Below are 72,089 nucleotides of genomic sequence, written 5' to 3' on the forward strand. Positions count from 1 at the left end.
AATTGGGAGTCGGTGGAAACCCAATCACCAATATTGTGATTTGATCTGAGTCGTCCAATCGACCAGATCTGGGTTTGTGGAGATATATATATATAAACGCTTCCGAAAGGGAAAAAGCCCTGTTTTAGCATTATTCGAAGGTTTTCGGTCCCGAAAGGGAAAAACATAGTTTTTAAGCTTTTTCAAAGGTTTTCCATTCCCGATATGAAAAGACATTGTTTCAAAAGGATAAGGGGTGATCAGCAGGGTGATTGAATGGATCATTTTTTATCCATTTGGGATTTTTAAGGCTGGATGCATATAAAATGCTTCTGATGCATATATATGTGGGCATGGAGGTATGAAGTTTTAATAAGGGGCTATTAAGGGGAAATTAAGTCCCGATAAGGTATTTTGTTTGGGGCAACCTTAGTGTTGCACCATTTTTGGTATCATAGCTAGCTTAACGCTCTGAAAAGATTGTTTTGGGAAACTGAATTTAATTCCAACAGATGTATAATTGCCCTGAAGTAAATTTGATGAAGATGAGGATCAGACTACAAACGACACGGAGATCAGAATGGAGAAGCAGTGAATGCCCGGGAAGGTCTGGTAAGAGTGTTTAATTTGATCATTTTGCAGAGATGTATTTGAATGTCTAAAGAATAGCAGGGGATTGAAATTTCAAAGGAGGAAGTGTTTTCCTTTCAGGAAAAGTGATTGCATGATTGATTTGATTGAATGAAAAGTTTAGAAGTTAAAGCTAAATAGAAAAGTGGGTTGTTGTAGCATTAAATTCATTTAATTGGTTTGAAGAATCTTGTGAAAACTAAGAATGATTGAAGATTGCTTAAAGTATTGTTGAAGACAATGATATTGATGATTGAAAGAACAAATATTGGGTTTAATAAGACTGAAAGAATAACCACTACAGGGAATAAATTTTGGAAATTGTAGAGGCAAAACATGATTTGCTTACAAACATGTTATCAGAAAGAATTTATAGTATCTATCATAAATTGGGACATATAATTGAAACTCAAATCTAATCTTAATTGGTCTTGAAAACTGAAGAATCCACTATGAAAAATAGAATGGGAAATAGTTGTTGGCTGTATGGAGTCCTTTGAATGGAAAGTCTAAATGAAATAGTGAACAGGTGAGTCCTTTGACTGATGGAATGGAAATTAGTTTTAAGACATCTTTGAAGGAAATATTGAAGGTTTGAAAGATACTTTGATGTATCTTGAGATAAGATTGTGCAGGTCAATGGAAGCAGTGGATTTTCTGAAAGGTGGAATGAGTTGTACCAACATCATAGTATATGAGCTACGTAAAGAAGATAAGTTAAGAAGAATTTTCAGATGAATAAAGGTGACAGTACGCGACAAGAAAAGAATTTACTGAATGAAGAAGAAAGTGAGCAATTGAAGAAGTAGAGCCTAAAGCAAGGAGTATTCAAGAGGAGATGAGAACAACTTCCAACTAAGGTTGGGTAGAAGTTGTTGAGGCAGCTCCACAATTGTGATTGTGGATAGGAGATAACAATTCTAGCAAGAAGAGTGTTGGGTAGAATTGTTAGTCAGTGAAAGGTTCGAGGAAAGAACCAATAGGTGTCGAAAGGCTAAACTCATGGAAGTTTGGTGAGGCATGAGGGAGACTTGTTATAGGTGAAATGGAAAACGTTAGTTGTAGCTCACTAGTGAACAAGGAAAGTTCACCAGAGGAAGGAGAGGAATTGACTATTAATGGTCATGACACGGGTACAGAGGAAAGTCACAAAGGGAAAAGAGTGTTGAAGCAATTGGACTCAAGGGAATGAATAAAGAAGAAAGGGACATAGAGTTGGCTGGGGTGAAGGCAGAACTCAGTCATTTGGAGAAATTGGTATTGAAAGGAATTAGAGAAAAATCAAAACAAGGATTTTATGTTGGAAGAAGAGTTAAATGGCCTGTTAGAGAATTGTTTGCTGAGAAATTAATACTTCGAACAGTTGAGAATGAAGAAATAGAATACATCTGTGAACCAGAGAAAGGATCTCTCCTTGGGGAAGAAGATAGTGAAGACAGTGATGAAGAACTGATCTATGCAAATCAGAATGAGAGGAATGCATTGATAGCATCCTCACAGACAAGAGGATCTCATATTTTTGGGATTAATTATTTTTGTGAATGTAAAATTGCAGGTATGCAGCCTAAGGAATTTGAACCTGTGTATGTAAAGGTGAAAGGAGCAAAGGCAAGACAAACAAGAAAGGAGATGCATAAGGACTTTCAAGACTTCAATTGGTGGAGGAAATTAAAAGGTATGGTTGAATGGTTGTGTCTTCTTTTAGTGAAAACTTATTGGATCATATTTGAAGGAATTTTAGCATGGATAGAAGACCAATGGGAAATGGAAATAGGAAAGGAAACCAATGCATTACAGACTTGTGGAATGAAGAGAAGGAAAGTTGACACAGAGAACTTAGCTGAAGGAGTTAAGCCAAAGAAATCTTTGAAAGATCAAAGCCTTATCAGAGAAGAGGAGGAGGCATTGTTATCTTATTTGGACAAACTGAGTGTTGGAAGAGATTGTGTAGAACAGGAAGGTATTCTACAAATGTATGATGAAGTTGCCAAGCATAGTCAAGAAGTTGTAGTCCCGGAAGCTTTCTTTGATGAGGAAGAAATCAGAGATGTTGAGAAGGAATTTCTCAATAACTTAGTGAACTATCAGAATAGTCCAGAGGTGCATGAGGAGTTGATCATTGAGACTTCAAATGAAGAGCCTTGTATTTTTGAAACTAACATGTTGTGTATGTTTTTAGGTTTGACAGGTGATGAACAACAATTGGACAACATTCTTATGCATGTTGATGAAGAAGTGAGATTACTGGAAGAGATGGCTGAAACAGAAAGATATTTTGAGCATGTATTTAATAATCTTGAGAATGATGGTATTGACAGGGAATTTGTCATGACTAAAGGAGCTGAAGATAAACAAATGAAAGTTTGTGATGATAACCAGAATGAAGTATTTTCAGTAGAAAACCAAAATGAAAATATTATGGAAACTGTGAAGGAATGCATGATGATGTTGATAGATGCAGAAGTTCAGGAATTCTGTGATTTTAAAGTGGATTATTTTATTGAATCTGTAAACTATGAAGAAGCTTTAGAAAACCAAAATTTTTCTTCTGTTGTAGGAAAAGATAAAACAACATCATTTTGTTGCAATGGTCTAAGTATAGAGGATGAAAAGATACTTCATAATGATATGTTCCAAGAAATCCTAGCTATTGAATCGTTGAATGATAATCTTGTGATAAAACAAGAAATACTGTATAGTGCAGAGGAAAGTATTGGAAAGAGAAATAATGACAGTTTCATAACATTTATAGGACAGTATAAAGGTTTGATGACAGAATTACCTATGAAGACTGAAACCCATAGTTATTTTAAATCTGACAATTGTGATGGAGAATCTGTCTTATACAGGAAGGAGGAGTCATATACAAATGACATGCTTATTGAATATAAAGGGAATTGTATTTTTCTGGAAAGGTTATTAAATGAACCGGATAACACAGAGGAAAGGATTATCTTTAATGATAATGGAAGGGAAGTTGTAGAATACAAAAAACAGTTTGTAAATGGCAGAGGCAAAGAAGATTTGGATAGAAATTTTATAATTTATATGGCAAAGGAGAATGTACAATAGACATATGTCAGTGGAGTTCAGTTAAAGACAAATGGTAAGAAGGAAATTGAGAAATTACAGAAGATGAAATCAGATGAGAAGAGGGACAAAAAGAAGGAGAAATTAACCACAGGAATTTGTATCAGCAAGGAAAGAGGACAACAACAACATAAGATTTGGAAATCTGGGAGAACAGAAGTGACAGTGGAAGAAGAAGTAAATCAGCAGCATAATGAAAGTGATGACCAGCTACAATGTAAAGTTTGGGATAATGGATGGATAGCAGAAGAAACACATGACCAGGAGATCATGGAAACTTTCAACTTTGGGAGTCCGATGTAGGAGCATCGGGACTTAGCCAGCAATGTGAAAACTTGTTCACATGTTGTGGCTAAAAAGGTTGAAATTCATTGAATGATGGGTCAAAACCGGTTTTTACTGAGAGGGTTGGATCTCTCAAGCAATTTGTTATAATTCATTATTATAATAGGTGATCCAAGAGGATCTCGAGACATCAAGGGGATGGATAAAGGCTGAAAATTCAAAATGGTAGAAAGGAGAATTTGATGGAAACAGTTGAGAGGGCTTGTCTTCCTGGTCATGATGGCGCGAACGGTTCATCAATATGAGCTCGTATGCAAAAGATAGAGCTCTTCAAAGATTGGTATGACATAGGAAAAATGGGGCCCACAGTGCGCCACATGGCATCCCAGTTAGCACGTGGGACCCACATGGCAACCCATCAAACACTGACACATGGTAGCCCATCATTAGCCTCCTATACGTACACAAGAAAACATGAAATATTTTGGTTACAACTACAATTTTTATATAGTTATCCAATTAACTATATAAATAACAGTATAAAACCATATAATAATATGGTGTATCCCAAACAGTCAACATATGGTATATTTTGGTTGAAGTATGGTATAATGGTTATACCATATAACATATATGGTAAAGATATATTATGCAACAACCAATCCACATTTAACCAACGGTGGAGGGTTATAATAAATGGTGGAGTAACCAACATGTATGGAAAATACATTATGGTTATAACAAATGGCTATAAGGATTATAACCACCCACACCTCACGTAAACCTTATCTCAAAGTTGTATACCATATAGCATATATAATGCACATAAACCAAACCATATATAGCATGGTTTGTAACCAATGTAACCAACGCATGCCATAAAGTTAACGGGAGATACGGCATGGCTTGGGGGCAGCCACGTGGTGGTCCCACCACCCATAAATATCAATGTACAACACCTAGATATAATGCGGATTCCGTAGGATGGGGATGGGATGGGTGTGGTCCCGTGGAGTACGGGCCCACCCCACAATGGAGTTTAATAAAAATATACGAACTGTAAATATGGTATACGGTTGGGTTAGAATGGCATATGACATTTATGACCAAAAACCATATTATGGTTCAATCTGCCCTAAAGTTATATAAGCTCAGTTTTTAACCATTTGCAGACGAGAGATTAACGGGCACAGATTTTGAGGCAAGGTGGTGGAACCCCGAGCACTCAGAAACACTAGTGGAACTTTGCCTAAGCAGAATTTTTGCAAAAGGGTGATTTTGGTCTAGTATCGGAACTGAACAAGTTTTATATCGATTTTGCACTTCTCAATGACGAGAATCCAATGGTGGTGTCAGTTTTTGCAGTAGGGCTCTCTAATTTTCAGGCATTTTCCAGCATGGAGCTATAATGCTCCATTTTTTGTAATTTATGAATGTAGCTTCTTTTGATGCCATTTTTAATGAATGAAGGCCTCCCCATTGATCGAGCAGGGCCCGGAGATGTAATCTAGGAGGGACGAACTCCGTTATCAAGTTCTTGTCTTCTTGTCCTCTTATGCTCTTCTTCTTCTTTCTCTCATATGTGCACATTTAAAGTTTCTCTTTGAATAAGCTACAAACTATATATGTAATTCTTTTAATGCATCTATAAAAAAAGATAACCTAGATCAATAGGTTAGAGATTGTCTTATTTTAGAATCAGAGATGGAGTTGTTTGCATAGGTGTGAGGGAGAGCTAAGAAATAGAGGATTTGTTGTCAGATTGTTAGGCCCTATACTACTAGGGTAACCCCTTATTGTTATTAGTACAACCCCCTTATTATATTGATGTACACATGTAGTGCCCCTATTGTTATTATTGTGCCCTTACATTATTATAGTTATGTCATCTTTGATTATATTATGACCCCTTAGACTCCTATATATAGAAATGAGATCTTTTCATTTTAATCATCCAAGAATTGTTCATTTATGTAATGTAAATGAGGTTGCCCCCTCGAAGAGGTTGAATTATAAGGTGTTGATCTATCTTTTCTATATTTTCCTGAGCTGGTTTCATAACATTTAGTATCAGATCTTGGGATTCTAGGGTTTCGCTGCTCCAAATAGGTCATCGTGGCATTTTCACTATAACTTTTTTTCTACAACGTTTCATAAGATAAAAAAAACCCATTTGAGAAGAAATCATGTTGAACCTCGGGTATGAATTTTAGAGCTTTCCGCACTATCTTCGCAGAGATATGATCTGAGGAAGTTGGTCTTTTTGCAGACTCCTGAATTACATTCCAAACAAGTGACTTGGGGAAAATTGTCATAACTTTCTCTCTGAGCATCGGATTGAAATTTAGTAAGAAGGTACAGAAAGAAGATAGACTTTAGTTTCTTGTATATATTTTTCATAGAAAAAGGTCGAAACAGTGACACGTGGCATGTCGTACAATTTCGCTCTACTGAACTAGTCTATAATTAGGTCACTGTGGGAGATTTGGCATAACTCTTTCTTGGAGAATCCAATTTAGATTAGATTGGTGGCATTGGAAAGAGGACACATAGGGCTACTGCAGGTCGCAATTTCAGAACTAGAAGAACCGAAATTACAGATTTATAGTCATTTCAAGATCGAGCTCCTAAAATTAAGAAAAGGTGATATGAGGAAGTTTGATGGCAAGGATCCGGTAAATTGGATACTTCAGATGGAGCAATATTTTGATCTACATGGTGTACCACTATTACAAAAGGTATGTATTGCATCTTCATATTTACAACCAGATCATTTTTTATGGTATAAATGGCTTTTTTTCTTGTAAACAACTTGTTACGTGGTCAATTTTCACCGAGGGAATGATAGCACATTATGAGGATACAAAGAGCAACACCTTCTTAAGAGCAACACCACAAAAATTGGAAAGAGTAAAAGGGCTTTGCTACATACTGGAAAGTAAGATTATGGAAACAAGGAAGTCTACCCCTTACAACTATAAATATGGAAGTGTTGTTTCTCCTAGCCTTCCACAACCTACAAGGGTTACACCACAACAATTGGAAGAAAAAAGAGAAAAAGGGCTTTGTTACAATTGTGATAGTAAATGCACTAAAGGTCATAAGTGTGTTGAGAAGAAATCATTTTACATAGAGTATGAAGAGGAGGAAGAAAAGGATCAAGAAACATCAATAGAAGAGGATATACTCCAGGACCCAACCCCAAAGAATGAAGAAATGAATCCAACCATATCTTGTAATTCATTGGTCGGAATTACCACTCCTCAAACTATCAAGATATAAGGACATATCAAGAAGAAAAATGTTCAAGAAGAGAAAGATCACATCGAGCATCAAGAAATGAATCCGACCATAGCTTGTAAAGGATTGGAGGAAAATACCACTCCTCAAACTCTAAAGATAGAAGGACATATCAAGAAGAAAAAGGTTCAAGCAGTGAAAGATCACATCGAGCATCAACAACAAGTTCTCCAACTTTTAAAGGATAATGCCACTTTGGTGCAAAATCGAATGAAACAATAGGTAGATCAACATCGTAGTGAAAAATGTTTTGATGTAGGTGATTGGGTATTTTTACTGCTACATCTCAAGCAAGCTATTTATGAGAAGGAAATGTTGGCAATACTACATGCACTTAAGAAATGGCGACCTTACCAAATGGGAAGACACTTCAAGGTAAAAATGGATCATGATAGTCTTAAATACTTTTTAGAACAACTATTATCTTTAGAAGAACAGAAAAATGTGTCACAAATATGATGGGTTATGACTTTGACATCATCTATAGAAAATGGAAGCAAAATTTTGTTGTAGATGCACTCTCAAGAAAGGATGAGGATGTGGAAGAATTGTTTTGTGCTATTTCTATTATCCAACCAGATTGGATAAACGAAGCAAGGGATGAATGGAAGAAGGATGAAGAAGTATGGCCACTTATTCAAAAGTTGCAAAAAATCCCAATTCAAACAATATTGCCAGAAATTGAAGAGGAAGGGAAAATCATATTGGAACCTAAAGCAGTCACAGAAACAAGAACCCGTCAGTTACGAAATCGATCAATTTCAGAGTATCTCATTAATTGGAAGAACTTACCCGCTAAAGATTCCACATGGGAGGACAAGAATTTTATACAGAAGCATCAAGAACTACTCAAGCATTGAGGACACACTTTTTGAAGGAGAGGGGCATGTTAGGCCACTATACTACTAGGGTAACCCCTTATTGTTATTAGTACAACCCCCTTATTATATTGATGTAACCATGTAGTGCCCCTATTGTTATTATTGTGCCCTTACATTATTATAGTTATGTCGGCTTTGATTATATTATGACCCCTTAGACTCCTATATATAGAAAGGAGATCTGTTCATTTGAATCATCCAAGGATTGTTCATTTATGTAATGTAAAGGAGGTTGCCCCCTCGAAGAGGTTGAATTCTAAGGCATTGATCTATCTTTTCTATCTTTTCTTGAGCTGGTTTCATAACACAGATCTATTAAGAATAGAGATTTGCTATTAGATGTTGTTAGGAGAGATATTCGAGTGATAAAAGAAAGGAAAATGTAATGAGCGAGAGGATTGGAGAGGATGAGTAGAGCTAGAGCATAGAGAGAGTGGTGGAATGCATTTTTGGATACATAGGTCTTTTTCTGTGAATCTAGCCTAAGGCCGAGACTCTGTATTGTTTATTGGGAATAAAACAGTGTTGCATGCATAATGTATTAAACAACCCGTGGAGGCCTTCAAATGCTTGCTTTTCTCTGATTCGGATGTCATTGATGTTATTCCTGTGTTTTTCATATGTTTTAATAGAGATAGGGTGTTAAAGGATCAATTGGTGAGCGCATTCCATCGTTCTGGTTCCGCAGGCAGAAAAACCCAAATACACTAAGTATCAGGCTCAAAACGCGTTTAAACAAAGAATCTGGACTTTAAATCATTATAGGTCGGAGTTTTATTGCTATCGGGTCCGTAGAACCCCAATCGCATTGGCCTTGTGTATTTTCCTTGTCGCATCGCCGAAAGCCATTTACATTGAGAAATCACGCTAAAACTTAGTGGATTCAAGAAAGGCGAACTTGAAATTTTATGTTTGAGAGTTTTGGGCTTTATCGGGTCGGGCAGTTGTATCGGCGCACGACCAAACCTTGTCCCCAACCCCTTTGCGATTGCGATTGCTGATATATATATCGCATCGGCATTTCAGAGCAGTGTTTATAAAGTGTTAAGCGCCCATTATAATCGTCGATAGCAATTAAGATTTATCGCATCAGACCTCGCAGAAGACTACCGTCGATAGTTGGGAGCTGGTGGAAACTTGATCATTGATATTACGATTTGATTTGAGTCATGTGATCAACTAGATCTGGGTTTGTGGAGATATGTATATATATATATATATATATATATATATGTATATATATATGTATATATATGTATATATATATGTATATATATATATATATATATGTATATATATATATATATATATATATATATATATATATATATATATATATAAACGCTTCCCGAAAGGGAAAAAGCCCTGTTTTAGCATTATTCGAAGGTTTTTGGTCCCGAAAGGGAAAAACATAGTTTTTAAGCTTTTTCAAAGGCTTTCCATTCCTGATATGAAAAGACATAGTTTCCAAAGGATAAGGGGTGATCAGCGGGGTGATTGAATGGATCATTTTTTATCCATTTGGGATTTTTAAGGTTGGATGCATATAAAATGCTTCCGATGCATATATATGTGGGCATGGAGGTATGAAGTTTTAATAAGGAGCTATTAAAGGGAAATTAAGTCCCAATAAGGTATTTTGGTTGGGGCAGCCTTAGGGTTGCACCACATTGTGATCTTAAAGATTAAAATAATGTATGGTTTTCATATAGATTCTGAGGAAAAGATATTCCCACAGTTTTGGATTTGGAGCTATATGGATTATCAAGGTGGATGTAGAGTTTTTTTTCTCTTCCTAGTATGTGACTAGAGAAATTACAAAGGGCAGGGGAAATATATTGACAAAACATAGATGAGTTAGCAGGTTGTTGTTTTTTTCTACTATGATGAAATGTGACCTTTGACTTATGCTTAGTAAAGTGGGGGTTAGATGTGAACATAGGTTAAATCGGATTTGTTTCAACCATGTCTTGGCCATTGAGAAAGCCATTGTTGGCTATTGCATACATCATGTTCTATATAAAGAACAAAATAACTCATTGGATTGTTCACAAAATTTTTGTAGTTAGTTTGACAAAGCTAGTTGAATGAATCTAAACAATCAGGGAGTTAGAAAATGGGTGGAAGCACGTCGATATAGAGTGAAAATTAAAGAAGTACTCATTTAAGGATTGGTTCACTATATTTGAAACAAAGAGGAATGGAAATAAAGAAATGGATCTATGTTTCTTTCATCATTTATTTGGGCATATATTGTTAAAATAAATACTTGGCTGAGATGTATTTGGTTTATGTAATTGTATTTGGAGTAGGAGGAATGTTGGCAATAAAACACTTGTAAGCATTTTACAGAGTTATATTTATCATAGTAATTGGGAATATGGATGTAAGGCCTATTAAGGCATGCTTATCCTTCATTTTATGGTTAGGGGGTATGTTGTGGTTGTGGAAACTTGATTAATAAACTTTGATAAGGCTAGGTATTTATCCCAAGAAAATTTTAAAGAAAACATTATTGGGTTAATCTTGACTCAAACATAGAGTAGTTAAGATAATACTTGACTTGAACATTGATGTTTTCACCATTGACGGTTTATGAGCCTATGGTATTTTACCTTGGTATTACATATGACGAAGCCTATTTAATGCCTTGGAATACTTCATTATAATATGCCTTATGGGATAGGACTTAGGAGTTGGCATGTTGGCTCGTATAGGCAAGGTGGATAATGTAGTTGTGGCATGCATAGTGTTGGCATAAAACACAACCCTAAACACTCTTGTTGTATTGTAACCATTTAGTTACTAAATAATATGTGAGTGTGCTTTAGAGTGTGGGATTTTACTCGTCGAAGGATTTCCCCAATAAAATTTTCTCTCATGATCATGTGTATTATTTAATTTTTACATATTTTTCTATCATGGATTGGTGTAGAAAGAATATTTCACACCTCCTTTAAACAAATTCTTATTCAAAGAAATAAGCATTGAAATAAAGTCAAAACATTCATCTAGGTCCAAAAAGGAAAGATCATTTATCAATAGAACTCCAACCAAGACAATGGTGAACTTCACCTTGCCACATAGAATGAAAGAAAGAATGTGAACTTACTTCATGAGTAAAAATTACCTCTCTCCTAATATTCCACAAAATAAGTAAAGTTGTGATCCTCAAATAATGCCAAACACCAACAAGTGTAGGGTGAACTTGAGTGTACACCAATCACCAAACAAGCACCCTCAAGCACCGATCTTTAAGAAGCCTATAACATTATTTTTCATATTGAAACTTCCAAATATGTGCTTCATTATGTCATATCATTAAGAAACATGACCGAGGCCATCAAGAATTTCACTCTTGGCCAACTTAACCTTGAATAGAATCCTATGATAAATCACCATTGATGTAAAAAATCCCAACTTATAAGATAATCAATATATAAAACATTGTCCAATTAATGAATCCTTTTATCATATGAATAGTTAGATATCCAACAAGGGTTTAAGATCAAGGATATTGGAGGCCTAAAATGGTATAGAATACATGTAAAAGAGTCATACTATTGAAGGATCTAGTAAAAACATCCATTGCAATCTCTGCAAAAGGGTATGAGAATTCTAATGTTTAATTTATAAATTTCAGGATTTGGGATAAGTCCTCATACAACTATAATTGAAATAGTATCATAATATAGGAGACCATACTCTTAGGTGAGAGAATGACACTTCTGCAAATAAAAATAAAATAAAATCCATGAATTACCCTAGAGAAAGATGTCATTTCTACTTCATCTATGAAAAGGAACCAAGGCAACTTATTGCCAGACATGAATCTTGAACCCTCCAAATGTAAATCACATGAAAATATATTTCCCAACAAATTATGATATCCTCCCTCAAATAATTAACCAACCCAACAACTACCTTCTACGTTGTGATCCTTATGCCATAAAAATGATAAGAAACCAAGAATTACAATCCTCTTCAACGGGGGTCCTCCTTTTACAATTATTACAATGTAGAATGCCAATATATGATGAGGAATAGGAATCCTTAGTGTATATATAGGAGACAAAGGGTAAAATTATGATAAAATGGGAAAATTAGGGGTTCTAGCCTACATAAAAATATAACAATAGAAATGTAATAACTCAATATCTAGGGATTGATAATGGAATTTTGGGTTAACATGGGGCTTGTGCCCATCCCTTTTAAAGAAGTGTTGTCCTCAACACTTGACTACCTATGGGTGTTTCTACATGAGCAATTTATCTTCCCATGTCAATTCTTCCACTTATCGCTTCTTCCACTTGGTGAGGTACTTAGCACTTACTCTATTTCCCAGCTGCTTAGTCCTTGTTTCCAAAATTATTTTTGGTTATAGTATTATTTTCCTTCTTCATTAATCTCTAGTAGAATAATTTGGACTGGAATCATGTCAATAATTACCTTCTTTAAGCAAGAAACATGGAATATGGGATGCACACGTGAAGAAGGGGGCAACTCTAATTAGTAATCCATACCGCCAATCCTTTGCAACACCTTATAGGGGCCATAATATAACCTTAACACTAATTTATTTTCCTTCTTTTGTTACTTGAGGGACATTTATTTATATGGTTGTAGTCTCACAAATACCCAATCCCCAACTTCAAATTCCCTTTCATTGTAATGTTGATCTACTTGTTGTTTCATCCTATTTTGTGTCATAACCAAGTTGTCTTGCAATGGTTTGAGAAACTCTTGTTGGTGATACACATGGTCGTGTATGAGTTTTTATATTCCCTTTCAAGGGCGATGTGATGGATGGAGGATGATATCCATAAAATGCCATAAATGGTGACATTTTTGATGAAGTATAGAAGGATGTATTCTACCACCTTTTTTCCAAGGGAAACCATTTGACCCATTGTGTCTATTTATCATATGAAAAGAAATGTAGATATCCTTCTAAAAATTTATTCACAGTCTTAGTTTTCCCATCAAATTGAGAATGGTGAGATGATTTGTGAGCCAATTGAGTACTCCAACAAGAAAATAATTCAGTCAAAAAATTTCCAATGAAAATTGAATCTCTGTCATAATAATATTTTTTATTCCATGTAGTTTTTGCACTGTATCCATTAATTCTTTTGCCACAATACTTGCTTTAAAAGGATGATAAAGAGATAAAAAGTGGGAATAATTTGTCATTCAATCTCCCAGTATCATAATGACACTCATTTCTTCATATTTGGGTAAACATGTAATAAAATCCATTCGAACTTCTTCCCAATGTTGGTTTGGTATGGCTAATGGTTGAAGGAGTCACGGGGTCTTGATATTGTCTTCTTTATTTTGTTGCCATAAAACTCATTCCACCACGAATGTTTTCATATTTTGTTTAAGAATTTACTTTAAAAAATCTTTCTTGATCATATGGTATGTCTTCAAGAACCCTGGATGTCCTCCTACATGAGAAGTGTGTGATTCCAAAATGACTTTCTATTTGAGGTTATAATTCTTACATAAATATAAGCAATCTTGATACCATGAGAAATCATGTTTCCACATAACTTTTTCTACTGCATATCTTATCATATTGTTGCTAATGTGTCCTTGCTTCTTACACCTCGTAAGACTATGGAAAGGAAATAGCACATAGTAAACCATTTGTGCCTTCCTCTTTCCTCGAGAGTGTATTTGCCACAATTTTTTGTTTTGCTTTTTTGTAGATAATTTAAAAGTTATAAATCAACATCTGTGTGACCCATTTTTATTTATCTTTTGAATATAGTATTTTCTCCAAGAAGTACTTCAGACTATCATGATCTATTTTTACTTTGAAGTTTCATCATATTAGATATGGATGCCATTTCTTAACTGCATGTAGTATGACCAACATTTCTTTCTCATAGATGGGTTTGAGCAAGTTCTTTCCTTTAAGCTTGGTACTTTCAAAAGAAAGGGTCTTCCTTCTTGCATCAAAATTGCACCAATTCCATGGCCCGAGGCATCACATTCTACAATGAAGGATTTTGTGAAGTCAAGTGTTTCCAAGATGGGAGTTGTACACATAGCCTCTTTAAGTTCTTCAAAATATTTGGTTTCCTATTTAGTCCAAGAAAATGCTTCCTTCTTCAATAATTTTGTTAGAGGTGCTACTATTTGACAATAATTCTTGATGAACTTGTGCTAATATCTTGTCAATCCTAAGAATTCTCTAAGTTTCTTCAAGGTATTTGGGATTTTCCATTCCCTCATAGCTTTGATTTTGTTATGATCCACCTTGTCACCAACATGTGATACAATATGACCAACATATTCTACTTCTTGAACCCCAAAGGCACACTTGGAAGGCTTTGCATATATTTGTTTCTCTTCCAATAGTGTTAAGGCCTTTTCAACATGTTGTACATGTTCTTCCCAATATTTTTTGTAGATTAGTATGTCATAAAAAAATACTAGCACAAATTTTATAAGGAAGGGTTGAATTAATTAAGCTTTGAAATGTTGAAGGTGCATTTGTAAGTCCAAATCCCATAACTAAAAATTCATAATGACCTTCATGTGTTCTAAAGGTTGTTTTGGGAATGTCTTCTTGCCTCATTATGATTTGATGATATCCAGATTGAGGATTTAACTTAATAATGAAAAATTCTCCATGCAATTCATCTAATAATTCATCAATTATAGGAATATGAAACTTATATTTTATTGTAATTTTGTTGAGTTGTATATAACCTATACACATATTCCATGAACCATGTTTTTTGATAACCATCATCACTGGTGAATAAAATTTCTTTGGCTAGGTTGAATGATTCCCATTTCTAACATTTTTTGAACTATGCGCTCAATCTCACTCTTTTGTGCATGTGGATATCTATAAGGCCTAATGTTAGGTGGTACAATTCTAGGTTGGAAATGAATAGCATGGTCATGATCTTGGACAACTGGAAGACCCTTAAGCATTTCTCCAAATACCTTAACATGATTGTTGATAACTTTTTGGAGATCCATAGGAGCAAAGCATATAGATGTTTAAACATATAATGAACACAATTGTGGAACTACACCTTGGTATCCCATTTTTAGCAATTTTTTCAAGCTATTAGAGCTTATAACTTTATTGGGTTTCCCTTGGATACCTTTAAGCTCACTTTCCTTTCCTTATGAGAAAAATCTTATGAAAATATATTGAAAATTAAGGGCCACTATTCCCAATTAGTGTAACCATTGGACCCCTAATACAACATCAACACCACCCATTTAGATTGAAATCATGGGACTAACCAATAAATACTCCCCCATATTCAACTTAATATTATGGCACTTCCCTAAACAATTTATGGTACCTCCATCTGCAATCATCACTTGAAATTTTGGTGTTGGATATACAAAGAAATTATGAAGTTTTTCCAATTTGTAATTGATGAAGTCATGGGTACTACCTGAATCAATGAATATTGCTACCTTTTAATTTGATATATCCTTCTATCTTGAGGTTTTGTGGAGTAATAATACTGTTGAGGTCAGTTTTGGGTTAATGAACTTGAAGACACGTTGAGGTAGTTTTGAAAGTGTGGGTAGAGAGGTGAAGTAGAAACAACACATAATTTTGTCATAGAAAAAGGTATGCATAGAATTGGTGCATAAAGGAGAACCACACAGAAGCAAATTAGATAGACTAGTTAAGTTTGACTACATCATTGAACTTGTTTTGATTTGATTGAAATTAGCAAGTGAAATGTGTCTGCCCATGGTATTTGTTTTCAGTGATTTTTGCCATGGTATCCAAGTCTATGTAATTATGTATAAATCAATATAAGATTAAGGGATTTGGGTTGGTTGGTTGGTTTTTTGGTGAGACAATTCTCTCTGTGTTAGATGATTAGCTAATATTTCTCTGTTGGTCGATAGGTTGAGGAATTGTGTTTAGTTGTTGTATCTTTTTAATGCTATGATTATGCTGGTGATCCAAGATGGATTAACTTTGTAATGTTGTAGTATTGCACTCAGTGCTCCCTTTTTTGAGTAATGAAACAAGTTTGAAGATTGATCTATTGTATTTTCTATGTCTTATGATATATTTGCATGTCTCATTAGTTATGTCTAATTATGGCCACCCCTTTCAAAAATTTCATTTTTTTTGGTAATGTTTCAACAATTGTTCTTAATATGTGTAATCGGGGTTAGCATTCAAATTATAGGTTGGGTTTTGTAGAATGATCACACACATTGGATTTAAATTCCCATAACTATTGCAGAATATTGGTTACTACAATCACCATAGGTTCCTTGGGTGAGACTTCACTTGTTTTATAGGTGATGTCGAAAAGGCATGTATCCAATGGGGGTTTTTCATTGTGTTTTGTGCATTAACTCAGGTCAAGTCACACAAAAGCACCAAAAATAGTTTCATTGTCAAGACCCAGGTTCATGATTGATGGGGATGTGGAATCACACAAAGGAGGAAATCAACTAGTGATTTGAAGGAAAGCTATGGAAATTTGTTGTTAGCGAGATCAAGAGTCGCTAGATCAATTTTGATGCATGGCTACAATGGTATGTGCTCATCGAATTTTATGAAATATTGTTTGTTAAGTTTCCAGGATTATTAATGGAGTGGATCCAAAAATTTAATGGCCATAATAAAAAAATGGCAACTGGTCAAGCCTAGTGTTGAGGTTTAAGTGCAATACATATTAGCACAATATTTCTGAAATACTGATAATTAATTCAAATGATATCAATATTATTTTAAGAATTCCAGTTTATCTTTAAGAAATTACACTTCAGAAATTCAACCATAAAATCATAAGGATAGTATAAATCACAATGCACAAAGAGAACACAAGATTTACCCTAGGAAAACCCACTTGGGGAAAAACCTGACAGCCTTTTTCTTAGAGAAATTATTCAGTTCAACATGAGATACATCTAATGCAGGTAGTCAACTATGACATCCAAAAATCTATGGTAAAACCTGACACACAACCCTCAAGTCAAGCCTTCAATCTGCCCAACAACGTGGCCTAATCTGATCTATGCTAGGCCAGAATTCAGTCTCCCATAAATTGTCCCGAAACCCATAAATTTGGCCTCCCAGTTTGCCCAGCAATTGGCCTTCCCAAAATATGTTGATCAGAAAATTGCCCAAAAACACACATGCAAGATAGAGAGAGAAATATGATCTTCGTCCTTATTTTCTTCCTTCTTGTCCTTCTTGTCCTTCTTTCCCTTAACTTGGATGCCCAAAAACTATCTTTCTTGGCAGAGGTCAAATGTGCCTTTGTTGATGAGGTCGAATGCCTTTATATAGTGTTCTACCTTTGAAAATGGGTGTGCCTCTTCATTGGGGCCAACTTGGTTTGACAGAATGTTGACTTGACTATCTTGGAACCAAAAATTCAAATTTCAAAATTCAAAATTTTCTCTTTTAGATCGAACATGAAGAACATGTCTTATACAAATTCATTTAAGGACTAAATAATCAAAATGGGATGAAGAACATGTATTACAAACTATTTATATATTACAAGGGCTAAAATATAAATTATGAAGACTGACCATAGCTACAAAAATTCAACACTCCCTCTTAGCTAGGGAGGTATTCATAATGGCTAGATATATGTTCTTCATGTGAACAAATTTCTTTAAGAAAAGGTTATAATAAATCATCACCATAATTGGGTCATAATTGTGACACATGGTAATCCAATAAGATTAACCATTTACCTATGGTATAACCTCACCATAATTCAGGTTAGTGATTCAAAAACATGGTAAATAAATTGCATGAATTAATCACCATCATTCGGGTCAGTACTTTAGACATATGGTGTGTCCTCACCATAATTTAGGTCAATACTTTAGACACATGGGATATCATTTAGTGTAAACTAGTCACCATAATTCAGGTCGGTACTTGACACATGGCATCTCAAATAGTCTTGATTCACCATCTTTCAAGTCAATGCCACATGGTGAATCACCAAAGGCCAATCTCTAGATGCACAATCCATGGCCCAATGCTAAATGAACATGATGCTCTAGGACCATTATTCCTTATTCAGGTTAACATACTAGACATAGGAAGAGTAATTGTCCTCTCTTGGACCATTCTCCCTCGTTCAGGTTAATGTACTTGACAAAGGGATTATCTCCCTAACTCGGGTCAAAGTATTTGACATAGGGAGAATTTCAATCCATGATGCTATCTTATTAACACTCCCTCTCAATGAGAGAGGCATTAAAAACAAGTCCAAGGTTGTCTCTAAAGTATATCCCTTAAACGACATTTTTTTGCGGTCTGTGGTAGGCCCACAGTCGTAGGCATAGGCCTGCAGCGAAACCTATAGTACTTAGAGAGAACTTTCCAACAAGTTATCGTATGCGCCAAACATAGATAATATGACCAAGTTACGACCCCGGGAAGTTGGCTTCCCAACTAACCCCAACGGGGCCCACAAACTCTTGGTGTTACAACTCCTAGGGTTAGGGTTTTGGTTTTTTAGGGTTTTCTCATGTTTTCCAATAATAAATAGGCCCTTGAGCCTAATTGTAGCATAGTTCATAGGCATGTAGCCACCACATCTCTTCTCGAAGATAAGTTACCATCGCCCGAGCTATCTTATTTCCATTCTGTTTGTAAGCATAGTTCAATATTTTTCTATTAATGAAATGAAATGTTTTTCTACTGCATCTCTTTGTTTATGATTATATCTGTAAGTTTTTGCATTCTTGTTTAAGTTTGGATCAGTACTATACCCTACATTCCATGGAAAAATGGAGTAGATAAACATAAAAATATATTTGTTATGGAGATGGCTTGAGTGAGTTGCCTATGTAGTGCAAGTTACCCACTCAAAGTGGGTAACCCTAAGGAGAAATTTTTTCTCCTTTTTGTTAGCTATCCAGTTAGTAGCCCTGTGATGATCTACATATAGCTTTACATCACAACTCTCCACTTATTCTTTAGTCAGTGTTGTCTCCCATATATCATATTTCTTGAAGGAAGGTGGGTCATTTGTTGAAAGTTACACTAACCATTTATTTAATCATGTGCTTTCATTTAGTGTTTATGGAATTCTAGTATGGATCATAGGTAAGCTATATTATTTTATGCTCGCGATTGTACCATTGTTCCCATACTTCACTATAGGAGGTTATCCTTTTCCCTTAATTCAATGTGACCTCTCCTGAGGCCCTTTATTTTCATTGTCGAGGAGGAGCAAACATGGGAGGCATTGATTGATATAATGTGCTCAAGTTAATCCATATTTGTAACTTTCCATCTATCTGTGATATCCATTTCCATTCTTTTGGTTGACTGTCATATATCACTAGTGTTAGCACACTTCGTCCACATCTTTGAGTCAGGGCTTGGAAATATTTCCCTAAGAGGTTGTCGGAGCTAAATGAAAGATAAAAGGATATATAGCCACAAGTGAAAGAATTTAATGAAAAATACAATAGATGGTTGAGACTAATACTAATCACATAGGAAAAGACCTAGCTTGAGCTCTACCCCCCACATTAGCACTCACCCATTTCTGAAGCATATCATGCTTTCTCTAAATTAAAGGAACTTATGGATGTCGCAACACTGATGAGTGATAAAATGATACATCTTTAAGAACTATTTAAAGGCACCAAACAAGCTAGTCACCCAAACTATGCAAGAAAGAAAATAAAGACCATTAAATAAAAAGGCACACCAGAGGGGTGGTAAAAATAGGCCTAAGAAAGGGGTAACCAAGGCCTACATGATTTATCTCTCTTATCATTATTACACTCAAGATGTTGGACCTCCTGTAGCTGGAACCAACGAAATGACATCTTTCTTGAAGTCTTTCCCAATCCAAGACCATATTCATCACATGCACCTATAGATTGATGGGGCTACCTGGAAATTTTCCTTCCACTTGTGGGCTAGAATAACCCAATAAGGATAATTTTATAACCATCCCTAAAACAAGTATGGTAACTTCCTTACAAATCATCAGCCAGAAAGACATTTGAAGGAAAGGTTTGTGTGAAGTATTTTTTGTGCCCTTAGCATTGAATATGGTCCACTATGATACTTTAATGGTTCGTTTACCTAATGATGTTGATGTCACTCGATCTTGAGGGTATGTTTTAGGTGGTTTCTCACAAATGCATTGGATATCCTTTAAGGGATGGCTTGACACCTTTACAACACATTGAAGAGGATGTCTAGCCCAGCTTTAGAGCACTTGTGACCTTGTAATCCTAGTGATTCCCCTCCACACATGAGCATTGGACCTTGAGGAGCCTCCACATGGATAAATGTCCCATTTTACACCTCTAGATGTTGAAATGATGATCCAAGAAGTCAAGGAATTTGCATAATTCATAATGTTCCCTAGAGGACCTAAGATGTCCCTAGGCTAGCCTTGCACCTACTTGGTGCACATTGCCTTATTCTAGAGCCTAGATGAGGATGGTGATCACAAGACACTTTGAGAGGGCTAACACACTTCCTTTTGATGTTAGCATTATGCCCTAGGGTTTCCATTTCAAGCATGAAATCCCTAGGAAGATGATGCAAATCTTCTTAATGATGACATCTTAGATGATGAGATGTGGCTTGGAGAAGCACCCATTCACCTTGATGAGATGTCTTGGAGTGAGGAGCACTATTCAAGCCATTTTTTCACTTTTCTTGATGGAGATGCTCATTAAATGGAGGTGACTTCTTTTTGGAGAGCTAATTCTCCACATGTGTGGAGAAAATATGCCTTTTTATTATGTTTTATCATTATGTAAATCTATCTTTAGGTATCCCTATGGTCTATTAGCCATGTTGGATGCTTTAAGAAAATTTTGGGGCTTTTAATTATAAATTTAGGAAAACTGATTTGGTTTCCCTCATATAAATAGAGTGGAGTCAAATTCCTTTGGATCATTATCACCCACACTCATTATATTCGTCTTGAAAGAGTGCACACTAGTTATCATTCTTTTCTCTTGGATGTAATGGCTAAGTAGAGTGTGAATTGTCATGGGGAGGATATGTTTTGAATGGAGAAGGATTTATTTGGATTGATGAAGTGATGCTCTTGCACAAGTTTAATTCTATGTTCTTCCATTTTTCCTGAAATTGCTAAAATTAAGGTTTGTCCTATGCCATATGAAAAAGTGAAATATCTTTTAAGAACTCTTGTTTATATTAATTTATGCAAAATTGATCATAAAGTATCCATAAAATGGACTAGATATGTACTTTTTGACCTTAAATATCATATATAAGAAATTCGCTAGGGCTTGGAAGTGAAGTGAATTGTCCTTCCACCCTCTCTATCCAAGGTCCTTCTATCATGACATCACCCTATTGACTCCATTGCCCAATTGATTAAAGGCACTAGTCCTTTTGTGTCAATCAACCTTACATTTCATTTTTATTTTATTTTATGGTATCTAGTGTTAGGGTTTGGTTAAATATACTTTTTATAGCATTTTTGTACCTATATGTCATTGTCCTTTAGGTAGGAATTGCATCTATGAATGTTATAAAAGAAAATTCTATCATTTTATGCATCCTTTATGGAAAACATTTAGGTTATTTTGTTTCTTTGTGCATCAAAGATTACTTGTTAACCTATCCCTTTCTTACCCTCTTGAATGGCCTCAAGCCTTTGTTGATCTTATCCTTTACAAGTTATTTGATTGCTATTATATGGTATTGCATATTGTAAATAAATATGTGTATCATTAAAACCTTAACGTGTAGTAGCATTTATAACATAGTTACCCATCAAATGGGAACTATAACCTCAAAACAGGTACTCTAGCCCAAAAACCCCCAAAAAACATGAAAAAACAGGCTGAAAACGAAAAGTGTTGATGCTGGAATAACATTTTTTTTCGGGGTACATTTTTAACATTTTTTAAAATGATAGTAAGAACCAAATTTTTTTGTGCAAAAAACACCCTAAAAATGAAAATTGTTGATGTTGGAATAACGCCTTTTTTTCAAGGTGCTTTTTTAACATTTTTTAATAATGATGTTAAAAATAAAATATCATGACTCTAAAAACCTTTAAATTTTCAACGATTTTCAAGCATGACATTAAAGATAAAATTCCAACTATTTTTAGGCATGACATTGAATTTAAAATATCACGTATTTGAAAAACCTTAAAATTCCAACAATTTTCAGGCATGGTGCTAAGAAAAAATACTTATAATTGTTTTCAACCATAGCCTTAAAGATAAAATATTACGACTTAGAAAAACATTAAAATCTTGACAATTTTTCAACCATGGAATTAAAACTAAAGATTATGACTACAAAACAATTTTAAATTTTCAAAATATTTCAAGCATGACCTTATGGAAAAAAATTATGACTAAAAAAACTTTAAAAATGAACACCTGAATGAAAGAGTTATTATACCAAGAGATTTTTTTTTTTTAAATGCTAAATGTATAGCGATTTAAAAAATCTTAGCCTAAGATAACTTGATACATTGTAAAAAAAAAAAAAATTCAACCATCAAATTGACATGCAATGTAGATGAACTCAACCCATTGTAATAAAAACTTAAAGACTCACCATGAAATTGACACATTGTGGAAGCAGACTTGATTCATTATAAAGAAAAAATTAATATCAACTATAAAATTGCACATAATGGGATCAAGTTGCTAGACAAAAGGAAACAAAATTCAAATATTGAAAAAAAATAAAAACAATAAAAAAACACAAAAATAATACAAAAGAAAATAAAAATTAAAATATTGAAAAAAAACAATTAAAAAAAAATACAAAAAATAATTAAAAAATAATAACAAATAATACAACATAAAAAAACATGACAAAAAAATCAAATATAAAAATATATAGAAATGACAAAAACAACTATAAAATATACAAAAAATCAAAATTAACTCATAGTAAAAAAAAACAAACAAACAAAAATCAAAACAAAAAAAAAAAACCCAAAAAAAAATGAAAGAGGAAAATATTTCAAAATAGACATAATTTAAGAAAAAAAAAGTTAAATATCAACGAAAAAAATCAAAAATAATTTTCTTTAAGTTAAAAAAATAAAATAAAAACCAAATAAAAAATAAAAGAAAATTTAAAAAAATTACGAAAATAAAATAAAACATTAAAATTAAAAAATAAAAATAGTTTAAATTAAAGAAGAAGAAGAAGAAGAAATCACTACCCACCCAAGGCCCAACCATGGCAAGGGGCTGATTCATGATGAAAAATAAATCAAATATTAAAAAACAAAACCGTAAAAATGTAAAAAAAACAAAATTAACTTGTAACAATAAATAAAAAAATAAAACAATAAGTAAATATAAAATATTAAAAAATAGATAAATAAAGGAAAATATTTTTAAAAAGCAGATAATTTAAGGGGAAAAAAATCTAAATCAATTTTTTTCAAGTTACAAAAAAATCTAAAAAAATCTCGTAGTAGATATATATATATATATATATATATATATATATATATATATATATATATATATATATATATATATATATAGATATTAACAAAAGAATTTAAATTTAATTTTTTTTTTTAAATAAAATAAAATAAAAAATCCCAACCCACCCTACCCTGTCCACCCAGCGCACCTCACCCTACCCTCTCTCCCCACCTACCCCACCAGATCCACCTCACCCCATCCCACCCTGTCTGCACACCCACCCCACCCCTCTCACTCCTCCCCATTGCTTCGTCCCTCCCACCATACCCCGCCCACCCCGTAGCCCAACCGATTGGTTGTGTAAGGACCTGCAGTCCTTATGCGCACGCTTCGACTTGAAGTGCGATGCGTAGAGGAGCAAGCCTTGACTTAGTACGTGAAGACATCATTTTATAATGAAGTGCAGGAGAAGGGCGAGTTGTTTATAGGAATGGGGAGCAGTTGGCTCAACCCACGGGCCGACCAACAAACGAAGGCAAGCCGACTTGACTTGGGAGCATTTGAGGGGAGGCCAACATGAAGATTGAAGCATTTGCGATGATGTTTGAGGGCGTGGGCAGGTTGGCTGGGTAGCTACGACCTCGCCCTACGCTCATATATATTGGAGGAGCATTGGAGTTCATTTCATCCATCGCTCATAGCTCAAACATGTGAAGAAGGTGCAGAACAAGAGTGTGGACGCAGCTAAGGAGAAAGGCATAGATTTGGGTGATGCGCCCTTTCTTGGGCAAGGCCGCACGAAGGTGAACCGCTTGTCTTGGTTTTGGGTGAAGGGCGCGGGTAGGGCCGCCCTCCGGTTGGAGGAAGGCGTGCACGGTGTGTGTGGCGCCCGGGTAATGTGTAGGAGCGCCCGACGGTAAAATGTTGGTGAGTTCCCGGTTTGTGCGATGACTAGGCACGGGTTCTTGGGTGACTCGGGTGAGCACCCGCCCATCGTGCAAGTATGCATGGTGACTTGGTGAAGTGTTGAGATTGTGAATGGAGGAGTGTCTCGGTTAGAAATGCCTGTGTGTGGCGACTTGGAGGCACGCCCAAGTTGGGAAAACAACACGATCATGTGACAAGGTGAACGAAGGGTTGGTGAGTCGTGCGGCGACCATGCAGAGGTGCCGACGAGTTAGGCAACCGAGTTTTGCTGAAGATTGTAAATTTGGCTAAGTATGAAACTTGGTGTTTCCCAAGTATACTTGTAAAGCTGTAACATTAAAGATTGTATAATATATATATTTCGGGCAGACTCATTGTTCAAGGAGTTGCCACTCCCTTTATACTATGCAATTGTGTTCTTCATTTATAATTGCTGATGTTAATGAATGTGTATGGGTGTTCATTGGTATAAAGGATAACATAATAATACTTGGTTTCGAAACACAAACTAAGTAGGATAATTGGTTAGGCATAGTCCACGAACATAAGTATTGGTAAAAAGAAAGTGTTCGGTGGTGCCGCACCTCGCCTAGAGCGGTTGAAAGACTATCGCCATCTCGTCGTCGTGACAGGTGGTATCAGAGCTCAGTTGGAGCTGGTGAGTAGGGTTGCTCGTGACGAAGTGCAGGTGGTATACATTTGACAATTGGTGACAGTGAAGCAGGTACTTGGAGGTGAAGGAAGTTGTTTCACATACAAGTGGAACAAGGGTTGGTTCAGGTTGCAAGCATCTTGGTGAAGCTATTGGATGGTCGAAACTAGATTGCAAAGAAGAAGGAAGCTGTTAGTAATGGTAGCTGAATCTCAGGCTGGGTCTAGTCACGGTGCGAAGGATGCTACTATGGCATTCATTGAAAAAGTGTTGGAGAAGATGGAGGACTTAGAAGCTTTCTGGACTAAGAAGATGGACTTGGTCAAGAGAGATCAAGAGGTCAATTCGAAGATGAAGGAAGAGCTCCATGAACTTCGGACTCAACACGAGTACACTGATCTTATGTGTACACAACTTGAAGCAAGGGTCAAGGAGGTTGAAGAGGCAAGGGACCAAGGTCTTGCAGAGATCGTGGGCTTGCGAAAATCTCTTGATGAAGCCAGAGATGAGATCGCGGTGTTGAAGAAAGCCGTGAGGCATAACTCAGGTGGAGGAGTGCCTCATGTGAAAGTCAAGGAGCTAGAATCTTACAATGGTACAAGGAGTGCAAAGACTCTTGGCAACTTTCTATGGGACATGAAGCAATACTTGGAACGATTGGGTTTATCTGATGATGAGACGAAGGTGAAGGTAGCCGCTCAGTTCTTGACGAAGGATGCTAAGATGTGGTGGCGAAGACGGATGGATCAGATTGTCAATGGTAGTGTTGGTGACATTACTTTGTGGGATGAGATGAAGAAAGCTTTGCAGACCCATTTCAATCCTCAGGATGAAACGTGGGAAGCAAGGATGAAGATTAAGTTCATAAAGCAGACAGGGAACCTATAGACATATTAGCATGAGTTTGCAAGTGCGGTTCTGGAACTTCCTGACATGGCGGAGAGGGACAAGGTGTTCAATTTCATTATTGGGTTGAAGCCTTGGGCACGTAATGAAGTGAAGAGGCAGAGGATTAGAACACTTGAAGAAGCTTTTTTTGCTGTTGACAGGTTGGTGGAGCATTATGATGAGACTTCTGATGATAAAAAGAAGACGTCCGATAAGCCAAAAGATAAGAAGAAGGATGATGCTTCGAAATCGAATGATAAGTCGAAGACGAAGAAAGCCTTGAAGAGTTGGATTTGTGCTGAACCACATACGGTGAAGAATTGTCCTTCTAGACCGAAAGTGGCTGCTATTGCACAATCTAATGTGAAGAATGAAGAAGCTTCTGTGGGGATGATGCAGATACTAGGTGCTACTACTACTACAGAGGTGGTCTCTCGGAGGGATCCTTAGAGGAACAGGTTGGAGTATGTTCGGATGAAGATTGCGGGTGCTGATATACTCACTATGGTGGATAGTGGGGCTACTCACAACTTCATGGGAGAAGATACTGTGAGAAGAATTGGGCTGAAATTTGTACCGGTGAAGGAACAGATGAAGACAGTCAATTCTCCTCCTGGTAGTGTTCTTGGTGTAGCTAAAAAGGTGGACACGACACTTGGTGAGTGGACAGGGAAGGTCGACTTCACTATAGTGCGAATAGACGACTATGAAGCTGTGCTGGGAATGGAATTCTTGAAACAATTTGATGTTATGATTGTTCCACATTTGAAGAAGCTGTACATTTACAATGGAAGGGAGGATGTACCCATTGGTGTTCCAACCGTTGGAGTGACAAAGCCTGATTGTAAGTTGGCAGTGATGCGAATGGAGGATGAGAAGTGGATGGAAGACATGAGTAAGCAGTTGTCTATGGTTGAGACAAAGCTTACCGAGTAGTCATTGGTCATCAGGACTCTTTCAGATAGTATCTTGGATTTGTCAAGAAGGCTAGAAGTGGTCAAGGATGACGATGATGATCATGAGGCATATGTGAAGCCGAATGTCCGGGAGGAAGATCGGGTCACTTATCTACAGAGGATGGAGATAGAAAATCCTGACAGATGGATTGAGATGATAAGTGAGGGTGAGCCTTCAGGCTCTACTCCCTCCACATCTTCTTAGATGACAAGAAGATGGGGCTCATTGTTAGTTGCTCATGGCAGTGAGTCCTTTAAACAGGTTGAGCAGGTATGACAGATGGTGTAGGGATGGCTTGGCATCAAGCATCATGACATGTTGCAGATGGGATGGAGTTTCCATGGACCTGAGCATGGATGAGATTCTTGGTAAGTCCAAGATGTGGCAGAATCTGAGATAGACTAGTAAAGGCATAAGGATGTTCACTCTCATGGCTTGAGCATGACAGTTGGATTAGCTACCCAACTAGTTCAAACATGGGGTCCGGAAGTGCACGGAGAGATGCTGGCATTAGGCAGACGAGGAGGACAATTCACAGGATGGGGACGACACATGGTGGAGATGGTAATTCTACATATGTTGCAGGGATGTTTGCAGTATGTGGAGGATTTGACATCATGGACCGAGGATGAGGCAGACATTAATGTTGATCTTGGTGGATGGCTACGAGGATGGCATGTTGTCGAGGACGACAACGAATTCAGGTGGAGTAGGATGTAAGGACCTACAGTCCTTATGCGCACGCTCTAGCTTGAAGTGCGACACGTAGAGGAGCGAGCCTTGACTTAACACGCGAAGACATCATGTTATAATGAAGTGCAAGGGAAGGGCGAGCTGTTTATAGGCGTGGGGAGCGGTTGGCTCAACCCACGGGCCAACCAAAAAATGAAGGCAAGCCGACTTGACTTGGGAGCGTTTGAGGGGAGGCCGACATGAAGATTGAAGCATTTGCAATGATGTTGGAGGGCGTGGGCAGGTCATCTGGGTAGCTGCAACCTCGCCCTACGCTCATATATATTGGAGGAGCATTGGAGCTCATTTCATCCATCGCTCATCGCTCAAACATGTGAAGAAGGTGCAAAACAAGAGTGTGGACACAGCTAAGGAGAAAGGCGCAGATTTGGGTGATGCGCCCGTTCTTGGGTAAGGCCGCATGAAGGTGAACCACTTGTCTTGGTTTTGGGTGAAGGACGTGGGCAAGGCCACCTGCCGGTTGGAGGAAGGTGTGCATGGTGTGTGTGGCACCCAGGTAATGTGTAGGAGCACCCGATAGTAAAACATTGGTGAGCACCCGATTTGTGCAACGACTTGGCACGGGTTCTTGGGTGACTCGGGTGAGCGCTCGCCCGTCGTGCAAGTGTGCACGGTGTCTTGGTGAAGTGTGGAGATTGTGAACAGAGGAGTTTCTCGGTTAGAGGCGCCCGTGTGTGGCGCCTTGGAGGCGCGCCCAAGTTGGGCAAACAACACGATCGTTCGACAAGGTGAACAAAGGGTTGGTGAGTCGTGCGGCGACCGTGCGGAGGTGCCGATGAGTTAGGCAACCGAGTTTTGCCGAAGATTGTAAATTTGGCTAAGTATGAAACTTGGTGTTTCCCAAGTATACTTCTAAAGCTTGTAACATTGAAGATTGTATCATATATATACTTCGGGCAGACTCATTGTTAAGGGAGTTTCCCCTCCCTTTCTACTGTGCAATTGTGTTCTTCATTTATAATTGTTGATGTTAATGAATGTGTATGGGTGTTCATTGGTATAAAGGATAACATAATAATACTTGGTTGCGAAACACAAACTAAGTAGGATAAGTGGTTCGGCATAGTCCACGAACATAAGTATTGGTGAAAAGAAAGTGTTTGGTGGTGCCGCACCTCACCTAGAGCAGTTGAAAGACTACCGTCGTCTCGGCATCATGACAGGTTGGGTCGCAGGGTGGATTGGGAGTGATGGCAGGGTAGGGTGGAAGGGAGGGAAGGGTGAAGTGTGTGGAGAGGGAGGAAGGGCAACGTGGGGTGGGCCGAGATTTTTTATTTTTATTTATTTTTAATTCTTAATCTTTTAAATTTTAATTTTCCAGTTTTTTAAATTTTTAAATTAATTTTTTTTTATATATTTTTTAAAATTATATATATATATATATATATATATATATATATATATATATATATATATAGATATATATATATATATAATTTTAATTTTTTATTTATTTATTTTTAACTTCTTCTTTTTTTTATAATCTTTAAAATAAAAATATTTTATAAACTTTTTATTTTTATTTTCTTCTAACCTAAAAAAAATGGTTTTAGATTTTTTTTTGCTTTTATTTTTTTTTCCCTTAAATTATATATATATATATATAATTTTTTAATTTATTTTTTGATATATTTTAATTTATTTTTGTTAATTTTTGTTTCTTTTAGATTTTTTTTTTGTTTTTCTTTTTTATATTTTTTTTATATTTGATTTATGTCATGTTTTTTTTTTTTTTTTTTTTTTTTTTTTACCAACATGAAAATCACCAACATTTAAAAAAATATCCACACTTAATACATTAGAAAATTTAAAGTGTAAAAAATAAGGCCTCTAAACAAAAAGGATTGATGCTCATCAACACTTTTCAGTATCAAGTTGAAAATAACTAACAAAAAAAAAATGTTCATACTGGATACATAAAAAAAATTAAGTGTCAAAAATAAACCCTCTAAAAAAATATGTTCATGCTCCATCAACACGTTTCAAAATAAAATGAAAATCACTAACATTTAAAAAAATATGTTCATACCTAATAGATAAAAAAATTTAAAGTGCCAAAACTATGCTCCAAAAAAAAAGGTGTATTCCGAATTACCATTTTTCAAAATCGAGTGATTTTTTTCTACCTCAAAAAAATGGGTACTAGGTAATTTTCTCGTTTGATTGGTAACTATGTTTTATTGGGTTGATGGTAGTAGCTGGAAAAGCCAACTTGAACTTGTATTCACCTTACCTTTGTATCCAAGTCCTTGCTAGTGTTTTCCTCTATCCCATCAAATCCCTTTCACCTCAAGCCTATTTTATTGAAAATCTTTATAGGGTGTTTTATTAGTAATCTTCTTAGAGAATCATTTAACTAGCCTCCCTAAGTCATCTATACTCTAAGTCTTTCTAAGTAAGCCTCTCTTGTGGGAATAAAATCTTACCAAAAAATTGTATGGGAGAAGTCATTGATGTGACAATGGTGGTTGATCTCATTGTTTCCATAAGACCTATGTTTCCTAGTGAGGCTTTGCACTAAGGTGTTAGATTTTGTAGTAACATTTTTGGCATTTTTTTTGAGGAGTTGAGTTCTTATCCTTATAATCCAAATTCTATGAATCGATTTCTTTTGATGAGAACATCTTAAAGTCAATGTTAAAATTTCTCATTTGGCGACTCCTAAATCTTGCAACATCTCATGGGCTTAGACTAGTGAAATGCCTTCCAACACAACCATTCCTCCTAAAAATAAGATTGTCCAAAAGACCCTTGCAACTAAAATGTAGGTTTTAACCTCGTATAGAAATTACATGCATACGAATTCTAAAACACATAAAATAAACAATGCGAGAGCATAACACGTAAAACACATATACACAACATTTTCCCCTGGATCCCAAAACCAAGACTAGTAGCTTGATTTTTCATTATGTTCATTTCAATGTTACAATACATATTTATACATGTCGAAGCATCCAATACCATGGACCAAAAACCATCGCATCCAAAATCATGGACTGAAAACCATCAAGCCCAAAACCATGTGCGAAAACCATGCACAAAACCATAGGTAGGTCCGCCCAACCTAATATAGGGTCCAAAAAAAATTTCGTCGGGGCGCTGCCTCAAACCCCTTGGACAGGGGGGATTGCGCCCCCCTTGTGACCCTGCCGTTGCGCAATTGGTGCGACAAAGGGGGGGCTCCAGCCCCCCTCTAATCCCCCAATTAACTACGTGGGCTAGTCGTGGAAAGAATATAACACAACCCAACATAAAACCCTATTTGGTAGTCCTTCTACTTCAACCACAATGGAAAATCCATGGCTTACTAATGTCTATGAAGCCCTTGACATGAGTACCATTTAAGGATATTTGAATAAGTTACCTGATAAATATGAATATTGGTTTCCCAATTTCACAAGAACCAATGTAGGCATAGTAACACATCGATCTATTTTACTAGAGTGTAGGTGGAAGAGACATCTAAGAGGAGGATGTAGTTATGAAACTCTTTTCCCTTCCTTTGGAAAATAATGCTAAATGTTGGTACCAATATTTAGCAACTAGAGGAATGAAAACCTGAGACCAATTTCATATTGCCTTCCACTAGAGACATGAAAATTTAAAGCTGGAATGTGATTATTGGCTAAATTTCAAGAAGCTAAGAAAAAGGAGAATGGAAGTATCAAATATTTCACTCAAAAGTTAAATACATTACTAAATGATGATTGCCCCTTGGATGAAGAGATGTGGCTTGGATAAGAACCCATTCACTTTGATATGATGTCTAGGAGTAAGGAGCACTCCTAGACTCATTTTGTCACTTTACTTGATGGATATGATCATTAAATGTAGATGGAATCATATCGGAGAATTAATTCTCACACAAATGTGGAGTAAATGTCTTTTTATTATGTTTTATGATTTTGTAAAGCTATCTTTAGATCTGCTTGTGGCCTATTAACCTTGTTGGATTCCTTAGGAAAAATCTTATGGATTTTAAGTGTAAATTAAGGAAATTTGATTTGGTTGTACTCTCATATAAATAAAACAATGTCACACACACTCATTATATTCCTCTCGAAAGAGTGCACAATAGTTATTCTTATTTTCTCTTGGACACCATGGCTAAATAGAGTGTGAATTGTCTTAGGGAGGATATGTTTTGCATGGAGAAGGATTTATTTGAATTGATAAAGTGATGTTTGCTTGACATTGTGTAATTTTAATGCTATGTTCTTCCATTTCGCATGAAATTGTTGAAATTAGGGTTTTTCATTTTCCATGTTAAATAGTGCAAAATATTTTATGAGGTCTTATTTCTATTTGTTTATGAAGAAATTGTCCTCAAGTACCCATCAAAAGGACTAGACTTGCATCCTTTGACCTTAAATCTCCTATATAAGAAAGTTTTTAGGGCTTGGAAATGAAGCAAATTGCCCTTCCACCCTTGTTATCCAAGGTCCTTTTTATCTTTACCTTACCCTATTGACTGTGTTACCCAATTGATTAAAGGAACTAGTCTTGTTGTGTCGATCAACATTAAATTTCCTTTTTATTTATTTTATGTTAATTAGAGTTAGGGTTTGGCTATCTCTGCCATTTATAGCATTTTTGTACCTATATTTTATTGTCCTTTAAGTAGGAATTGCATCTATTAATGTTTAAATTGAAAAATATGTCATTTTATGCATTTTTTACCTCTAATTTTAGGGTTGACATATAGGTTATTGTTGTTTTTTTTTTGTGCATTTTCGGCCATTAAAAACTACTTGTTAACCTATCCCTTATTTACCTCATTGAATAGCCTCGAGCCTTTGTTGATCTTATCCTTTATAGGCTATTTTATTGTTGTTATATGGTATTGCATGCTATAAATTTGTGTATCATTAAAGCTCTAACTTATAGCAGTATTTATTTAGTTGATGGTAGTAGCCAGAAAAGTCATTTTGAACTTCTATTAACCTTCCTTCAGTTTCCAAGGCCTTGTCGGTGCTTTTCTCTATCCCATTTAGTCCCTTTCATCCGGGACTTATCTTTATTGAAGATTTTTATAGGCTATTTTATTAGCAAGCTTCTTGGAGAATCATTTGACTTGGATCCCTAGACCATCAATCCTTTAATTGATTCTTGTAAGGGAATCCTCCCTTATGGGGATAATATCCAACCAAAAAATAGCAAGGGAAAAGCCATTGAGGTAACATTGTTGTCTTATCTCATTGTTGTCATAGGACCTAAGTTTCCTAATAAGACTTTGCACTAGGCTGCTAGATTTTACGATAACAATGCACATCATTAATTGAACACATACTCTTGTTATTGAAGGTTAGATTCCCTATGAGACATTGTATGAAACAAACCTTCAATTTCACTTTTTCAAACATATGGTAAAGTAAATGAACTCATATTCCCGATGAAAAGTGGAACAAATTGACACCTGAAAATCACTCCTACATTCTAGTGGGATATAATAGAGTGTCCAAAGCACAGTGTTTGTATGATTGTTCTATGTACAAGATCATTAAATCTAGAGAAGTTAATTTTGATGAAGTTCCTACTCATGGTTTATTGTTAACTTTGATGAAGTTCCTACTCATGGGTCATTCCCATGGCTTCTTAATAATGATTTCACGTATGTTTCAATGCATTTCTCTCTTTCATATTATGATGTTGAAGGACAAGAAGATAAAGTCTATGGATTGAAGTAGGAATTTTATTGGTTGAAGCAAGCTTCCAAAGCTTGGTACAAGAGAATATATTTTTATTTGGTTGCTAATGGGATCAACATAAGCAGGAGTGAACCCACTTTGTATATAACATTAAATCAACAAGAAATTTTAATATCTTGTTTGTGTGTGGATGACATGTTGAATTTGGAATGACTAATTTGGGTTTGATGAAGTATTTTCTCAATATAGAAGTTGAGCAATCTAAGAAAAGGAATTTTCATTTGTCAAAGCAATCATGCAAGAGATTTTATAAGCGTCCAAGAAACAGCCCATTACTATCATTTTATCAAAGAATTACTATGCTTTCGAAATTTTTTAAATCCGAAGACCAATTGGCAAATATGTTCACAAATCCATTGGCTAAAAACAAATTCTAGTTTAAAAACAGAATTTGACAAATATGTTCACAAATCCATTGGCTAAAAACTGAATTTGACAAATATGTTCACAAATCCATGGGCTAAAAACAGAGTTTAACAATCTCGTCACAAATCCATTGGCTAAAAACAATTTTGAATTTCAAAAACAGAATTTAATAATTGCATGTAGTAGTAAATATCTAACGTGTTCGTTACCACCTGCCTGTGTACAAATATCTAATGTGTTCGTTGCAGCTGTCATGAATTTTGATTGTTAGAGCAGTTAACGCGGTCAGTGAATGAGCCGAGACTTCTAAATGAAGGCCCAGCCGCCTTTCTTTGTTTTCCTAATTTTTTTTAGAATTGTCTGAGAATGTTAAAAACAGAGCTATAGTTGTAATTTTCGACTTACCTCTGATCCAATGTCTTCGACGAAATGCAATGCCCGCCTCGTCACTGAATCAGCAATGTAAAGAGATTGTCAGTTTGGGTTGTTGCGCAAGGGTGCTATAGAGCTATAGTTGTAATTTATTTCATATAATTAATCATATAAAGATATTCAAAATCAGGAAATCTGAGCCCACTTAAATCAATTAAACGCGAAGCTTACAATGACACAGGTTGCAGATTAAATCAGAGAAAGACAGGAAAACAGAATAGACGCTAATTCGCTGTCGGCGACGCTAACGGTATGATAGGAAGATAGTTTTTGTTGATTTGAAGATAGTCGTTTGGAGTCCACAACTGTGGTTTATTATAGTTAAGGCTGCCTACCCTGACTGTTTTAATAGCTTGTTTGTGTGTGGATGACATGTTGAACTTGGAATGACTAATTTGGGTTTGATGAAGTATTTTCTCAATATAGAAGTTGAGCAATCTAAGAAAAGGAATTTTCATTTGTCAAAGCAAGTATGCAAGAGATTTAATGAAAAGGTTCTAGATGATGAATTGCAAGCTAGTAACCGAACACATAGTAACAACCACTAAATATGACATGATGAAGGATCAAGAGTTGATCCTACTTTGTTTAAGAGGCTTGTTGGTGGCCCTATGTATCTCATAGGAAGGAGACTAGATATAATGTTCACACTCTTTTTAATTTTGAGATTCATGAAGTCTCCTAAAGACACACATTGACAAATTGATAAAGGAATTCTACCCTACCTACCTGTGTCGGTTTCGGGTACAGGTACCCATTTGTTGAAGGTCGTTCGAGCTTTTCCTGGGAGTATGGCATGGGTTACTTGAGCGCTGTAGCGCTTAGTACTCAGACATTGGCTCGAGGCATTGAATTCAATGAAAATTTGGTTTATCCCACACGTATACGAAATGGACATCCTGCTTATCTATGTCATAATAACTTATCCATTACTATTGATGGTCAGGATCAAGTACAAAACTTAACCATTCCCCCTGAGTAAAAGCATAATCGAGTCCATTTGCTCTTGCCACTAGAATTGGTACTCCAATTTCATATTCCAATTTGGGTGCCATACCTTAAGGTGAGGCTTTACCATTGAAACTATAACGCTTGAATGTGAAACGGGCAATTATCATAGCTTTTGTCCTTTATTTCATTGTCATTGCGTACCTTTCCCCGAACATTCCTTTGAAGAGCAAGTTCTTTCGATATTTTATTTGCACTGCTATTCTTCTGAATAGCAATGCAAAAGGCCATTAGACTCAAAACGAACTATATACAAAGTAAACACGTTCGAAAAAATCCTCCCCTTAATGGGAACAAAAATTTAATCGTTCTACGCCGGTACATTCTTTACTCAAACAACTCCGATTAGTGAACCTGTTCGCAATTGAGGATGCGCTTTAAGGCTCGACCATAAGCCCACCACCCAAGCCCGCCCCTACTCAGCATTTTCTCTTGGCGGAGGTTTTTCAAGATTCCCCTTGCCTCCACCTACCGGCTCCTTTCGCTGGTGGATCAACAGGCTAGAAAACCTCGCTTGGGTTGTGAAATAGCAATTAATGCAAACACAGCCGATTGGAAAGCAATAATCATGGTTGTGATCTTACAAGCTCCCAACAGATTGAATAGACTATACCATCCGATCCCCAATTTTCAATTGCAGGGACACCATACTATAACATTATGTATTCATGCACTAATGATGATCTTTTAGTTGGCTACATTGATAGTGATTTTGCAAGCAATATTGATGAAAAAACAATTACATATAATTATGCATCTCATTTTGTGCAAATCTGATTTTATAAGCGTCCGAGAAACAACCCATTCCTATCATTTTATCAAGGAATTACTATGCTTTCGAAATTTTTTAAATCCAAAGACCAACTGGCAGCCATGTTCACAAATCCATTGACTAAAAGCAAATTCTAGTTTAAAAACAGAATTTGACAAATATGTTCACAAATCCATTGGCTAAAAACGGAATTGGACAAATATGTTCACAAATCCATCGGCCAAAAACAGAGTTTAACAATCTCGTCACAAATCCATTGGCTAAAAACAATTTTGAATTTCAAAAACAGAATTTAATAATTGCATTGGTAGTAAAAATTAAAGGGGAGTATTGCACTAGTAGTAAAAATTAAAGGGGAGTATTGGACTAGTGTAGTTTCTACCACCTGCCTCTGTACAAGTATCTAATGTGTTCGTTGCAGCTGTCATAAATTTTGATTGTTAGCGAAGTTAACGCGGCCAGTGAATGAGCCGAGACTTCTAAATGAAGGCCCAGCCGCCTTTCTTTGTTTTCCTAAACTTTTTTTAGAATTGTCTGAGAATGTTAAAAACAGAGCTATAGTTGTAATTTTAGACTTACCTCTGATCCGATGTCTTCGACGAAATGCAATGCCCACCTCGTCACTGAATCAGCAATGTAAAGAGATTGTCAGTTTGGGTTGTTGCGCAAGGGTGCTGTAGAGCTATAGTTGTAATTTACTCTCTATCTATTTCATATAATTAATGCAATGTTGCAGCTGCCAACCATTTTTAATCATATAAAGATATTCAAAATCAGTATATTAAACGCGAAGTGAAGATATTCATTCAACCGTAAAAATGAATTTTGAATATCATGTTATGCTGCTCGAATTTTCAAAAGTGACGTAGCTTGCATTGTCAAGCATTTGAGGCCCAATTACGCAGGGTGCAGAAGCTTACAATGACACAGGTTGCAGATTAAATCAGAGAAAGACAGGAAAACAGAAACGGGATTTGTGAAAATAAAACAGGGAATTTGTGAAAGCAGAAACAGGGGATTTGTGAAAACGGTATCATAGACGCTAATTCGCTGTCGGGGACGCTAACGGTATGATAAATTTTCCAGATAGGAAGATAGTCGTTTGGAGTCCACAACTGTGGTTTATTATAGTTAAGGCTGCCTACCCTCACTGTTGAAGGCTTAACGAGATTGCAAGTTTTGTAGAACATTTCTGTAATGCGATGAACCAGACTTGAACAGGCGTCACAGACGGAATTAACTAAAACCAAATTCTAGATAGTATATGTTTGGGTTTGTGATCATTTAGAAAGTTGTATACAACTAAAACCAAATTCTAGATAGTATATGTTTGGGTTTGTGATCATTTAACAATATCCAAGCCTCTGCCTCTGTTTAGACGCTTATTGTCGTAGACTATCATAATCATAGTTCAAACAAAATGAATTTTGAAGCATTTTAGGCTTAGGACAACACAAATGTTATGCTATTCGAATTTCCAGGCATTTCAGGCCCAGGAAAAATAAAAATAAAAGTTGACAGGTATTTTCAGGCATTTCAGGCCCAGGAAAATAAAAATAAAAATAAAAATTGAATTTTCAATAAAATAGCTTGCATTTTCAAGCATTTAAGGCCCAACTACGCAGGGTGCAGAAGCTTACAATGACACAGGCTGCAGATTAAATCAGAGAAAGACAGGAAAATAGATCAGTTTTAGAATTACCTCTGACAGGAAACGAGACTTCAACGAGATGCAATTTAGTTGAGGGAATGTCTCGAGACTTCAACGAGATGCAATTTAGTTGAGGCAATGTTCGAGACTTCAACGAGATGCAATTTAGTTGAGGCAATGTCTCGAGACTTCAACGAGATGCAATTTAGTTGAGGCAATGTCTCAAGACCTCAACGAGATGCAATGTCTCCGGATTCCATTTTCGGCAATGTCTCAAGACTTCAACGCGATGCAATGTCTCAATTTCCCATTTTAGGAAATGTCTCAAGACTAACTTTATGTCGCCATTCGATGAACAAGAAGAAGTGGTACTGTAAGCCGGCACATGTCAGAAGTAAAGAACATTTCTCACGCAATTTAAACTTACTAAAACTTTATACTAAGTGGCATGTTATGGATGTTGATGTGGCATTTGGAGGGCATATTTTGAAATGGGCATAACTTTGGATCCATAGCTCAAATTTAAATGAAATTTATATCATTAGAAAGCTTTTAATGAGAAAAAGACGATGGTGGCCTCGGAAATAGGTTTTAAGCTAGTTGAAGGAAGATGAATCATGATGATCCCCATTTCCATAAAGAAACCTTCGAGGTCAAGTTTGGGTACCTTGCATCCTTAATCAAGCTTTAGGGAGATGGGTATATCACATCCCATGTGCCCCCTTCATCACTAGGGCAACCTTATGGCATATATAGTTGCATATGATATGTACATTTATCCCCATATATGTGCTCCCCACCCGCCATTTAGGGTCATACCATATACATTTAGCCCAATATAGGCCTCCCTTGGGGTCATAATATTTTATGACACCAAGGGGTCATAAAATTTTATAATTTTCAAGTCATTTACGTTATGCCATTCGGTACTGCAACTAGTCCTAGTGTTTTTCTCCTTCCATCAAGACATCTTGGGATTTTCGCTTTAAATTCTTGTTGGGAAGTTTAATATAGTGAATTTTTTAGCATACTGGGGTGAAATATTGAGATACATGTGGCCAAAGTTTCAATATATGGCCCCTTAAAAAAAAAAATAGATACAGTGTATGAAAGCTAAGGCTTGTGACTAATCCTAAAGTCACTTTTAAATAAGTCATCTTGCCATTTCTCCATACATTTCTCTAGGAAGTTTTAGATAACGAAATGTCCAAGAGACTAATGACACATATTGGGGTACACATGGTCAAAGTTTCAAGTTCTAGTTCATTATAGTTTTACATATATAGTCTATGGAAGATAAGATCTGTGACTAATCCTAAAATCGATTTTGGAAGAGTCATCTTAGAATTTTGCTATAATCTTTTTAGGGAAGTTTCAAACTTTGAAATTTTCAATATCTTGAGGAAACATATTGAATTATGTGCGATCTTTTTCATATATTGAATCTGTAATACTCCATCTCACCCTTGGCAAATAAAATGAGATGTTGTTGTAGGCATTGAAGTGTGTATGCATAACCTACAAAAAAGGATGTGCTCATATTGTCCTTATTCTCATGGGACATGTTGAGGAAGTCAACATGCAAGAGAGGGATGTGAAGAAGGTGGAAAATACCTACATACAAAGTTTGGGCTTAGGCTAGTTTGGTAAAGTATGAAATCCAGCGCATTCGGGAGGTCTGGTGAGCGATGAAACCTGATATGTCCAGATCTTGAATAAGGTGGCATATGCTGGGGGTGGATGTGTAATAATATAGATAAATATTATCTAGGGTGGGGCCTTCTAATGGGAAAAGGCACAACCTGAATTTTTATGGAATTAGACTCATCTGGGAGTCCAAGACTTTATGATAATGTGAAGCATTGTAGGTTTCGACATGTCTGAAAGTCCAGAAGTTTGAAAGGAATGGAAGGTAGTATGTTGCAGCAGGTCCAAACCCAGATTGGGTCAAATACAACTAGTGTGATAAGCCCAGATATAGGTTACCCAGTGTGGGGCTCGCTATCAAGATATGTAATGTTATTCAGGGTCTATACATCACCAAGAGTCAAATGTATCTAGAGTGGGGCCCTCTCATAGCAAATGGTGGAGCGCCAGATGTAGGTGCAGGTAGTGGATGTGTCTAGAGGTTCAGGGAATTCGATGGTATTATCAAGATTTCAAGTCTAGGAGGTCAGATGTGGGCCAAGGCAAGACATGCACATGAGTCTGAAACGTTTGTCAAGTGAAAATGTGTGGAAGTGTTAGACTTCTGATAGGATGGAGATAATGTGGAATGATGAATTTACATATTGATGACTAATCTTGTGGGCCCATGGAGCTAGATGATGTGGTAAGTTCCATGTGGACCTAGCCATGACGATGTTGGACTGTAGTGCTCACGTGGAACTAACTGAGTGAGTTACGGATTTCCATGTTTGTGCCATGTAGGTGCCACGTGGCATGTTCTTTTTTATGTGGTAGGGTGCCATGTGGGTGCCATGTGGCATGTTCTTGTTTATGTGGCATAGCTTAAATGGTGAAACTTAAAATAGGCATATATTTTGATTCAGATATCATATCAGGGTAAAATTTATATCATCAGAAAGCTCTCAACGAGTTAATCACATTGGTGTTACCAAATTTATTTCAAAGAAATTTGAGAGCAAAGAAATTTTGTAACCCTATTCCCATAATGAGACCATAGGAGTTGGGATAGAGCAAAGTAACACCTGCCATTCGATCTAGGAGCTAGGGCGGTGGGAAGGAGTGTTACTGAGTGGTATTAGAGAATGGTTCAACGTTGGATTTGAATGGGCTCAAAAAGAAGTAGAATGGGAGCTTAGTTATAGTGTTGAACCAACTACACTAGACTTTTGGAAATCATAATTGTTCTATTACAATGTGGAAACAGAACAACCAAGTTCAACACTTGGACTCAATGGGTCTAGAAGGATTATTCATGAATTTTGTTACGTAGTGTAGTAAATGATAGTGATTGTTTGTTATGTGTTTCTTGTAGCATTTTGGTTATGGACTTCATAATTCATTTTGATGAGTGATTTGTCATTCATCTTATGCTAATTGTTATAAAGGTCAACATATGCTTTTAAACTTGTAGCGATTATGTTTGCTAAGTTTTGTAATACATTGATTTTAAACATGCTGACTCTCATAGGTATAAATGTGCTAATATGCAATTTTAATTTCTTCGAATATGTACTGACCGAAGAATTTCACTAGTAATTGTGTGTTGAATGTGTATGTTGATATCAAGATTGTGAACTGATAGGATGACATATTCTAGTATGTAATTTATTTTTTAACTAATTGTTAAGCTTGTAGATTTCTTGGCTATTAGTCTTAGTAAAAGGGATGATTTCAAACTTTGTAATGATATGAATATAAACATACTAATGTGCACTTTTGGTTCTTAGAACATGTCATTGAAAAGAATTCTAGATATGTGAACAACGACATATCACCATGCTTTAGATCAACGTGCTTGGTGTTGGCATGGCAAGGTACGAAGTAAATTTTTTTATGTTGATATAAAAACTATATGTGTATGACAACACATAAGAAGATCCATTTTCAACAAGAAATAAAAGGATGAAAAAAATGAGGTACAACATAGCATGGACCAAGTCCATCATGAACATGAAAGGGAAAGTTCCCCTGAAAGAGCAGAAACTTCCAGGAGCTTGAAAGCTAAATTGAAGAGTTGTAAGGAAGAAAATAAAAATCTCATTAGGAAGCAAAAGGAGAAAGCAAGGTTGAACATAATATCACTGAAAAACCTATCATACATGAAAGGGTTATTATGACATGCATCAAATTCTTGAGATATACACGAACGTCATGTTGGCAAGGCTAAAAAGAGACCTCGTAAGGCTGAAGAGAAATTAAATCCAATTTCATGTTGGTACTATGGAGAAGAACATTTATAGATACTTTCCTAACATACAACGAAACAAGAAGAATAATAGTTCACATGGACTCTAGGCACATGAACCAACAACTTTAATGCAGAATGAGGTGAGGGAGAATCCCCTCAAGTTCTTTGAAATATAGAGAAATCTTCTTCTTGAACTAATTAGAGGGATGTTGAGTTTTCAGGTTGTTATAGACATTTGGGAAGAATTTGACTGAAATCGTGTGCATATATTGATGTCGGACACTCTGAACACCAAAAATCAAGGGAATGATTTTATTAGGAATTAATGAATGATGGAAATGTTTTACATATTTTGTTATTATTGGCTTCGTATTTTCTCTGTTGTTTTGCTATTGAATTTTAGCATGGCCATGCTACCATATATTGTATGATGTGTTATTATTGTGACATTTTCATTGTTCTTCATTTCTTATTTCCTTTTTCCTTTTGTGGTTTGGTCTCGGTTGGCCTTTTGGGTGTGAAAAGGGAAGAAAGAAGCTCTAGATAAGAGCTAAAGTAAAACCCAACCAAAAGTGCAAGACCTTAGTTAAACTTTGTACATAAGGTAAATGGAAATTATAGGAGAGAGGAAGATGAAAAAACAACTAGGTGGACCTAGTTGCAACAATAAGAGTGTCAACAACCAGTTAGATGCATAAACAAGCTCCAATTGAAAGTGTAGGTGGTAATATCCAAGGTTAAGAAAAAAAATTAGGGGTAAAGGGAAGGGATTGTGTAAGAATTCCTTTAGCTGAATTTGAAAATTGTTGTCTTAAATGGATGCATACTTTGCATGGATACCAAGAAGTTTCTTAACCTTAATTCTATTTGGCATATGTATGTGTTATGTTTCATGAGTATTTTAATGATTATATGAATGTATATGATGTTATTTAATTTGACAAGTCATTGTTGAGAATCATTCCAGTGGAAGGATGATTGGTTAATGCTCTTAAAAATATGATGGTTATATGAATGGCATGTTTGGGATAACATGATGATTTATCCAATGAGATTCCCTGTCATGTAAAGGATCCATCAAGAAAGTCTGAACTCTTGTTGTTAACTATTACCATGATCATGTGTGTATGACATTTATGTGCCATGTTTATATTGTGTTTATGACAAAGAAATGTTAAATGTTGTATCAATGAATTTAATAACAACTAATTGGAGTCCTTGGCCAAACCATCCGGCACATGCACCACTAAGTGCTAGCTTGGGACGAGAAACCACTTAGTGCATACAGTTTCGTTATTACCATCATCAAAGTGTTATCTAGCCACTTATATACTTGTCGAATGCTAACACCTACCTTGTTGGAGGTGTGATGACAATGGAGTTGTGATGATATTGGGGTTGTGATGGTATGGGAGTTGTGGTGGTAAACAATATTCGTGTCGATAGAAGACTACCTAGATGGGGGGCGGGGGGGGGCGATTATTTGGAACTACAAAAAAAAAACTACATTGAGCATTATATCCACCACTGAGTACTTCCCGTGGTGGTGAAACTACTCAGTGATTTGGACTTAAGGATAGACCTTTACGAAAAGACCGTGTGGAGTAGTATCTTTTCCATTGAGTACTTCCCTTGGTGGTGAAACTACTCAATGAGTTGGACTCAAGGATGAACCTATATAAGATGATTGCATGGAACAATATATCTCCCATTGAGTGCTTTCCTTAGTAGTGAAACTACTCAGTGAGATGGATTTAAAGATGAATTTGGCTGAAGATTTCCTAGAGATAAGTATTAGTATCAGTTTAAATAAATTTATTTTAAAATTATGATTTAATTTGGTTTAATTCCTAATTTGTAATGACTTGATTTATGCTTTAATATGATTATATTGTGATCTAAATTGATGCAAAATTTTATGGCTAACCCCATAAATAAATTTGTTAATAAAAGTATGTTATAAATTGATTTAAAAAATGTTAGTAGGAATATCATATGACTCATGTGCCTATGATGTACATGAACTAATGAACTATATAAATTAAATATAAGAGGCTAACTACAAACATCATGAACATGATAATATCAAAGTGCACAACAACAACATATGGAGTTGAAGACATCAAGAAATAGGCCATTGCAATAATGTTGGAACCTATGATATGCATTGATCACCATGAGAGATGTCACGACTAATACACTGTGAAGAAGACGTTTCCTACATGAGGAAGCCTTGCTAAGGGATGGATCGCTCAAGGGACTAAGGAGGTAGAGACTGGGATGCCTAAACTTAGAAGGTGAGTGAATACATGGAAGGGTAAAAAGGGGTGCTCGAGGGATTAAAGAAGAAGAGATGACAATGTCATAACTTGGAAAGTAAATTGGTTTCAAAAAGCTCATATGCATACTTAATGGGATCAAGCATATATTGGGGAAGTAGTGACATAAGTTTGTCCTTGAGAAAAGATTGAGGACAACGAGTGGCATGGCTAGACATTGGAGGTAGATCACACTCTAGAATCAAGTGATCAAGTAGGAAAAGGCACAATGGATACATTGTGGACCAGATGGGGTCACTTAGAGGATCATCAATTAGATGGGGTGTCTTACCCATTTTCATTGTTGCGTAAGAAAATGTGAAAGTGAAGGTAAATGTAAAAAAAATTGTGTATATGAAGCTCATTATTGAAATTTTGTGTTCTAGGCATAAGAAAAATGATCATGGTGTTCTTATAAGGGGGTGGGGTCTATAACATCCCTTTTTCTACCCTCTTGTAAATGTCCTTATGAATTGTGATTCATGTATTAATATGGAAAATGTAGGATATGGTTGAGTTGGAGGAGTGGATAGAGATTCAAAGACTAAGGAGGAGGAGTTCTCGTGCATAGTCTAAACCCAAAACCAAACCACTTAATTTATTCATCCACCCACCATTTTAGAAAATTAAATGATCTGTTGGTGTAGGCAATGAAGTGTGTATGGGTACCCTACAACAAAGGATGTTCCCATACTATCCTAAATCTCATGGGATGTGTTGTGGAATTCAACTCACAAGAGAGGGATGTGAAGAAGGTGAAAAATTCCTACATATGAAGTTTGGGCTTAGGCTAGTCAAGATAGGTATAGAAGTCTAGGAATTCAGGATTTCTCATAAGCGATGAGTTGCAATAGGGACAAATTCAAAACAAGGCTAGATATGGTGGGGGAAGATGTGTAATAATCTAGATAAATTTTACCTAGAATAGGCCCCTCTAATGAGAAAAGACACAACCCAAATTTGTTATGTTAGAGGACTCATTTGGGAGTCTACGAAGTTACGCTAATGTGAAGTGTAGTAGGTCGGAACATATTCGTACAGAGGTCTAGAAGGAATGACAAGTAGTATATTGTAGTAGGTACGGACCTGGATTGGGTTGGATACAATTAGCATGATAATCTTGGATATAGGTTACCTAATGCAAAGATTGCTACCGAGATATGTAATGCTATTTGGGGGAATGACATCACCAAGAGCTAGATGTATCTAGAGTGGGGCCCTCTCATAAAAAGTGTCACAGAGCCAAATATGGATGTGGATAAAAAATGCATTTGGAGGTCCATGGAATTCAATGGTGCATCCAATATTTTAAGTTTGGGAGGGCGGATGTGGTCCAAGCCCAAACATGCCCACGAATGAAGGCCAGTCTAGAGGTTTGGGAGTCTGGAGTGTTTTTCAAGCGAAAATTTGTGGAAGTTCTAGACTTCTGATGGGTCAAGCATAATGTGGAATGATGACTTTACACATTGAGAGCCAATTTTGTGGGACCATGGAGCCAGATGACATGGCGAGTACTACGTGGACCTAGCCACAACCACATTGGACTTTGGTGGTGACATGGAACTCCCTGAGTGAGGTGAGGATTTCCATGTGGGTGTCATGTAGGTGCCACGTGGGTGACACGTGGCATGTACTTTCTCATGTGGCAGTGTTCCATGTGGGTGCCACATGTCATTTCCTTGCTTATGTGGTAGGGTTTAAATGGTGAAACTCAAAATTGGCATTATCCTTTGATCCAGATATCACATCAGAATAAAATTTATATCACTTGAAAGATATTGATGAGATAATCACGATGGTGTTACCTAAACCTATTTTCGTGAACTTTGGGAGAAAATATAATATACTCCTTACCCTAGCTGACCTAATTCTACTTGTATAAGTCGACTTCCCCACCAAGAGACATGTCCCTTCATTTAAAGGTCAAAATTTGTATAAATAAAAGTTTAGACTCTTCATTTTGATCATAAATTTGGTTAAGACATACAAAAAACAACAAGAGAAGTTCACATATCATTAACTGAGGTGGCCAAGGAAGACTTCAAGGCATATTGTTTGGGCTAATCGGATTACAGTTAGCTTGGAAAACTCGGACTTGAAACAGTCAATTGTGGAAGATGTGAATACAGACCTATGGATACAACCTTAACTTGGACCTGTAGTACTATACCCTCAAACCTATAATACTACACCTCAGACGTGTGGTTGTTAGAAGCTAGGACCAATAACAAACTTGTGAAGGGTTTGGACTTAATAATCTATTTCAGAGACTCAATCTAATAAGGAAGGACAATCACCTATAACAGTTTAGTTTTTGGCACAGAGAATTATTTTAACATATATCAACAAATATGTGGAGAATTATGCCATACCTCAGATTACATTGCCACCTATAGGATCCCATTTAAGGCTCGAATCTATGATAGAAGTCAACTATTACTTGAAGTATTTTCACCTGTATCAGCTCAAACAATTGTCACCCATCCTTCGGACCTATGGAGACTTATACATTATATCCTCAAAATTGTTACAGTCACTTGAGAGGCTCAGTTTTGAGCTCATATTAGGTGTTGAAGTATTAACGAGCATAATTGGAAGCAACCCATTGATATCTCTGAAGCAAATTACAGGTATTGTTTGGAGCAAGTGTTGAACAATGAAGTAAGTAATGTTCTGGAGAGTGAATTAATTGGAGCCTTAGGCAGTGAAGTCTTTGAGCTTTGGAGAGTGAGATTATTGAAAACCTGGAGAAGTCTTGTGGAAAGATGATTAGTTGATGAAGTAAGTCTTACATGCATTCTATTTGTTAAAAAGTTAAAGGGTTGGAGCCTTTAAATCAAGGTTGGAGCCTTGAGAAAGATAGGGTTGGAGCCCTAGAAGTTGGAGCCTCATAAAGCCCAAGTTGGAGCTTGGCAACATGTTTGAGATTGGTGAATTGAAGGATTGGAGCCCTCAAACATTATTGTACTCAAACTATTGTAAAAAGAGGATTGGTTTCCTCATTTGTTCCTAATAAAATTCCAATTTTTTTATTTTTATTTTTGCTTCTGATTGTAATTGTGAAGAATCTTAACTTGCATTAATTATAACAATTGAAATAAATATTGATTCACCCCCCTCTCAGTATTTAAACAATTGGAATCAGAGCCAGCTTCTTCATAATCAACCTAACAACTGGAAGAAGGATTCTTATTCACAATGAGCAGTAAGGATTTAGGAAGAATCCCTCAATTTGATGGAACAAATTTTGCCTTTTGAAAACATCAAATTTTATTTAATGTCTCGTAGACCATAAGTATGGAAATCAATTCAATATGGGTATAAAGTTCCATCTTCTCCACTAACACATCATGATGGAAGAAAAATGTATATAAAAAATGCCAAAGCACTAAATTTTGTAGAACATTACTATAATCCGATGAACAAGACTTCAACGAGATGCAATCTAGTTAAGGTTGTCTACCCTGCCTATTGAAGCCTTAAATAGATTTCAAGTTTTGTCCAACATTTCTATAATCTGATGAACAAGACTTTAACGAGATGAAATATAGTTAATGTTGCCTACCCCACCTATGGAAGCCTTAACTAGATTACAAGTTTTGTAGAACATTTTCGTAATCTGATGAACCAGACTTGAACAAGCATCACAGATGGAATTAACTACTTGACGCTTCATTAGAAAGTTTTATAAAACCAAATTCTACATAGTATATGTTTGGGTTTGTGATAATTTAACTATATCCAAGCCTCTCTTTAAGACGCTTATTGTCATAGACTATCATAATCATAGTTAAAACAAATTTTGTTCCTTTATAAACACCTATCATTCCCATGGTCAATTAGTTATAAAATCCCTAATCAAAACCCTCCACTTGTGTAAGGTCACATGGAACCATTAAAATCCAAAAGAACATACTTGGAGTGTTTACTCCAATACAATGGAGGTAAATATAGGGTTAAAAAAAAAGTGACAATAAGGTGGATATGAATAACACATAATGTGAGTAACATGTATGAAATATTACACAATTACAACTATGATATCTAAAAATGGATTATTATCCATGTATTCTTATCTTTTGTGATTTTTTATGGAGCAAGAAGATGTATGTTGTGAGATTTTTGGGGCCATTAATAAGTAGATTTTGGATTCCCTCTAACAAGTTTGAAATTGAAAATCACTTATTTAAATTGCTAAGCAACGTTTTTTTATAGAAACTTTAACAAAGTGGTCATATCTTATTTCTTTGTTGTTGGGATTAGAAAACACTTTCTAATGGAAAATGATCATCCTTAACAGAGTTTATATGAAAACTTTATGAGCAACAAGGTTATCAGTTTTATTCACCTCAATTCTTGAACCTTAAGGGAAGGTAGAATAAATGTCCCTAACAATTCACTTAGAATTGTGCACTTTCTAAATTCCTACAAAGGTTCATTTGAGCCTCCCATAAATTTATGTGTGTATAATTTCATGGGTGACACATAGTTTACTCTCAATTTGAGGCATCTTTTTAAAATGATAAATTTTGAAGTGATTGAATAAGTAAAAAAATTAAGTATGAATGAGAAAGGTTTGGAGGTGGCTTGCAAGCAATTCACTTCTCCCATGTGACCAATCTTTATATCATTCGGGATTTTTAGTTTGGAATTTTCCAAGGATGACATGGATCAAGGTGCACAACATCATTGAGATGGAGGCTAGGTGGCAACCGAGATAACGAGGATTGGTAGATTCAATTTTGGACAATCAAGTATCAGGTGTATAACTACTACCAAGTTCTTCTCTCGATACTAATAAACTTGAATAATGTCTTTTAACTGATGGAGAGATTCTTTTCTAGTAACTATCAATTTATCAACTTTTTGGGTATCGAGTATCGAAACATCGACCATCGAGTATCGAGAGGTCAAGACATTGACTATTGATTTATCCTCCCAAAATCGTTGAAATGCAATATATTTTGATGTGGCAAGCTATCATGGCAAGTATCAATGGTAGGTCGACATGATTAGTTGTGAATTTCGTAGTGTACGATGGTGACACATGGGAAATAAGACTGCTACATGTCTACTAAGTGGCATGTTATGGATGTTGATGTGGCACTTCGATGACATATTTTCAATTGGGCATAACTTTGGATCCATAGCTCAAATTTAGATGAAATTTATATCATTAGAAAGCTGTAAATAAGAAAAAGACAACGGTGGCCTCCGAAATAAGTTTTAAGATAGTTGAAGGAAGAGGAATCATGACAATCACCATCTCCATAAAGAAACCTTTGAGGTCAAGTTTGGGTACCTTGCATCCTTAATCAAGCATTAGGGAGCTAGGTATATCATATCCCATGTGCCCCCTTCATCACTAGGCCAACCTTATGGCATATATAGTTGCATATGATATGTACATTTATCCCCATATATGTGCTCCCCACCAACCCTTTAGGTTCATACCATATACATTTAGCCCAATCTAGGCCTCCCTTGGGGTCATAATATTTTATGACACCAAGGGGTCATAAAATTTTATCATTTTCAGTTCATTTACCTTATGCCATTTGATACTACAACTAGTCCTAGTGTTTTTCTCCTTCAATCAAGACAACTTGGGATTTTCGTTTTAAATTTTTGTTGGGAAGTTTAATATAGTGCAGTTTTGAGCATACTGAGGTAAAATATTGAGATACATGTGGTCAAAGTTTCAATATATGGTCCCTTAAAAAATTTCAGATACAATCTATGGAAGCTAGGGCTTGTGACTAATATTGAAGTCACTTTTAAATCAGTCATCTTGGCATTTTCACCATAGCTTTCTCTAGGATGTTTTAGATAATGAAATGTCCAAGAGACTAAGGAGACATACCGGGGTACACATGGTCAAATATTCAAGTTCTAGTTTATTATAGTTTTAGATATATAGTCTATGGAAGATAGGGTTTGTGACTAATCCTAAAATCAACTTTGGAAGAGTCATCTTAGAATTTTTTTATAATTTTTTTAGGGAAGTTTCAAACTCTGAAATTTTCAGTATCTTGAGGAAACATAGTGAATTATGTGTGATTTTATTTCATATATTGAATCTGTAATGCTCCCTCCAACCCCTGACAAATAAAATGATATGTTGTTTCACACATTGAAGTGTGTATGGATAACCTACAACAAAGGATGTGCTCATATTGTCCTTAATCTCATGGGACATGTTGAGGAAGCAAACATGCAAGAGAGGGATGTGAAGAAGGTGAAAAATGCCTATTACAAAGTTTGGGCTTAGGCTAGTTTGGGAAAGTATGAAAGGCAGGGAATTCGAGAGGTCTGGTGAGCAATGAGTTGTGATAGGGCTTGATCTTGAATAAGGTGGGACGTGGTAGGGGTGGATGTGTAATAATACAGATAAATATTATCTAGGGTGGGACCCTCTAATGAGAAGGTACAACCTATTTTTTTTATGGAATTAGACTCATCCAGGAGTCCAAGACTTTATGATAATGTGAAGCGTTGTAGGTTTTGACATATCTGAAAGTCCAGAAGTTTGAAAGGAATTGAAAGTAGTATGTTGCAGCAAGTCCAGACCCAGATTGGGTCAAATACAACTAGCGTGATAAGCCCAAATATAGGTTACCCAGTGTGGGGCTAGCTATCGAGATATGTAATGTTATTTAGGGTTCGAACATCATCGAGAGTAAAATATATAGAGAGTGGGGCCCTCTTATAGAAAGTGGTATATAGCCAGATGTAGGCATGGGTAGTGGATGTGTCTAGAGGTTCGGGGAATTCGGTGGTGCAACCAAGAATGCAAGTCTAGGAGGTCAGATGTGGGACATGCCCAGACATGCACGTGAGTCTGAAGTGCTTTTCAAGTGAAAATTTGTGGAAGTGTTAGACATCCGATAGGATGGAGATAATGTGGAATGATGAATTACAGATTGACGACCGATCTTATGGGCCCATGGAGCTAGATGATGTGGTAAGTGTCATGTGGACCTAGCCACGACGAGGTTGGACTGTAGTGGTGACGTCGAACTACCTGAGTGAGTTACGAATTTCCACGTTTGTGCCATGTAGGTGCCATGTGACATGTCCTTTTTTATGTGTTAGGGTGCCATGTGGCATGTTCTTATTTATGTGGCAAGGCTTAAAAGGCGAAACTTAAAATATTTTGATTCAGATATCATATAAGGGTAAAATTTATATCATTAGAAAGCTCTCAATGAGTTAATCACAATGGTGTTACCCAAATTTATTTCAACGAACTTTGACAGCAGAGAAACGGTGTAACCCTATTCCCATAATGAGACCATGGGAGTTGGGATAGAGAAAAGTAACACCTCCCATTTGGCCTAGAAGGAGCTAGGGGGTGGGAAGGAGTGTTATTGGGTGGTATTAGAGAATGGTTCAACATTGGATTTAAATGGGCTCAAAAATAAGTAGAATGGGAGCTTAGTTATAGTGCTGAACCAACTACACTAGAATTTTGGAAATCATAATTGTTCTATTACTGTGTGGCAACAGAACAACCAAGTTCAACACTTGGATTGAATGTGTCTAGAAGGATTATTCATGAACTCTGTTACGTTGGGTAGTAAATGATAGTGATTGTTTTTTATGTGTTTCTTGTATAATTTTCATTATGGACAACATAATTGATTTTGATGAGTGATTTGTCATTATTCTTATATTGATTGTTATAAAGGTCAACATATGCTTTTAAACTTGTAGAGGTTATGTTTGCTAATTTTTGTAAAACATTGATTTTAAACCTGCTAACTCTCATAGGTATAAATGTGTTGATATTATATTTTAATTTCTTGGAATGTGTACTCACTGAAGAATTTGACTAGTAATTGTGTGTTGAATGTGTATGTTGATATCGAGATTGTGAACTAAAAGGATGACATATTCTAGTATGTAATTTGTTTTTTAACTAATTGTTAAGCTTGTAGATTTATTGGCTATTAGTATTGGTAAAAGGGATTATTTCAAACATAGTAATGATATGAATATAAACATACTAATATTTACTTTTGATTCTTAGAACATGTCATTGAAAATAATTCTAGATATGTGAACAACAACATATCAACATGCTTTAGATCAATGTGCTTGGTGTTGGCATGGCAAGGTAGGAAGTAAATTTGTTTGTGTTGATATAAAAACTATATGTGTATGACAACACATAAGAAGATCCATTTGAGACAAGAAATAAAAGGATGAAAAAAAATGAGGTACAATATAGCATGGATCAAGTCCATCATGAGCATGAAAGGGAAAGTTCCCCTGAAAGAGGAGAAACTTCCTGGAGCTTGAAAGTTGAATTGAAGTGTTGTAAGGCAGAAAATAAAAATCTCATTAGGAAGCAAAATGAGCAAGCAAGGTTGAACATAATGTCGCTACAAAATCTATCATACATGCAAGGGTTATTGTGAAATGCATCAAATTATTTAGATATAGATGAACATCATGTTGGCAAGGCCAAAAAGAGACCTCATAAGGCTGAAGAGAAATTAAATCAAATTTCATGTTGGTACTATGGAGAATAACATCTATAGAGTCTTTCCTAACATACAATGAAAGAAGAAGAAGGATAGTTCACGTGGACTCTAGGCACATGAACCAACAACTTTAATGCATAAAGAGATGAGGGAGAATCCCCTCATGTTCTTTGAAATATAGAGAAAGATTCTTCTTGAACTAATTAGAGGGATGTTGAATTTTTTCAAGTTGCTATAGAAATTTGGGAAGAATTTGACCGAAATCTTGTGCATATATTAATGTTGGACACTCTGAACACCAAAGCTCAAGGGAATGATTTTATTAGGAACTAATGAATGATGGGAATGTTTTACATATTTTGTTATTATTGGCTTCACATTTTATTTGTTATTTCTACTGTTGAATTCGAGCATGGCCATGCTACCCTATGTTGTTATGATGTGTTGTTATTGTGACCTTTTCGTTGTTATTCATTTATTATTTCCTTTTTCCTTTTTCCTTTTGTTGTTTGGTCTCAGTTGGTATCTTGGGTGTGAAAAGGGAAGAAAAGAAGCTCTAGAGAAGAGCTAAAGTAAAACCCAACCAAAAGTGAAAGACCTTAGTTAAACTTTGTACATACGATAAATGGAAATTACGGGAGAGAGGAAGATGAAAAAACAACTAGGTGGACCTAGTTGCAACAACAAGAGTGTCAACAACCAGTTAGATGCATAAACAAGCTCCAATTGAAAGTGTTGGTGGTAATATCCAAGGTTAAGAAAAAAAATAGGGGTAAAGGGAAGGAATTGTGTAAGAATTCCTTTAGATGAATTTGAAAATTGTTGTCTTAAATGGATGAATTCTTTGCATGCATACCAAGAAGTTTCTTAACCTTAATTATGTTTGGCATATGTATGCGCTATGTTTCATGAGTATTTTAATGATTATATGAACGTATGTGATTCCATTTAATTTGACAAGTCATTTTCGAGAATCATCCCAGTGGAAGGATGATTGTTTAATGCTCGTAAAAATATGATGGTCATATGAATGGCATGTTTGGGATAACATGATGACTTATCAAATGAGATCCTCTGTCATGTAAAGGATCCATCAAGCAAGTTTGAACTCTTGTTGTTAACTATTACCATAATCATGTGTGCATGACATTTATGTGCCATTTTTGTATTATGTTTATGACAAAGAACTGCTAAATGTTGTATCAGTAAGTTTACTAACAACTAATTGGAGTCCTTCGCCAAACCATGAGGCACATGCACCACTAAGTGCTACCTTGGGATGAGAAACCACTTAGTGCATACAATTTGGCTATTGCCACCATCAAAGTGTTATCTAGTCACTTATATACTTTTCAAACGCTAACACCTACCTTGTTGGGGGTGTGATGACATGGGATTTATGATGATATTGGAGTTGTGATGGTATGGGAGTTGTGGTGGTAAACAATATTCGTGTCGATAGAAGATTACCTGGATTTGTGGGGGGGGTGTGGCGCGGCTTATTTGGAACTATAAAAAACACTACATTGAGAATTATATCCACTACTAAGTACTTCCCTTGGTGGTGAAACTACTTAGTGATTTGATTTAAGGATGGACCTGTACGAAAAGACCATGTGGAGTAGTATCTTTTCCATTGAGTACTTCCCTTTATGGTGAACCTACCGAGTGAGCTGGACTCAAGGATGAACCTATATAAGAAGTCTACATGGAGCAATATATATTCCATTGAGTGCTTTCCTTGGTAGTGAAACTGCTCAGTGAGATGGATTTAAAGATGAAGTTGGTTGAAGATTTCATAGACATAAGTATTAGTTATCAATTTAAATAAAATTATTTTACAATTATGATTTAATTTGGTTTAATTTATAATTTGTAATGACTTGAGTTATGCTTTAATATGATTATGTTGTGATCTAAATTGATGCAAAATTTCATGGTTAACCCAATAAATAAATTTGTTAATAAGAATATGTTATAAATTGATTTAAAAAATATTAGTATGAATATCATATGACTCATGTGCCTATGATGTAGGTGAACTAGTGAACTATCTAGCTTAAATATAAGAGGCCAACTAAAACATCATGAACATGATAATATTAGAGTGTGCAACAACAACATATGGAGCTGAAGACCTCAAGAAATAGGCCAGTTCAATAATGTTGGAACCTATGATATGCATTGATCACCATGAGAGATGTCATGACTAATACATTGTGAATATGAATTTTCCTACACGAGCAAGCCTTGTCAAGGGATGGATCGCTTGAGGGACTGAGGAGGTAGAGAATGGGATGCCTAAACTTAGAAGGTGAGTGAATACATGGAAGAGTAAAATGAGGTGCTCGAGGGGTTAAAGAAGAAGATATGGCAATGTCATAAGTTGGAAAGTAAATTGGTTTCAAAAAAGTCATATGCATACTTAATGGGATCAAGCATACATTGGGGAAGTAGTGAGACAAGTATTTCCTTAAGAAATGATTGAGGACAACGAATGGCATGGCTAGACATTAGAGGCAGATCACACTCTAGAATCAAGTGATCGAGTAGGAAAAGGCATAATGGATGCATTGTGGACCAGATGGGGCCACTTAGAAGATCGTCAATTAGATGGGGTGTCTTACCCATTTTCATTGTTGTGTAAGAAAATGTCAATGTGAAGGTAAATTTTTGGCCTAGGGGGACCTGGCCTAGGTTTAGAGTTAGTTGCGCCAACCAATAAAACCCTACACTACTGGCCCTTTCAGTAACAACCTGTGTAGCATAGGCTGCAATCTCACTCGAAGCTGTATGGGGGGATGCTGGAACCAAGTTTCCGCATCCAGAGATTGGTGTGATGTCTTTTAGCGCCCTAGATTTGTCTTCATGCAGATCGATAAGCCCTTAGAACCCGTTACTACACCTCTGTCAAAACAGCCTTTGCGAAGGTCTATGATTGGTCTTTGTGGACCCTTAACAGTCGATTTATCCACTTACGCACATCAGAAAACAATACTGGATTAGTGTTTGCACAGATCTATACAAGTTATTATTAAACAAAATGGAACTTATTTGAGTCTTCGCGAAAGTACTTAACATGCATTGCGTACATTTATTAATACTTATTAGAGAGAATCACACATCATTCAATCAATATTTCATAAAACATATCATTCATCAACAGCATAACATATTAACAAAGATAACATAAATATGCGAGAATTCTTCAGAAACAGTCTTTATTGATCTTTAATTCACGGTTACAGACTCAAAACTACCCTGCGCACTCAGCTTCAGGGGTCCGCGCACTCAGCTGTGGACTCTTCCTAGGCCTCTGCAGATTCATCTACAGTGATCCAGGTGGATATTGGTGGCCAACCGCCAATTCCACTTGGAACCCCATCATTGTTTCTTTTAGTTTTCCAGTTTCCTTAATTGTAGCATAGTTTACTATTTTTAGCAGTTTTTTGGGTCCTAAACTTCTGGAGCCGTTTTGAGGCCCTAAATGATGTTTTTTTTGGCAATCTATCGCCAGTTATTTTGTGATAAAATTGTCTTTTTTGTCATATTCGTCAGAGAGATCTTTCTAACGTGGTATCATGCGCGTCAAACATAGATAATATGATCAAGTCACGACCCTGGGAGGTTGGTTGTCCAACTAACCCCAACGGGGCCCATAAACTCTTGGTGTTACATCTCCTCGGGTTAGGGGTTTGGTTGTTTAGGGTTTTCTCTTATTGTTTAATAATAAAAAGGCCCTTGAGCCTCGTTTTAAAATAGTTCAGAGACATGTAGCTGCCACATCTCTTCTCAGAGATAAGCTACCATCGCCCAAGCTAGTATTATTTCCATTCTGTTTGTAAGGATATTTCAGTATTTGATATTAATGAAATGAAGTGGTATTTCTACGGCACCTTTGTATTTATGGTTATATCTATAATTTTTTTCATTCCTATTTAAATCTGGATCAGTGGTATCAGAGCGGTCTACTCTTTCTATGTTTTTCTTTGCATGTCCCCAACGAGGGCGGGATATAAGGAGTTAGGGCTCGAACTAGTCGAACCTTTACAAGACCAGCCTAGAAAATATCAACAACCTCCCATGGCAGATGAAAAGAAAGATGAGGGGGCAGGAGATCCTATCAAAATCTTGCTCAAAGAAGCCCTCAAGTGAAAATGGAACACGATGATGGACAAATTTGCCCAGATCCTTCAGCGGCTACCCAAGGGTGGCGTATCTACTTCCGGCAGCTACTCTAGAAGCACCACACCCTTTAAGGTACAAATTAACTTTGACATTCCCATATTTGAGGGTCAGATAGATGCAGACACTATAGATAAATGGTTAAATCTGATAGAAGGATCATTTTTCCGACCAAGAAAAAATCACTTTTGCACTTCTCAAAGCAGCTCCCCATGTCAAGGACTGGTGGGAAACCTACTGTGAGTAGAAGGATGAAAGTAATAACTCACTGTTTTCAGCCGCACCCACTTGGAACTTGTTCCGGGATGCCATCAAGGAGCAGTAGTTCCTTGTTGGGAGCTATGAGGATAAATACATATAGTGGACAACGCTACGACAAGGAAGGGACCAAGATGTGCCAGAGTTTACCAATGTTTTTCATACCCTTCACACGAAGTTGGGTATCGAGGATTTTGAGAAGCATTTGGTTCTCAAGTACCACGATTTCCTACACACGTACATCCAGGATGAGATGGAATTCCTGGACATCTCCTCACTCGACACGTCATACCGATATGCCATCAAGATCGAGAAAAAGTTTAAACAGAAGAAGCAAGGCTTTGGATCTGCGAATCTGAAGCAAGGGCAAGGTTCCCTCAAACCACAGAACAAAGGACAAAGCCAAGGCGGGGTGGCCCAAGAAAACCTGCCAAAACTGCAAGTAAAGAACAACACTACGAAGCCAAAGAAGGACATTGAAAGTGGTGTGAGTTCCATAAGAGCTCCACTCATAGCACAAGTGAGTGTCGGGCCAAGCAATCACTGGTGGCTGAGCTAAAGGCTTCGAAAATAGATGCATGTTTTGACTCTAAGTCAGAACCCAACAAGGGGTATGACAAAGGGAAGCAGATTATCGATGCAGAGCCCAACACCACCATTACCACCACGAAGATCTAGAAGGAGGAACCCGAAGATCCAGAGGAGGAGGAGCGCCTCTTCCACTCCCAGATATGGGTAAAGGGTTCCCTGTTACAGTTCATTGTTGACAGCAGGAGCCAAAAGAACCTAATTTCGGCAGAGGTCGTGAAGTGGCTCGACTTATTAACCACAGCACATCCACAACCGTACACCATCGGGTGGCTTCACAACGGACGGGATCTTTGCGTGAGCCAGTAGTGCTGCCTTCCATACAACATCAAGCCCTTCACGGATGAGGTATTATGTGACGTTGCTCCCCTTGATGTTTGTGATGTAGTATTAGGCCAACCATACTTATGGAAGTGACATGTTGTGTATGAGTCAAGGCTTCGTGCTGTTATTGTTACTTTGAGAAATAATTTGTATAGGATACCGGAGGTAGCACCGCCTACCGCCATCTCTTTGGTTATTGAAAAACAATGTAGTAAGGTCATTTTCAAAATCGAGAAATTTGTTTTCCTGATGATACGCCCTCAGGGAAAGAAGAATATAGTGGCCACAACCTCTAGACAGGGCCCCTCCGCATGACAACAATAGATGGACAAGGTCATGGAGGAGTACGAGGACATCTTCACATCCCCCATAGGGGTTCCTCTACACTATCAGGTCAAGCACTCCATCGATCTGACCCCAGGTGCACCACTGCCCAATGGACCAATCTATCGGCACTCCATTTTGGATAACGACGAAATCAAGAGGTAGATTCAGGAGCTGCTGTAGAAAGGTCAAATACGTCCGAGTTCATCACCCTGTGGGAGTCTGATCATGTTGGTACAGAAGAAGGATGGGACTTGGAGACTCTGTATTGACTATTGGGCACTTAACAAGATCACTGTCTAAAATAGGTACCCAATCCCATGGATTGATGACCTTATGGACCAACTGAAGGGGGGAAAATATTTCAGCAAGATTGACTTAAAATTTGGATATCACTAGGTACCAATCGAACCATCCGATGTGTGGAAGACTGCCTTTAAGGACAATGAGGTCCTTTTAGAATGGCTGGTTATGCATTTCGGGTTGACGAATGCCCCTGCAACCTTCATGAGGCTAATGGATGACATCTTGCGGCCATTCACCAACTCATTTGTAGTGGTATACTTGGATGACATCCTGATCTTCAGCCAGAGTTGGGAAGGGCACCTCCACCACATCTGATATTTTCTCCAAACATTGCGGCAACACAAGCTATGTGCCAATTTGGAGAAATGCACTTTTGGCATGACCCAAGTTCAGTATCTGGGATACATTATTGATGAACAGGGGGTGCATGTGGATCTAGCCAAGATCCAATTCATTCGATATTGGCCAGCTCCAACCACTCTGACAGAGCTCCACAGCTTTTTGTGTCTTGCCAATTTCTACTGCAGGTTTGTGTTGGGATTCTCTCATATCACTTGGCCCTTGAGTCAATTCACCAAGGGAGGAGCGAAAGAAAAATTCTTTTGGTCTGAATCTCAACAGAAAGCATTCACAGAGTTGAAACATCGCCTCTTCTCTACACCAGTGCTCACATTACCAGACTTGCAACATCCATTTGGGATCGATATAGATGCCTCTGAATATGCTATTGGGGCAGTTCTTACTCAACAGGGGCATCTAGTGGCATATCACAGTGAGACACTTTCAGACACAGTCCGAAATTATCCCGCTTATGATAAAGAGATGTATTCCATTGTGCAGGCCTGCTGACAATGGAAGCATTACATTTTGGGGAAGGAAACAGTCATCCACACAGACCGCTAGCCCCTACAGTTCATACAGATGCAAGGGAAGTTGTAGGATGATCACCATCAGTAGTGATCCACATACCTACAACAATTCCATTTGAATATCAATTATAAGAAGGGTATCACCAATAATGTTGCATATTTCCTCAGCCAACCACTGATCATGGCGTTAACCACCATGCTCAACTCTTGTCAGCATGATACTTATGATTGGCCACTTCTCTACAACAATGACCCAGAATTTGGCCACACATACCAAACTCTATTGGAGGGTCAACAAGTTCTAGATTTTCACCTCCAGGATGCCATATTATGCCACCTGGGACACCATTGTGTTCCTTCAAGCGAGCGTGCCAAGATGATTTGGACCCCCACCATTGTTTCTTTTAGTTTTTCAGTTTCCTTAATTGTAGCACAATTTACTATTTTTAGCATTTTTTTGGGTCCTAAACTTCTGAAGCCGTTTTGAAGCCCTAAATGACGTTTTTCTGGAAATCTACTGCCAATGATTTTCTGATAAATTCATCTTTTCCGTTGTATTCCTTGGAGAGATATTTCTAATGGGGTATCATGCACATCAATCAGAGATAATATGACCAAGTCACGACCCTGGGAAGTTGGATGTCCAACTAACCCCAACGGGGCCCATAAAGTCTTAGTGTTACATCTCCTCAAGTTAGGGGTTTGGTTGTTTAGGGTTTGCTCTTATTGCTCAAAAATAAAAATTCCCTTGAGCCTCATTGTAAAACAGTTCAGAGGAATGTAGCCACCACATCTCTTCTTAGAGATAAGCTACCATCGCTTGAGCTAGTCTTATTTCCATTCTGTTTGTAAGCATATTTCAGTATTTGATATTAATGAAATGAAGCATTATTTCTACTACATCTTTGTATTTATGGTTATATTTGTAATTTGTTACGTTCTTGTTTAAATCCATATGATGCAGAGTCTTTCTTCTCCTATCTGATCCACTTCTCTTCACTATCACTTCTAAGACTCCATCCATTCTTCACCATAGACATGCCTTAGACTCTCTAATACACACATATTTATAACCTTTTTCATACAATCCCATGATCCGCAGACCATGTGTGGATCTCAAAACTGACTGAAACTTTACATAAAACAAGGGGCTAAACCCCTTTGAATCCTACTCATCTATGCGCTTCGCATCCACAAATTGCAAATAATTTACGTTATTTACAAAAAAATGATCAAAACTTGGGTTATCTTAACCCCAAAACTGACCCAGGTTAGGCCCCCAACATAAAGATCGTGACTTTCCCTCGAGTCACTCTGCTAGTGCTGCGATCTTGCTGCAAAGACCCCCCAACTCCACCTGAATTACGACGACCTTGGCAATGCTCTGCATTGCTGCCTGCTTGATTTCCTCCACTAATTTTTCTATGGTTGGTCCTTCTGCGACCAACCTCATCATCTGTTGTGTTTTTTGCAAGCCTTTAAGCTTATCCTGAATGGTAGTCGTGACTTGATAAGCTTCTTCCAATCATGGCTGCAACATGGCCTTTAGCAAGGCCTCCTTCTTTTGTGCTTCCTCTACCTATGTTAGGAGCTGCTTCCCCTCCTGCAATTTGGCAAGGAGCTCTGCAGGTGCTGTGGAGCACGTGGTTACCCTGACTTCATCGTATCTCTACTGTAGCTCCCTTATCTCTGTTTTCAGCGTCCGAAGGTTTGGATCCTCTTGCAAATTGGTCACTATCTCCATGGCCTAATCAAACATCATCGTACAGTCAGTGACTATGGCATCCAATGTGGCCATGCCCTCCTTGATCGTGGCTCCGCACTTCTCCCTAACCTCAGGAGCAGTCGTGGGTTGCAGCTCTGTGATCTTCATGCTCAGCTCAAACTAAACTTGGCCAACCTCTACTTTAGCTTCACCCATATCAGGGGCTAATTTTCTAATCTTAGCTTATGGTTGTGCATCCTCCGGGATATGAAGTTCAAGCACTGTCCTGTATGCTTCGACGACTGTTGACTCTAGTCGTGAACTCTGTGCCTGTTTCATCTCCTTTTCCTTCAGTGCCTTTGTCTTTTCAACGAACATCTATTCATTGTTCACGTTGTACTTGCTAATGAGGTTGAGGGCGCATTGCTATCTCACTCTTAACTCATCGGCCACCCCTGCATGCAGCACATGGAGGGCCTCGTTGGAGAGTGCCACGATATTTAGTGCATTGTTCTTGATCATACTGAGTATGATATGACCATCAGTTGTTTCTGCACAAAGGGAACCATCTATTAATGTTATTATTCTAAGGTCAAGGGTCTTTACAAACTCTGTTTCTTGGCTTGTCCCAGGTGCCATGCTTGCTTGCTCCACGCTCGCTTGTCCGGTGCTCACCTGTATCCTTCTTGCTTAGATCTGTAGCTCACGCAGATCTTTTTGACCAGCATTAGCATGTACTATTGTTCAAACTCTTGCAGTACCTTGGTTGTGGTATCCCTGATTTTATCCCCGATCTCATCGAGATCGCCTTCTGTTAAGACCATGGGATCCGCCTATGACTTATCTGATTTCTGCTTTTTCCTTGTACCTTCCTGTTGTTCCTTGCTATGTTTCTTTAGGATGAATGGGGTGCTTTTCCCCTCATCTCCACTGTCGCCATGCTCTGAAATTTCCTCCTTCTTTGTTTCCGGTGAAGGTGACTTGTCACTTTTTTGTGACTTGCGTTGCTACTGTACTGCCTGCTTCTTGGTAGTGCGATCTTGCTCCACTCGAGCCTTCTCTGTAGCTTCCTTCTTTTTCTGCACAGCCAGGTTACGCGCATCCTGCTTAGCTACCTCCTTCCTTTTCTGCGCAACAAAACTTCTCGCGCCTATGCTTGTTCCAACATCTAAGCTGGAGGGGGCATGCCATTCTGTGGGTCATCTTACTATCACCTCCTGTACATTTGTTTCCGTCACCAAATATGGCAAGTCATGCCATTTTTGATGTGGATCCTTCTGTGCTTGAATGTGCACTCTATGGAAGTCGGCCTTCAATGTCACATAGGGTGACAACTATGTGTACAAGGTTGCAGACAACCTCGGAACATTGGTTAATGGCCATGCAGAGACTCATTTCCATAAGGACCCAAAATATTTTCATCTTTGTAACCTGCGGGGGGTCCTTTGTAGCCCATAAGGACGTGAATTACATTGCCTCCGGAAATCGTTCCTCAAGCAGAGGGAATTGACTGTTATCTGGCAATTCCCACACAATAAGTACAATCGACAACAATAACCAAGCGTAGTGAAACGACTTGGTTTCATCCTGCGCCTTGCGGAAATTCACTAAGAACTCTTGGCATAGATACCTAGCCCAATTGAATTGTATGCCTTTCACGCACTACGTAGCAAGGGAAACCACTGGCACCGGAACTTCGTCCACGTGACATTTCCTCATCACCTTCCCTGCTAATATCTAGGTGGCCAATTGAACCGTTAGATCTGTTATAGACAAAATTGAATACCCTTGCGACTTCTTCACGAGGCTGTAATCCCTCTTAATTCTCTCTGCGAGGTCCTTTTCCCTCGTCCTTCCGCCAAACTCTTTGGCCGGGTTCAGTCCCTCATATGGCAGGTGCGTAATCCTGCGAATCAGCATATCTGTGATGGGTATAGTCCCTCCTAGCCATAGACACCCATTGTGCACCAATGTAAGAAACTGACACACATAGACTGTGTTGATGGGGGTGCGGTGATAATGGGTCACCCAAAACAGATTAAGTAACCCCGAGTTCTCCACACTGCGAACCCATTCCTCCGTTTCTAGTATGGTAACACCTAACTCTACGTAGTAGATATGCCTCATATACTTATCTATCGCGTAGTAGACACACCTCATATACTTTTTCAAATCTCATTTTCAACTTATCTCCCTAAGGTTTTACTCAAATTTTGAGCGGGAGTACTCATTGGATGCAAACATTTAACTCCTCATCCAAGGAGTACCCATGTTGCATACTTTTGATGGACCATGCTACACAAAAAATGAGAAATACATGAAAAAACATGACTGCAATAATGCTTTTCATGTATTTCTCATTTTTCATGTAGCAGGGTCCATCGAAATTTTGCAACATGGGTTATCCTGGGATGAGGAATCAAATTTTTCATCCAACGAGTGTTTCAGCTCGAAATTTGAGTAAACCTATAGGGAGATAAGTTGAAAATATGAGTTGAAAAAATAGTTTTTTCTTTTTTCCCTCTAATATTTGATGATGTAATCTAATCTTATTTTATTATTTGCACTATTATTTTAGAATTTCCTTAGGAGGCCCATTTTAGACCTCAAAACTCCCCTAATGATTTCATGCAACCATTAAAACCACAAGAACAACAATGATTTACAGAGGAACCCAACTAGGAAAAACCCCTTCACTACTTTGCATTAATTTAGATGAGAAAGAGAAACAATTACAATGTCTTGCTTCAACTCTGAAGCAAACACTGCACTATAAAAAATTTCTCCTGCTTCCTGACCTGCTCTGGCCAATAATTAGCCAATTCAAGCCTCAGCCAACCTCCTATTTTATTTCACAATATTGCAGGAATTAAGCTCCTAAATAATAGGGATATTCCAAATTTCCTTGCGCAAATCCTAAAGGAATTAACCAATTTCTCAATTTAATACCTATTCACTCAACTAGTATACAACAATATATAAAATTATGAACTTTCCCTCCACTCAACTAGGCAATTCGAATTCCATGCATGACTAGGACTATTTTTAGTAAATTGGTCAGTTAACTGAGAGATCAGTGAGTTAATAATTGTTATAACTACTCAATTGAAATCCTACTGACTCTACTAATGACTAAAGATCAGATAACGAAGTTTAACTAACAATAACTCCACCAGATTGCTAAATTTTAGCAATCAACCTATGCATAACTCTACTTCTAGCCTAGAAACTCGAATTTACTGATTTAACTAGGAGACAAGACCATGTCATTCCAGCTAACTGCAATCCAAGTCATCCTGCTGATGTGGAAAATTTAATTTCTCCATTTGACTAAGGCATGAGTCAAATGAAGCATTTTCTTTCTACAATTTAACACTCCCTCTTAGTAAGAAAATGATTTTTCACAACCCAAATCTTGCTCCAGTGGAATGTATTGTAACAAAGTTAACACTCCTTCTCACTATTGTTGTTGCTACTGCAACAAATACAACTGAGAAGCGTCCAAAATATTGAATCAACTATGTCTCTGAGCTACATCTGTCTCCTGAGTCTCTGACTACTACTAGACTACAACTATTGCCCAAGATCTAACTGCATCAATAGACACTGATCCTCTTGCTATACTTCAACTGTTGTTGCTCTCCTATGGACCCTGCCCAAATATTTTCAATTCTGGGACTAAGGCTTTACATCGCCCCACCTCACACCTAGAGGTATAATTGCATGCATGGACAAATCTACCTCTAGCTTGTAGAGAATTTTAACTCGAGCACCAATTTTTTTAACTTGTCCAGTGGCAACATGATTCAGAAAATCTTCTCCCTTACTGAACAAAACATCATAACCTTTGTCCTCCAATACAGGTATGTAAATAAAAAATTTCTTCAACCTAGGCACATACATTACATTTTTCAAGTGAAGATGGGTGCTTGACTCCCTGTTAAAGGTGACAGTACTGATTCCTTTGGTAATATACCTTCCATAATTTCCAAATTCTATATGCAATTTGAGATCCTTCTCGTCTAGGCTACTGAAGAATTCCTTGTTTCATGTCATATGATATGAGGCACCAGAATCTATGTACCACTTACTCCCTCTTACTGTTCTTTCCATGCAAGCAAAGAGGGTGAAATATAACTCGAATTGTGATGTGAGATAATCTCCTCCTACTCCTACCGCAGGATCCTTACTGAATTTCTTGTGCAGGCACTTGTTTGCATAATGTCCATACTCATGGCATTAAAAGCATTTAATTCTACTAAGGTCTTTCTTCTTTCCATGGTTCTAGCTGGATTCTACCTCACCATGGATCGTAATGCCTTTGGCCTTATTTCCTTTGATAACTAGTGCACAATATTCTTCCTCATATGCAATGGATGTGACACCATCTCTAGAGTTTCTTCTAATCTCCTTCTGCACCAAATCAGAGCAAAGTATCTCCCAATCTAGTAGCTTGTCTCTTCCATTAACTGAAACATAATAATTGTGCCAGGATTTCGGAAGGCCAAGGAGTGCTAAGCTCACAAGTTCAAATGATGGCACTTTTTATCATACTAATCCAAGTTCATCTCGAACCTAAGTGAATCTAGAGAGTTATTGTGGAATGGTTTCATTTTTCTGCATGCAAATGTTCCCGAAATTATCTTTCAATGCTAATTTCCTAACATCATTGTTTCTCTGGAATCTATTCGTGAGAGTTTTCCACATTACAAAAGGAGTCTCCCTTCCATGAAAGTTAGAAACCACGTGATCTCTAACAACCTGTAGAATAATCCTCATGGCTCTTATTGTGTCTTTCTTACACTGATCAAGTGATTGTGTATCTGATGTTGTTATTTTTGGAATATCAATTTGTGTATATTCCCATACTCCTTTGTCATTTAGGACAACATCCATCCTATCTTTCCAAGGTAAAAAATTCGAGGAGCCCTCCAAGGCATACTCAAGCCTCAATCTGTTGAAAGACATTTTTCTTGCACTGAAGATAATCTTCACCAAAAATTCTGCAAATCGAAATTTCTCTGAGAGAATATTTGGAACAAGGTTTCTATGTAGTCTTACATAGCTCTGATACCATGTACAAATTAATAGAAATTTTCTACTACTGATGTATTCGAACTTAAAACAAGAGTTTAAAATTTCCTCTATTATTCTGCAGAACGAAAATCACGATATAGAAACACATGCAATAACATGCAACCATTAAAACTACAATAATAACAATGATTTATAGGGGAACCCAACTGGGAAAAACTCCTTCGCTGCTTTTCATTAATTCATATGAGAAAGAGAAACAATTACAATGTCTTACTTCAACTCTGAAGCACAACCTACACTATAAAACTATTCTCCTACTTCTTGACCTGCTCTGGCCAATACTTAGCCAACTCAAGCCTCAACCAAACTCCTATTTCTTTGTGCAATCCTGGAGGAATTAATCTCCTAAATAATACGAAAATTCCCTATTCCCTTACACAAATCCTAAAGGAATTGACCACCTGCTCAATGCAAGACTTGTTCACTCAACTAGTACAACAATATCCACTCAACTAGGCAATTCGAATTCCATGCATGACTAGGACTATTTTTAGTAAATCGATCAGTTAACTGAGAGATCGATGAGTTAACAATTGTTATAACTACTCAACTGAACTCTTGTTGACTCTACTAATGACTAGAGCTCAGATAAGTGAGTTTAACTAACAATAACTCCACTAGATTTCTATATTTTAGCAATCAAACCATGCATAACTATACTTCTAGTCTACAAACTCGAATTTAATGATTTAACTAGGAGACATGGCCATGTCGCTATAGCTAACTGCAATCCAAGTCATCCTGTTGATGTGGAAAATTGAATTTCTCCATTTGACTAAGTCACAAGTAAAATGAAGTCTTTTCTTGCTGCGATTTAACAATATTGATGATGCACATTCCAAGTTTAGAAGAAAAAATGGATGATGCTTGGTTTTTCAAGTATTTTTGGAGGAAAATAATGATGCTCCAATTTTCAAGCATTTCAGACCTAGTGACACTCTGTTGAGAAAAATAAAAATAAAAAATTTGAGGATGTGTCTGACGATAATCCACAAATTAGACCACTTCATGGTGTTTTCGAAGGGTGTGTAATATGTATTAGGGAAACACCATCAAGATTTTTTTCCTAAGGACAAAGCAAGGGTGAGATTCTCAATGACTTGAGTCAACTAATATTGATATTTGTGGATCTATGGCTAGTCATTCTCTTGGGAGAGATAATAACTTCCTTGCCTTCATGGATGATTTTTCCTTGTTACATTGGATATACACCAGTAATTCCAAGAATATATTTCTTAATAAATTTATTTAGTTCATACCATTAATGGAAAATGAAAAGAAGAAAAGGATTAAGTGTATCATTATTTATGGATAAGGATATGATATTACAAATGGATTATAAGAATTTCTTATGACATCACTTGGTAGGGTACTATCCCCTACACTCCATGGAAAAATGGAGTAGATAAACATAAAAATATATTTGTTATGGAGATGGCTTTATGGCATTTCCTATGTAGTGCAAGTTACCCACTCAAAGTGTGTAACCCTAAGTAGAAAAATTTTCTCCTTTTTTTCAGCTATCCAGCTAATAGCCCTGTGATGATCTACATATAGATTTACATCACAGCTCTCCACTTATTCTATAGTCAGTGTTGTCTCCCATATATCATATTTCTTGAAGGAAGGTGAATCGTTTGTTGAAAGTTACACTAACCATTTATTTAATCATGTGCTTTCATTTAGTGTTTAGGGAATTCTAATATGGATCATAGGTAAGCTAGATTTGTTTATGCTCATGATTGTACCATTGTTCCCATACTTCACTATAGGAGGTTATCCTTTTCCCTTAATTTGATGAGACCTCCCCTGAGGCCCTTTCTTTCCATTGTCTAGGAGCAAACATAGGAGGAACTTATTAATATAATGTGCTCAATTTAATCCATATTTTAACTTTCCATCTATATGTGATATCCACTTCCATTCTTTTGGTTGACTATCATATATTACTAGTGTTAGCACACTTCGTCCACATCTTTCAGCAAAGGTTTGGAAATATTTCCCCAAAAGGTTGTAAGCGCTAAATGAAAGATAAAAGCATATCTAGCCACAATTGAAATAATTTTATGAAAAATACAAAATGTGGTTAAGACTAATACTAAGCACATGGGAAAAAACCTAGCTTGAGCTCTAGCCCCCACATTAGCACTCACCCATTTCCCAAGCATATCATGCTTTCTCTAAATTAAAGGAGATTATGAATGTCCCAACACTGATGAGTGATAAAATGATACATCTTTAAGGAGTATTTAAAGACATCACACAAGCTAGCCACCCAAACTATGCAAGGAAGAAAATAAAGACCATTAAATAAAAAGGCACACTGGAGGGGTGGTAAAAATAGGCCTAAGAAAGCGGTAACCAAGGCCAACATGATTTCTTTCTCTTATCATTATTACACTCAAGATGTTGGACCTCCTTTAGTTGGACCAAGGAAATGCCATCTTTCTTGAATTCTTTCCCAATCCATGACCATATTCATCACATGCACCTATAGATTGATGGGGCTACCTAGAAATTATCCATCCACTTGGGGGCTAGAATTTACCCAATAAGGATAATTTTATAACCATCCCTAAAAGATGGTAACTTTCTTAGAAATCATCAACCAGAAAGAAAGACATTTGAAGGAAAGGCTTGTGTGAAACATTTTTTGGGCCCTTAGAATTGAATATGGTCCACTATGATACTTTAATGGTTTGTTTACCTAATGATGTTGATCTCACTTGATCGTGAGGGTATGTTTTAGGTGGTTTCTCACAAATGCATTGGATATCCTTTAAGGTATGTCTTGACACCTTTACAACACATTGAAGAGGATGTATAGCCCAGCATTAGAGCACTTGTGAGCTTGAAATCTTAGTGATCCCCCTCCAGAGATGAGCATTGGACCTTGAGGAGCCTCCACATGGATAAAATTCCCATTTTACACCTCTGGAAGTTGAAATGATGAGCCAATAAATCAAGGAATTTTAATAATTGATAATGTTCACTAGATGATCTAAGATGTCCCTAGGCTAGCCTTGCACCTACTTGATGCACATTGCCTTATTCTAGAGCCTAGATGAGGACAGTGATCACATGAAACACTTTGAGAGGGCTAACACACTTCCTTTTGATGCTAGCATTATGCCCTAGGGTTTCCATTTCATGCATGGAATCCCTAGGAAGATGATGCAAAGCTTCTTAATGATGACATCTTAGATGATGAGATGTGTTTTGGAGAAGCACCCATTCACCTTAATGAGATGTCTTGGAATGAGGAGCACTATTGAAGCCATTTTGTCACTTTTCTTGATGGAGATGCTCATTAAATGGAGGTGACTTCTCTTTGGAGAGTTAATTATCCACGTGTGGAGAAAATATGCCTTTTTATTATGTTTGATCATCATGTAAATCTATCTTTAGGTCTCTTGTGTGTTATAGACATTTTTGTGCCTCGCGACATGGAGCATGAAATGTCAATAATTACAGGGATCCTCAGTCCCTAAACATGTTGTTCTTACCCCTAAAAGAACAAGGTCATCAAACCACAACACTTCCAATCAGTTCTCCACCTGAAAACACTCAAAAACAGGCCATTTTTGGATCATGTCAGCTGCTCCACTGAGCATCTGCGCTGGAATGCAACTGCTCCTCCTTGTACCTGCGCTGAGAGTCAAATCTAATGAAGGCTACCTGCGCTGGGCGAGATTGGCCAAGTGGCACAGTCATTCTGCAAGGTGTCAACTGCCCAGGAAACTTCCAAACTGACACTTGGTTCATGAGATTCGCCCTGTGATGAGTAAGAGGTACTTGATCTCCATGTGTAAGCAAGGATCTCCAAGTGGACTCAAGAACTGAAGATTAACTGAAGAGGGAGAGGACACAAGGCAGCTTTATGTCAGTCTCAAGCTGACTCATCCTCTCTTCTTCTCTCCTATATATAGAGCTCTTCTATGAGGTCTAAGGAGGCTGGAATTTTGTGTAAAGCAAGGAGGTGCTGTTGGTTTACAGTTAGAGCTATTGGGTGATTGCTTATATAGAGGTGAAGAGGAGACTTCTTGCTGCTGGGGAGGTGCTGCTGGATTGGAGCCATTGATGGTTGTAACCTTCTTAGAACCCTGTTACTTTTATCAATAAAGCTTTGTATGTTCTCCTATATACTTGTATTGCATTGATGTATTGTATTTACTTGTATATTTGATTCACTCTAATCCATGCATCAGTTATGAGTACATGTATCTTGTAGTTTTCTTCTCTCGTTTGTGCAGGATCTGTGTGTAGCTGGACCGGGAAAGGGAGTAAGGAGCTGGGAACAAGAGACAAAGAGAGAGGATAAGGATCGACAAAAGCGAAAGACACCGGTTGGTTAACCTTTTCTTCCTTCTCTCTGTACTTTCATAAAGGAAAATATCAAAGCTTTACTTTCAGTTGTTGCTAAAGACTGTCACCTTTAGAGTAGGGATAGGGTCATCCGAGTCGGATACTTTTCCCCACAACATTGTGGTCCATTAGCCATGTTGGATTTTTGGGGCTTTTAATTATAAATTAAGGAAAACTGATTTGGTTTCCCACATATAAATAGAGTGGAGTCAAATTCCTTTTGATCATTGTCACCCACACTCATTCTATTCATCTTGAAAGACTGCACACTAGTTATCCTTCTTTTCTCTTGGATGTAATGGCTAAGTAGAGCATGAATTTTCATGGGGAGGATATGTTTTGTATGGATAAGGATTTCTTTGGATTGATGAAGTGATGATATTGCACAAGTTTAATGCTATGTTCTTCCATTTTTCCTGAAATTGCTAAAATTAAGGTTTTTCCTGTGCCATATTAAAAAGTGCAATATCTTTTAGGAGCTCTTGTTTATATTCATTTATGCAAAAATTGATCGTAAAGTATTCATCAAATGGACTACATATGTACCTTTTGACATTAAATATCATATATAAGAAATTCATTAGGGTTTGGAAGTGAAGTGAATTGTCCTTCCACCCTCTCTATCCAAGGTCCTTCTATCATGATATCGCCCTATTGACTCCATTGCCCAATTGATTAAAGGCACTAGTCCTGTTGTGTCGATCAACCTTACATTTCATTTTTATTTTGTTTTATGGTATCTAGCATTAGGGTTTGGCTAAATCTACTTTTTATAGCATTTTTGTACGTATATGTCATTTTCCTTTAGGTAGGAATTGGATCTATGAATGTTATAAAAGAAAATTCTATCATTTTATGCATGTTTTATGGATGACATTTAGGTTATTTTGTTTCTTTTTGCATCAGATATTACGTGTTAATCTATCCCTTTCTTACCCTCTTGAATGGCCTCAAATCCTTTTTTTATCTTATCCTTTACAAGCTAGTTGATTGCACAATAAAAACAATAAAAGAAAAACAAAAGATTTAAAAAATAATAACAAATAATAAAACATAAAAAACATGGCAAAAAAATCAAATATAAATAATATATAGGAATGACGAAAAAGAACTATAAAATATAAAAAAAATCAAAATTAACTTGTAAAATTTAAAAATTTAAAAATAAAATAAACAAACAAAAATAAAATAAATAAAAAGAAGGGGGAAAATATTTCAAAAATAGACATAATTTAAGAATTGTATTTTTAAAGACTAACGAAAAAAAATAAAAAAGATATATATATATATATATATATATATATATATATATATATATATATATATATATATATTAAGTTAAAAATATAAAATAAAATAAAACCCAAATAAAAAATAAACGAAAATTAAAAAAAAATTACAAAAAAAAAAACATTAAAATAAAAAAATTAAATATTTAAATTAAAAAAAGAAAAGTAAAAAAAAAATTAAATTTCCCTGTTCACCCCTAGGCGCAACTGGCAAGAGTTAGAAAGGGGTTGATTCATGACAAAAAAAAAATCAAACATTAAAAAAAAAAAATCATAAAAATGTAAAAAAAAACCAAAATTAACTTGTGAAAAAAGTTAAAAAAAAAAAAAAACAAAAAAAAAAATATAAAATATAAATAAATAGAGGAAAATATTTCAAAAAAACATATAATTTAAGGGGGAAAAATAAATATATAA

The sequence above is a fragment of the Pinus tabuliformis genome, chromosome 7 (assembly GCF_031772625.1).
Source record: "Pinus tabuliformis cultivar Carrire ecotype Pingquan chromosome 7, CPIR1, whole genome shotgun sequence".
NCBI classification, from domain to species: domain Eukaryota; kingdom Viridiplantae; phylum Streptophyta; class Pinopsida; order Pinales; family Pinaceae; genus Pinus; species Pinus tabuliformis.